The 51631-nt window shown below is 48.4% G+C and overlaps 2 protein-coding genes across 3 annotated transcripts; both read right to left on the bottom strand.

The window, feature by feature from the left end:
• Nucleotides 1-2036: 2036 nt before the first annotated feature.
• slc35a3a (solute carrier family 35 member A3a) lies at nt 2037-7099 on the bottom strand. Of its 2 annotated transcripts, none has more exons than XM_037469554.2 (8): nt 6682-7099; nt 6257-6538; nt 5831-5985; nt 5623-5745; nt 4702-4891; nt 3843-3961; nt 3424-3557; nt 2037-3298 (listed from the first exon to the last, which is right to left on the bottom strand). In XM_037469554.2, the coding sequence occupies exons 2-8, from the start codon at nt 6516-6518 to the stop codon at nt 3208-3210; spliced, it is 1074 nt and encodes a 357-aa protein (XP_037325451.2). In that variant the 5' UTR covers nt 6519-6538; nt 6682-7099; the 3' UTR covers nt 2037-3207. The 2 variants fall into 2 exon arrangements, with proteins under 2 accessions (XP_037325451.2, XP_037325452.2); XM_037469555.2 differs by having other exon boundaries at nt 6329-6538; nt 6682-7098.
• Nucleotides 7100-7766: 667 nt separating this feature from the next.
• On the bottom strand, nt 7767-44019 carry notch2 (notch receptor 2). The gene is made up of 35 exons (XM_037469455.2): nt 43559-44019; nt 34811-34892; nt 23822-24096; nt 23012-23219; nt 22762-22895; nt 22310-22432; nt 21446-21679; nt 21118-21273; nt 20836-21021; nt 20304-20417; nt 20103-20216; nt 19699-19932; nt 18599-18709; nt 18278-18470; nt 17971-18116; nt 17738-17851; nt 17504-17623; nt 17263-17415; nt 16714-16942; nt 16336-16537; nt 15994-16147; nt 15700-15884; nt 15489-15621; nt 15144-15395; nt 14940-15052; nt 13845-14377; nt 13396-13731; nt 13162-13304; nt 12868-13075; nt 12465-12552; nt 12187-12340; nt 11779-12101; nt 11482-11629; nt 11101-11198; nt 7767-10988 (listed from the first exon to the last, which is right to left on the bottom strand). Exons 1-35 carry the CDS (start codon nt 43629-43631, stop codon nt 9525-9527), a joined length of 7533 nt encoding a protein of 2510 aa, XP_037325352.2. The 5' UTR covers nt 43632-44019; the 3' UTR covers nt 7767-9524.
• Nucleotides 44020-51631: the final 7612 nt, after the last annotated feature.

Here is a 51631-nt window from a genome sequence, read left to right as displayed (position 1 = left end):
GCATTGAGAAGAATCCTGAACGAAGCCCTGCAGCAGGATGTTTTGTCATTCATCCGCCTCTCTCTCTGCCTTTTGAAAGCCAGCGATGCCTGTGTTGCCGGTGAGAGACTCCCACAGTGCGAACACAACGCCCCCCCCCCCCCGTCTCCTCCCGTCCGTGGAGGGGAGGAAGCGGGGTCACTTTGTTTTATTAGTCGCAAAGGGGACTCGGCTACAAAGGGGACAGCCGGCGCTGTAACGCGCCCGCGTCCAGTGTCGTTGAACGGAGCGGTTTGAGGAGGGAAGATGGCCGATTTCCCACGAGGGGACTCAAAGGTCGGGCTCACCCATTGCAGAGGATAGTGTCGAGCCAAGCTTATTTAGGGGGATTTTAAGGAGTACGATTTTTGCCTTTTTTCTACCCAACACGACGGAGAGGAATGCAACCTCTCTGGAATAAAGTCACGCAAAGTGCTCTTTAAAGCTGAAAACAACGAGGCTCACGCGATTGGTGTTTTAGCAAAGTGTGCTCATCGTCTTCTCTTACAGCGTTAGCCAGTGGCAATGGCTGACTGTGAGGATGGGAAAGCGTTTCCTTTTTGGGGCACTCATTAGTCATGAAACCCGAGTGACGGACGAATGAAAGCTTATACAACGAAACCAGTGGAAAGTGGCTTAAATCCTCTGGATATCATGAATGTCTCACCACCTCTGCAGTGTTCACTAAGACGCTTCTTAAGGACACCGAAGCGCCGGTTTCTTTGGCGGCGTTTCATCAGTGGTCGTTGAGATGTTTCAACGGGGATCAAAGTTCACCGGGTCCACTGCTACTTCCCTAAAACCACGGCTACCATTGATGAGCAATTTGGTTTTCACAAAAACAGCTTCTCCACTAATCTGGCTAACGCAGCAGTTTTCAATGGAACAGTTTAACGTGTTTACAGTGAAAGCGGGTTCTTAGCAGGGCCGGGTCTAGACAGGCATGTATGAGGGGGCACAACATTTATTTGAGGGGGCCAGGCCCCCTCTTGCCCATGCCTAGACCCGGCCCTGGTTCTTAGAGACGTGTTGAAGTACAAGCGCCCCCCCCCCCCCTCGTGTTGGGTAGGAAATGAATGGCCAAATACGTGGTGTTTTTCATTTTTGTGGGGTACAGTGGTACTGGGTTTACACCGACAACACGTCTTCGGTGCCATTATCTTTTATAAAAATGTGTTTTTGACGAAGACTCGCAGAATAACGCGTCACGCTCTGAAAACGTTGCGTGTGAATCTATTTGTCGTGTTTGTGTACATTCGCGCACTCCGCTCGTTCCAGATGAAGACAGAGATGAAGAGAGACGGAACCCACGCTGCTGCTCATTACTCCTGGTGCAAACCGAACCAGCCTTGGTGTACGCACACACACGCACACACACACACACACACACACACGTTTGAACAATGTGCCGATAGTGGCGATGACACGCGCCCACGACGACAATCAAGGGAAACATCTAGGAGCGGCAAACGGGAGAGTTCAAAGTATTTACAAAGCTTCTTTTTTTTTCTCACAGGTTGCCCAAATTTCAAAATAAAATGACGAGAATACGTTTTTACTTGACCAGTGTCTTTTACAGCAACAGATGTGCCTGAGGAGTGCGATGGTGACATTGGTGTAAAATGGTCTGGGCAGTGGTGCTTTACTGCGTCGTGACGTGAAGAAGATGAAACCGTTACGGTCCGTTCTCTCAGACTGTCTGGCTTTTTGCATGCAGTGATTTTAAAGTAATTAAAACAAATGCCAAAAATATCCAAAGGGTGTGAATTGATTCATGTCGCGTGGTTCGCAGTTCAAAGGCGACGTGCCAAGGGATGCATTATTCAAGGTAGACTTGTTATTGTGCAATAAAATGATGTGGAATCTGACAGTGACTTTTGAACAGCTCCGGTCACAATATATACGTTTAAGAACATTTCATTAGTGCAGAATAGTCAGAGTCCACATGACTTTTGATTAAGCTTTTCAAAAGGTCATTGGGTTCGAGTGTAGAAAAGACACAAGAAATTTAACACCGCCCAGAAACATTTGTCTTTTATGTAACACTCAGATATTGTTGATCAAATAATCGTTATTATACCCGCGTTATCCCAATAAAAAATAAAATAAAATCAAACCAGAAAAACAGAACGTACAAGATGTAAATCACCAGTAAATGTTATGACATGACAATAAAGAGCTGGATGTTTATAAACAGTGGCTTTGAAAAGTCACGTGAAATCCTAATTAATAAATTAAAAAGCCAACTCATTTAGATTTAAGATAATAACTTCAATGGTGGTGATTATTTACGCCCCAGGTTAACACAATTTCAAATAATACAAAACAATCTTCACCACATAATCACAATGGCTTCAGAAATCAAATATATATCCAAAGAGTAACCCCTGTTTCACCCGATGATCGATCCAATTAGAGTTATTTCCTTTGATCCGTAGTCACAGATGACGGTAAAGCATCCGCTCCACCAGAGACGCCCGCACCGTGGTCCTGTCACCGGGCGGAATCAGAGCCATCCCAAAGCCTACTTGTTGCCTGGCAACCAGAGCCGTTATTCAAAAATACCTGGGTGAAATGTAACACGGAAGCCGACACTCAGGAAACGACACCAGTCACGGTGAACGATGCGGCCGGTGTAGAAGGAGAAGTGAATTTTCTCTTTTTCGCATCGTGAGCCTGCGGGAGAAGGCCCAGTCGGGCCCCCGGCGCGGTTGTAGCTTGTGCCGTCGGAAGTGGCTTCAGGGCACGGCCACACGTGTGCAAATGCAGGTCATTTTCCCCCACTGAATGCGTTGTGAATGGAGGTCTAATTGTGCCCCTGCGTGACCCTGAGAGGAAACTACGGCGAGAGGAGAGTTTTTAAGGGAAAAAATGGCCTAAAAAAAGGGGTGTGTTTTTTCAGACCTCAAAGTGGGACAAAAACAAGAGTGTCAAGTGTCTTAAGCGCTGCACCTCAGGGAGGTGGATGAGAGTCGCACCACCCGCTCCACAAACATCTGCCTCTTCGGGCTCCAGTCGTTGAGGGAATGTGACCGAAGACCAGCAGCCAAAAATCTCTCTCCGGATCTACGGCATCGCCGCGTTTCTCTCTCTCTCTCTCTCTCCTAGTGGCTCGTCCCTCCGCTGAGGCCCCGCGTGGCGTGTGAGGCCCGTCGCTGTCAGGCGCCCCCCCGCCCCCCACCGAGTGTCCTACGCCCTGCTGGGGTTGGGGGCCGCCCGGCCTTCGTAGCCGTAGAGGAAAGTGGCCGCGATGACCAGAATGGCCCCAGCGAAGAACACGCTGTGGACGACAGAAGGCGACATTTGAGGGGGGGGGGGGGGGGGGGGAAAGGAGGAGGAAGGGGGAAGAAAAGGAGATGGGAGACAGAGGGAGGGAGGGGGGGGGGGGCGAATGGGCCGCCTTACCCGGTGGGGTCGAAGTCCTGCAGCAGGAAGTAGGATATGAGCGTGGACAGGATGATGGACAGCGACGTGGCGAAGCCCTTGAGGATGTTGTCTGCGTACTTGATGACCGCCGCTATGACCAGACCCCCCAGCGCCTGGAGAAGCAACAAACACACGGACGCAGATGGACAAAGGCATGACCCCAGCAGTCCGAGGGGGGGGGGGGGGGGGGGGATTCACAAAGAGCCTATATTTTTAACCCAAAGCTTTTTTTTTTTTTGTTAATGCCACTTACGTCTTACAGACCACGCCCCCTTTTCTAAACTCTGCTTCCACATTGATCTCAGCTGCTACATTGTAGAATGTGATCGCCTTTCTAAAAGCTGTTGTGGTGACAGATAAAAAACACTTCCTGTCTGCAGGACCAGCGCCAGCCTTACCTGCAGCGCCACCACGGCCCAGGTGACCGCGTTGTAACCCTGGAACATCCCCGATTCCCTCACCCTGTCTCCGTCGTAGGCCAGCATCCCAAAGAGGCCGAACACCAGGCCGAAAAGCCCTGGAAAAACACACGGCATGTGTTAAAGGTTCCCGCCCCGAGGCCTCGTCAAAATAAAAGCTCAACGTTTTACAGTTCAGTTTAATACTGCGGAGACGGCTGCGTTAAAACAGAAGTATCGGAGCAGGATAATAATCAAGGCGTTACCCTACTAACATGAAACGGTATCAGTTACAATGTTTCCTGTCTTCATGCCGAGTGAAAAAAAGACACTCCAAACAAAAAAGCTGATTAAGCATTTCCTTGAAATTGTCACAAACTATTTCCTATAGGCCCTGTACTTACCAAATAAGTCAAACTAACAAGCATTTTCATTTCCCACTAACATGCTTAAAGGATTGGTTTCCCTTTGCCTTTTTTTTTTTTTTACATTTCTTCGTTTCACAAAAAAAAAACAGCAAAAACCAAACGCAGCATCTTCCTCCTCTGCTCCGACATTTAAAAGCAGCTGGAAAAACTCAAGAGCTCGCGGCGGGAATCGCAGGAGACGTACCACAGGCCTCACGCGCCCCGGGGCAAAAACAAACTAGACGGGAACATTTATCTCAACAGAAACATGTCGGGAGAGAAAAAAAAAAGAAAGAAAGAAAGAAAGAAGCCCAGCTGGCTCTCTGCAGGAGTCCCTTCAGAAACACGGCGCCTTCTTTCGATTCGCTTTCCCGGCGTCTCACCGCGTTGATTCAGATCGTCGCAAACTCCAAATTTCACAAAAGAGAGGAAAAAAAAGGCGGAACACGGACCGAGCTGAATGTTGCGGATCCAGACGCTCTGCTTGCTCTCCTTCAGGATCTTCTCGAAGTAGACGCCGGCGAAGCCGCTGGAGCAGCACGCCACCAGAACCGCCGCCACGCCCACCAGCTGGGAGCCCGAGGGGGGGGCGTCCTTCTCGGGGGGAGGCGCCGCCGCCGCCGCCGCGGACTCCGAGGGCCACTGCCGACACGAGGGAACCAATGGGGCGTGAGATGAACCTTCGGGTCATTTAGTAGGCCTTTTGTCCTAAATGGGTCGTGGTTTTCATCAGCAGGTCGAAGATGAAGCTTTGACGTCGTCACAATAACGATAAAATGAAAACAGAAAGCATCCTGGACACTCGCAACAGCAAACAAACAGACAAATGTCAACTCTCTAAACATAAAAGCAACCAAAGGGTGAAACCATCAAATAATTTTTTTTTTTTTTTTTTTTTTTTTTTTTAAGTGACGAAAACCCATTATTGTGGCTCGTGTAGCTGTTTGCCAGCATAACATTTAAATTAATAGTTTATTACTAAAATTAAATGAACTAATCTCAGTTTACAATGAATTCCTGAAGAGAAACAAAGACACTTTTCCATAGGAGGGGATACAAAACAAAACTCGTCAGCTGGTCGTCTAAAGTATTCTCCTATGAATAAATATACCAACGAAACTAAAAGTCGGATGAGGACTGGAGCCGCTGCACTTTGCCTTCGCATGAACCCACAAACAGAACTTTCTGGAACAAGAAGCAGCCTCTGCCTGCCGCCTCGATCCTTCCCCGCCGAGTGAGAACTTGCAGCGATGTGGAATCCATACGCAGGTATTTAACCAGATTTGAACCGGTATATAAACTCAACTAGCCGGTATCAGGAATAAAGAAAATAAAATAAAAAAAAACCAGACAGACAGGACGCGGGACCGTACCTGCACGAGGGCCACTCCCGCCATGAGAACCAGCAGCGAGAGCCACTGGTAGACGCCCAGCCGGCGGCCCAGCATGGACACAGAGAACAGGGCCGTGGTCAGGATCTTCAGCTGGTACGTCACCTGACGGGAGGCAGGAGAAGAGACGTCAGGTGTCCGCGCCGCACGCCGAGCGCCGCGCGCCCGGGTGACCTCTCGCAAGCCGTACCTGGTAGGTGGCCGCGTCCAGGTTGGACAGGGCGACGTACAGCAGGTTGTTCTGCAGGGTGTAGATCCCAGAGGGGATGGCCAGCTTCAGCGTCTCTATCGGCTTGTGGGCGATCTCCTGCCGCAGAATGGCGTTCAGAGCTCGCATGCTGTAATCTGAGGAGGGGCGACAGCGAGTCGATTACGTTTCATGAACAGGTAACCCTGTTCATGAAGTAGGACAGTGTGATCCAACGGATTGAAATTTCCCCCCGATTCATTTATTATGTTTCAGTAGATACGGGAACCACCGGGTCCACTGAGTGAGGAAGGTTTTACCAGATTGAAATAGTAGTGTCGCCTATTTTAAGTTGCTGAGAAGCCGCTGGGTTTGTTTTTTCTAATTCACTGTTGACATCAACCTTTTTTTCCAGGTAATATTTCTCACGTTTCTGGGTCAGGTTAAACCGCAAAATGATGACGATCGCTATCGGGACAACTTGCATCAGCGCGCACTCACTGTGCTCCTTGAAGACCAGCAGCACGCAGGCGAGGATCTTCATCATCTCGGCCACCACCACAGCCGAGGAGGCCAGGTACCGCGGGCCCTCGGCCTGCAGGGTGCGGGAGTACCGCATGGTGAGCACCAGGGACGTGGTCTGGAACACCAGCACGCCCAGAGAGAGGTACTTGAGCCGGGCAGAGGCCATGACCCGTGGTCGGTGTGAGGCTGGACACAGAAATTAAATGACGATGAACAACTACAAAAAAGGATACTGTTCAAATATGGGGAGGGAAGTGAATACACGTGGGGAGTTAAATGAGAAATAAAGAGGATAAAAGACTCAGTGACATGAAGACATTTAAACTCACCTCTTCCTTTACGGTCCGATGGAGCTTTTTTTGAAGCTACTATGATTTGTCTCTATAAGCACCACCTTCCTGCAGCTCTCTGCGTCTCCGTGTCTCCGTGTCTCTGTCCGTCGGGCACACGGACACCAGGTGCTCGGGAGGCTCAACCCAGCTGTCACAACAGCAGTCCCGGGCTGGCGTCACATCGACCCCGGGGCTGAATATCCACTCGGAACTCCGCCGTCTCCTACCGGGGCTTCCGCAAAAACCGCTCCATCGTTCCGCCCGCCCGAGTCTCAGCTATCGACCGAAGGGAAAAGTAAACTACCTCGCGGAAGTCCGCGCAAGGGGCAGAAAACAAACAAAAATCCCCAGCATGTGAGATCCGGGAACGACTTCCGTGTACTGGTTTTATTCTACGTGTTATTAGCGACGCGGCTCGTGCGCCACAGCGCCCCCCGGCGGACAGACGGTCGCACTGCGGCACTCGAGTTTACCCGACCGCGGCTTTACAGGAGTACTAAACATTTAAGAACGACGTAATGCTCTCAGTTGAGTCAACAGTTAAGTGGACATCCGGTGGAAATTCCTGTATCATGTAGTTTGATGGTGCAGAAATGTGTAAGTATATGTAATGGTGCAAAGTAGTCTTGTAGTCATTTATTTTATTATTATCGGTATCTTAACAAAAGCTGTTGCCGCTATGTAACTGGTTTTAAGTGGGAAATGCTGAACTTGTCTCCCAAACACAATGGATTTTACATATCACAAAGATACAGACTTATAGTAGGATATAAAATATTGAATCCAAGGCCCTGAAATGCCAATCAGTAGGAGTTCAGACCCCGTTGTGTTGTTTTTGGAAAAAAGCACCTGCTCTATATCAAACTATCTGTCAAATCTGTATTTTGTACCCCGAGGAAGCAAAGTCAAATTAATTCATGGAAGTTTATGTCTTAAATCTTAAATTTTTTTGTACTTTCAAAAAGTTAATTTCCATCCGTTTTAGTTTCATCTTTGTCATAATTACATTTTCAATGTAAAACTATTTATTTTCCGAACTTTGGACAAAATACAGTTAAACAAAAAAAATGACAAAGCAGAAGTCTACGAAGATCTGAGCTTTATTTCAGGAAGCACATTTGGTTGATCATTTGGTTTTTTGACATCTTATTTTTTCATCAGTTTTAGTTCATCTACCTTTTAAAAACATGGCGACAACTACTTCATATGGCATGTATATTATAGGCTATTTGGTTAACAAAGGAAAGTACGATACAAAAAACTTTATATATATACAGAATATAGACACATGGCCTTGCATATGAATGGGAACCAACACGCTCAATTCTAAATAGAAAGGCCGACACAGTACACTTGTTTTGGTAAACTACAAAGACATCGTTAGGACAGAGAAAACCATGTGGTTCGTTGCAGTAGTAATTCAAACACAAATGTTTCTTGGTATTAGTTTCTTGAAGGATAGTCGTGCGTCTGTTTAGGGCAAAACAAGGGCAACGACTGATTTGGACATGATGTACATTTTTGGCAGAAAATATAATTTGGTCTAAAGTGACACTAATGTTCTTTCTTGAAGTTTAAAAAAAACAAAGTGAATGATTGTCTGGGTTCACGGAGCAGTCCCACAACGCTATGATCAACATCAACTTTAAGAAGGAAGACAATACTTTATCAAACCTTACTCACCTCCAGACTTGGTTTATGAATCATTACAATTAGAAAAAGGTGCAGAGATACACTGATTGTAGTTAAGCAAAAGGCAAAACCGGTTAAATGATTTTGGAGGACAAAACATTTAGCGAGGAGGCCGTTTAAAAAGGTAAAAACATTCAGAATCATACAAGAAGTGCGAACATAATTCATATAAAAAACACAAACGAGCTCAGTAACAACAAGCAGGATGCGCTGTAAGTCTATGTACATTTCATCTTACAACATACTAAAACTAATGTGTGTTTATTGCATAAAGTTTGTCAAGCTTAATTAATCCCTCAACAACACATGACAGATAGTGGTTCTGTGGCAAGATACGGTCAAACTTGTCTTTTGTTTTTTTTATGTAACAGCAACACAGACTTCTCTCTCGGTTCCTCGTGTGTGTTTCGGGAAAAACACCAACATCTAGCAACTGTAATCACTGCAGTGAAAACACGGAAGCAGAGTTGAGGCCATTGAGTAACATTCATGCATGCGTGTGCATTTCTATACAATCTGTAATGTTTGTCTAGTCATTTTATAAAAAGTCCCCCTGGAGCACGTTAAGAAATAATGCATATTAAACAAATATATAAAACAAAAATACGACGAGTTCGTCTTCACCCCATTGAACTACACATGAAGGTAGCAGGAGGCAGAAAGAAGTGACCGTGTCCTCTAAAACAGACGGAAGAAGGTCCTCCGCCTCGTCCCAACGTCTGCTCCTCTGATGCAACACCAGCCTCCCGGGCGCCACTTCCTCATTGATCCCTCGATAGAACTGTTTGTGATTGGGTGCCAGTGTCTTGACTCCTCCAGCAGAGAGGAGTGGATGCTCGGCTGGGGGGGTGGGGGGGGGGGGGGGGGGGGGCCACAGGATGTACCGACTGCATTGTCTTTGGAAGTGAGAGCCCCCCCCGGTGTTGCCGAAAGCACTCGATGACGTTTTAGACTGTTTTTGTAAGTGCAAAGAGGAGGAGAAAAACGTAAAAAAGGGGAAGTGACCGATTATCATAATGAAGAACAGAAAGAGAGGCACGAGAGCCCAAGAAAGAAAAAAAAGAAGAAGCGCAGCACAAGTTCACGTGTCGTTACGTAACATCAAAGAGCCCAAAAGTCAGTCTGCTGACGCTTCCCTGCGGGCCGGCCTACGCAAACACCTGCATGTTGCCGAGCTGCGGCGGCTGAGGGGCCGCCTGCATCTGCTGAGACGGCGGCTGTTGCTGCGCCTGCTCTGGAATGTGTGTGTGGTGCGCAGACGGCAGTGCGTGGTGGGGGTTCCCCAGAGGGGTTGGGCTGGTGGTGACGTCCGACCAGTCCGAGTTGGAGTGCGGCGAAGAGGACGACCAAGGGTCCGGGGACTCGGGCGACGGGGTGAGATACGGGTGCTCGCTGGGCGGGTGGGCCGAGTTGCCCGGGGTGGTGCCCTCTGAGCCGGTGGTGGTGTAGCTGTGCTGGGAGGGCGGAGTAGGGTACTTATCCACGGGGCTCTGCATGGGTGGATAGGAGGGCAGCGGCCGAGACTGGGCCTCGATCCCCGCGTGGCCCCCGTGGCCGACGGCGTGGGGGTGCTGCATGGCGTGGGGGAGCCCGTGCGCCATGCTCATCTGCTCGGACATCCGGTACATCATGCCCGGCGGGCATCGGAGGTGGCCCACCGCCTGCTGGGCGTGACCCTGACTCTGGCTCTGCCCCTGGGACTGCGTCACCTGCACTTGCCCCGGCTGAGGCGGCTTCAGCATGGCCTGGCCCCCCCCGGGGGCCATCATCTGGAACGTGACGATGGGCGGCAGCTGCTCTCGGCTCATGGTGACGTTCATGGGGGTCAGCATCGGGCCCTGGCCGTGGTGTTGGCCCATGCCCGGGTGAGACCCGCCCATCTGGTGCGACACGAGGCCGAACATGTGGCCGCCGTAGCCGTGCTTGGTCATGCCCCCCCAGCCGGGCTGCTGTCCCAGCATGTGGCTGACGGGCGGCAGCATCGGCCTGGAGGTCGGGCTGCTCAAGATGGGGGGGGAGCTGGCCGTGGTGGCGACGGCGGCCGACACGTCGCCGGTGTACGAGTGCGGGGATTCCAGGGAGTCAACCGGTGACATGGTGACGGAGCTCTCCGGAAGTCCTGCTGCTGCCTTGACGCCATTTGCGTTGCCCCCTCCTGTACCAGCTCCTCCTCCTCCTCCTCCTCCTCCTCCACCTGCAGCAACAGCGACCGGCGCCTCTCCTCCGGGTGGCTTCTTTCTTCTCTTTGCCTTCATGTCTTTTAGCTCCTTAGCTCCCCCTCCGGCGCCGCCCACCTTCGCTCCGCCTCCACCCCTCCTGCTCTTCTTCCCCTGCGGCCCGGGGCGCATGCCGATGAAGCCCACTCCGTTGGCCCCGCACATGACGGAGGAGTTCCCTCCTCCACCCATGTGGTTCGGGCCGTTGTGCGGACTGTGGACTAAGTTGTACTGGTCCAGCAGGCGCACTATGTCGTGATGCATGCGCTCCTGGGCGGTGTCGCGCGGCAGCCGATCCAGGTGGTCGGTGATGTCGCGGTTGGAGTAGTGGTCGAGGAGAACCTGAGCCGCCTCAAAGCTGCCTTCTCTAGCGGCAAGAAACAGAGGGGTCTCCTCCTGAAGGAAACACAGCAAGCAGCGGGTTTGTTCGAGTGGACTTACCTCCAAATACGTCATTTAGTTTTGCAACGAACAAACAAAGTGTAATATCATGAATGAAAAAAACAACCTTATTGTCTTGCATGTCGCGGTTGGCTCCGTTCTTCAAAAGCACGAGTGTGGCTTGCACATTGTTAACTGCCGCTGCCCAGTGCAGAGCAGATTTGCCTGAAATGTCGCGGCGATGAGAAAAGACCACGTTAAAACAATTTTTTAAACAACTAACCGCGTTTTTTTTTTTAATTCAGAGCTCTTCAAGTCTTAAATGTTACGATCCAAACAGAACATGAAGGGCTGCAGAAAATATGCCACCGTCTTTACTACAATTTGCATCGGGCATTATAAGCTTGTCCTGCTTACCTACTTGCATAATTCCCCATATTAACACTACATTGTCAATACGAGCCACACTCTAATTTACTGTGTTCATAATAATGCCGTGTTGGCTCACCGTGGTCGTCCACAGCATTGATGTCGGCGTGGCAGTGGATCAGCTCTTCCACCATCCCCTCCTCAGCAAGCCGGGCAGCCAGGACCAGCGGCGTGGTGCCGTCATTCATCCGGGCGTCTAGTTCTGTCGCTCGATTACGGATCAGTATCTGAGGAGGCAGAGAGGCCGACACTTGAGATGGAGGCGCACGAAAGAAGATTGAAGTGATGCAGAGTTCATAATGCGTTCATAGAAGTTTCCGTTGCCCTTTGTTCATGTTTAAAAATTAATTAGACTCGGTTCAAACGCTGGTCTCACCTGGAAGACTCCCTGGGCGTCAGCCGCCACGGCGGCGTGCAGAGGAGTCCTGCCCATGTTGTCGTGGGCGTTGGGATCGGCGCCGGCGTCCAGCAGCCTCTTGGCAGCGTCGGCCCTGGCGTAGCGGGCGGCCAGGTGGAGCGCCGTTTCTCCCGTGCGGTCGGTCTGAGCCATCAGAGAGGCACCCTGAGCGATCAGGTCCGAAATGACACTGGGCCCCGGTTCGTCGCCTCCGCTCTCCTCCTCCTCTTCTCCGGCGTGCAGGCTGCAGTCGGGGCCGCCGCCGTTGCGCAGCGACGCCAACATCAGCGGGGTGAAACCATCTGAGGGGATGAGACAAGAACTATTAAAAGGAAGGTCCTGAAAATGTGTATCAGAAGTTTAGAAGTATTTGTTTTCGTCTCTCACCGGGTCCCTTGACGTTGACGTCCAGGCAGTCGGCGTCCAGGTCGGCCTGCGGGGGAGTGAGTGAGATGTCGGCAGCCTTGCGGTGCTGGAGGGTCCACTCCCTCCGGTCGACACTTCCCTCCATGGCGATGGGCAGCAGGGGTTTGTCTTCGGTCTGTTAAAAGCAACAGAACTTGAAACAAGATATACAACAAAACCTTTGCCCACGATGTTGACCCAATTGAATTAAGACTACTCCAATCCATCAGTTTTTGTTTTTACCCTCTGAATTCACTTACTCTCGGCTTTTTGGATGGGACCTCGTCTTTCAGCCACCTCTGACTCTGCACTCCATCAATCAGGGGTCCATCCTGGGTCTTGAAATTCCTTGTATGAGAAAAAGGCAAAGGTTAAAGTACTTGTGCTTATATTCATTCCTGCACACATCATGCAGGGCACATTCAAGCTCGCTACGTTTAACACAAACAGCAATATTGGTCACTGGTGTCTGGATGGAACAACCACAGCTCTTTTTAACATAAAAGTATTGTGCAAAGACCGTTCTTAATGGTCACATTGACACTTGTGATACTCCCCAACATCTACGTTTCACTAGGTAGGAGTTCCCTCAGGTGGCTGTTATCATATATCCTGTTTTTAAGTCTCTAGACACAAGCTTTCGGCCCGTATATATACACTCACTTCATGTCAAAGTCATCCTGTCCGACGGGCTCTCTCCTTTTGTCGTTCTTGTTGGCCAAGAAGCCATCGGGCAGCCACAGGGCGCCGTGTTTGTGCTTCCTTTTGGCTGCTAGCATCCCCAGCACAAGGATCAGCAGAGTGATGACCACCGCCACTCCAACCAGGTACATCAGAGGCGTTGTGTCGGGCTGCTTAGTTGTCGGCGTACCTGGAGGATACAAAGACAAGTTTAATACCGGTTGTTTTGTCGTCATTTGATTTAGGTTTTTACTGTCGATTGACAGGCCTACTCACTTTTGACGGACACCAGAGGGTAAGGCAGTTGGGCCTTGATGTGCGCCGCCGCAAGGAATGACGCGGTCTCGTTAGTGTTGGAGAAACATTCGAAGGAGCTCTGGGAACATTCGCGGTTATCGAGTTCCAGGTAGATCCTCGATCTGCGCAGGTGTGAAGATTAGGTAAATGACCCGCAGTTCGTTTGGTTTCAAGCTACTGAGTGTTATGAGACAGCTCAAAGACTATTCTTACCCAATAACCTCCCTGTCCAGCTCCCGCTTGCTCCTTCCCCTCTGGATTTGTCGCTCATGCTCGTCCCTGTAGTAAGGCTCCACCTTCGGCTTGTTGTTTTCATCGAGCTTCACCTGGAGGTTGGTGTGCAGCAGGGCTCCCAGGGAGCGCAAGAAACCCTTCAGGTCTCCGAGCAGCTCCTTGGGCTGCAGCCGGACCACGATGACCAGCGTGCCGTCTATAACCTTGGCCGGAGTGTCGGCGGAGCAGTCCAGGCCGTCCCAGCCGCAAGCCTCCGTGTGGCAGCTCTGGTCACAGATTCCGTTCCCAAAGTGGTCCGCGCAGTACCTGTCGTATCTGAAAATACGCGGTGCGAGGAAGGCAGGTGTCTATTGATTTGGCTTCAAAATGATTGGGACTTTGAACACAACTGTAACGGCGATGACAGAACACAGAGAATGGTCACATACTTGCAGGATGTCGGAGTCTCCTGGCACTCGAAGCTGTCGAAGAGACAGAGAGCGTTGTCGCACTCCTTATTGCAGACTCCGTTCTTAAAGAGATCCCAGCAGGGAACACTGGCGGTGCAGTTGACCCAGGGCTGCGGCCAGTTGAGCGAGCAGTCGCCTCCGTCCCACTGACACTCGTTGTTGTCACAGTCAGCGTCGCACACTTTATCCCCCGACTTCTGAGCGCACTGGAGATGCTGGCAGGTCGGGGTGCGCGGCACGACCGGTTGACTGCTCTCGCAGTACGGCCCCGAGAAGTGCGCGGTACAGCGGCAGCTGTACTGGTACGGGTTGGATGGGTCTTTGACGCAGGTTCCTCCGTTTTGGCAGCTCCACGGACATCTGTGTTCATTCTCGCAGTGTGACCCGCTGAAGCCCGGCCGGCACTGGCATTCCAGGCGGCCCGGTGACTCCACGCAGCGGCCGCCGTTCTGGCAGCGCAGATTCGCGCAACTGTAGCCCTCTATTTCGCCACAGTTTAACCCAGTATAGCCCTATAAAACATTAAAAAACTTGTTTAAGTTTGATGGTAATAAAGTCAATTCAACATTAAGTGTTGGCGACATATTTCGATTGGGATTTTTAAAAAGAAACTACAATAACTATATAAATATATGTTGAGGTTCTACTACAAATCCACTGGTTGTCTACTATACCTGAGCCATGGTGTGGCCCTCTGAAGCAAGCGTGAGAATAAGAGAGGGAGTAAGGAGTTAGTAAGAGAAGAACGTGATCTGATAGCCTGCACAATTTGTCTTTGTGTTTTCTCTCACACTACAGGAAACAATGGCGTTTCTTCTCGGACATACCACTTAGCACCTGGTTCACATTGTGAACATTGAGGCCTAAGTGCCAAAATCCCCCAAAAATTAAGAGGAAAAAAATCAATCAACATCTTAAACCCAAAAGAATAGCAATACACTGGTTATGGATGAATTAAAGTGCAAAGACAAACCACAACTATAAGACCTGTTTACAAAGAGAAAATTAATAGAAAAGAAGCTTAAAAGCTGTTTGTTATGACAGCAGAAAATTAGGCCCATTAAATAAACTTACAGTAAGACAGGAGCAGGTGTAGCCATGTACAGAGCTCATGTTCATAGAGCAGATGCCCCCTCTTTGACACGGCTTAGACAGACAAAGATCCACCATGGAATCACAGTGACGACCTAGTAAAGAAATAATAATACGAGATTATCATTTTTCTTTTTTTAACACACAAAACGACCACATGTGTCGGGATGGCTGACGCGCACATACCCGTGTATCCAAGGCGACAGCGGCACTGGTAGTCGTTGACCAGCTGCACGCAGTCGAGGCTGCCGGGGGCGTGGCAGGGTCCCGACAGGCATTCGTTGAGATCCCCCTCGCAGTGTTCTCCAACGAACCCGGGGGGGCAGGAGCACGAGTAACGGCCCACGCCGTCCACACACTGTCCTCCGTTGAGACAGCGGGGTTCAAAGGAGCCCGCCTTCGGGGCGCAGTCGTCCTCATTCACTTCACACTGGAGCCCTGCGGAGCGGCGGACGGGGACGGCGCGTCAAAACAAAGGCAAATGACAATGACCCCGCTCCGTTTGTGTGTGCATGTGACCGGCCGGCCTACCGTGCGCTCCGGGTGGGCAGGCGCAGGTGAAGCGGTTGATGAGGTTGATGCAGGTCCCTCCGTGGAGGCAAGGCCGGGAGTGGCACTCGTCCACGTCATACTCGCAGTTCACCCCCTGGTAGCCGGGCTTACACTGCAGAGGGGGACACGGGTAAGCTCGTCGTGCGCTTCGGTCAGCTCGAAAAAACCTGAAAGCTGAGGATGTACTCACGATGCACTCGTACGTGCCCTGGTAGTCCTTGCACGTAGCTCCGTTGCGACAGGGGTTCGACTGGCACTCGTCCACCATCTCTTTACAGTAGCTGCCCGTGTATCCCGGCTGACACTGACAGCGGTGGGAGTGGCCCACGTTGAGGCACCGCCCGGCGTTCTCACACACATTTTCAACCTCCCGGCCTACAGTAATTTGGTAAATGAAGCACAAGGAGAGAATTAAGATAAAGTTAAGGAAACAAAAATGTCTTTTATGAGGTAAAATGAAATGTTTTTCTTGTGACGGCCTCACCATTCCTGGCAGCGTAGTCCTGGCAGGACATGTTGGGGACGTCACAGTAGAGTCCCGTCCATCCCGTTTGACAGCGGCAGGTCCAGGAGGTCGAAGTCTGAGAGCAGGAGCCGCCATTGAGACAGCGCACCTGGCTGCAAAGATTCACAAAGTTCTGCACAAAAAAACAAAAGGAGAGAGAAAGAGTCATGGGGGGGGATGTAGATGCTGCACAGACAGAAGGAACCACACCATTTCTTAAGTTACATCATCTAAAATCTGGTTGGCTTGTTATAAATGCTGAATTATATATTCATCAGATTGATATATTAGATGTATAAATACTAAATACAAACAGTTTACCTGGCAGTTGTGGCCATTGTATCCCACAGAGCAGGTGCAGCGGTAGCTTCCCAGGCCATCGGTGCAGGTGCCTCCGTTCTTACAGGGCTGAGAGTCGCACTCATTCTGCTCGTACTCACAGAATGTCCCGTAGAAACCAGGACGGCAGCGGCAAGAGAAGGCGTTGATGCCGTCGATGCACGTCCCATTATTCAGACAGGAGCTGGAAGGAAGGAGGGAAACAAGCTGGTGAGTACAGACTGTCACAGACGTTAATGAGATACAGGATCTGCGAGCACCCATGGCCGATCCCCACTTATATCAGGCCCTTATTTCGTCAGGTAAGTGCAGAGGAGAAGTGAAAACTGCATCCGTTGCAGAAGTACAGCTGCCACTCACCTCTCGGTACATTCAAGGATGTTGCGTTCGCACAAGATTCCGTCAAAGCCCGGCCGACACTCGCACACAAAGCTGTTGACGTAGTCCCGGCAGACGGCCCCGTTCCTGCAGGGCTGGCTGGCGCACTCGTCCACCTCCACCTCGCAGCGCTCCCCTTCGAAACCCGAGCGGCAGTCACAGGAGAAACCCCCGACATCGTCCACGCAAGAGCCTCCATTCAGACACGGGCCTGGGGAGTGGGAGGAGAGAGAGAGAGAGAGAGAGAGAGAGGAAAGACTTAATTTACTGAAAGAACGAATCGTCCAAGTTATTAATCAACAACCTAGCAGCAGTCTGGCTGGAACATCTGTGCTACACCTACAGTACGCACGGCTCAACTAACTCCAGTCGCTGTCAACGCTTCTCCCCACGAGGACACGAGAGGCCTCGAGGCTCCAATGATACGTCGGAGGCGGTTACAAAGTCGCCGCGGTCTATACAGGTGAAAGGCGAGGCTACCACAGTAAAGGCACCTGTGAGGTGACGGAATCAGCTGAGGGTGAGACTCACTTGGCGAGCAGTCGTCGATGTCCGTCTGGCAGTTGTGTCCGCTGTATCCAGGTTGACATCTGCAGGTGTAGCTGCCCTGGCTGTTCACGCAGCGGCCGCTATTTCTGCAAGGGTTCTTCTTGCATTCATCCACATCTTCGCTGCAGCGTGGACCTGCACAATTGTAAAAGAAATGACAATGAATTAGCACAGCACCAACACAGCAGTAATGCATGGTATAAGATCTCACACACATACACACCTTGCCAACCAGCGGGACACTGACAGGTGTATGAGGTGTAGTCCGGAGACGGATGACACACTCCTCCCCTCTCACACGGATGAGAAGCACAGGGGACCTGTTCCACCTCACAGTGTTTCCCTGATGTGACATAGCACACATTTTAGGAATGATAAAAAGCAGATTCTCAGTTGGCTGCTACGGAGACGCGCTAATAGACAGATGTTGAGACGGTGGAGGCGGGATGTCACTAACCTGTGAATGGCGGACTACATTGGCAGGAATAACTGCTGACTCCATCTAAACAAAAGCCGTGGTTCAGACACGGCCCGGATGCACATTCATCGATGTTCTTCTCACAGCTCACACCTAGCGGGAGAGGAGGGGGGAGGTTCAAATATCCATTTTTAAAATGCAGCGCCATTTACTCGATCCATTGCCATGTCTTAAAAAACGCGGTGCTAAAATATAACAACGGACATCCTTACCTCTGAATCCAGGTTGACACTGACAGGTGTAGCCGTTATGACGGTCCACACAGGTGCCACCATTTTGGCACGGATTGGGCTGGCACTCGTCCTTTTCCTGCTCACAATGATGTCCCACCCAGCCGGCCTCACACTCACAGCGATACCTTGACACAACGGAAAGGCCGGCGCACATTTAAAATGAGCCACGTAGTAGTAATAACAACAGCTGCTGGTTTTAAGCCTCTTCTGGAGGATCAGAATTGATCGGTGCATGACGAATGCTCGATTTCGGAACACAAGATTTCAGAGAAGGTGGTGAACGTACCCGTGTTGCTGTTCGATGCATTCTCCGTGCACACAGGGCTGAGGGGCACAGTGGTCGGTCCCGGAGAGGCACAGAGGCCCGTGGGTGCTGGGGGGGCACAGGCAGTGGAACCCGTTGACCTTGTCCATGCAGGTTCCCCCGCTCATACACGGGTTGGAGCTACACTCGTTGATCTCCTCATTGCATTTAAGTCCTGTTGGAGAGCGATTCAGAGGTTCATTTTGGTAACAGCATCCAAATATCAGCTTGCAGAGCTACAAGTATGTGTTGCATACTTTTTTATCACAATGACCTTTATAGGGGTAACTTGGCTAAACATACCTGTATATCCTGGGGCGCACACACATTTGTACTCGCTAATGCCGTCTTGGCACTCTCCGTACTCACAGGGGTTGCTGGCACAATCATCCTCATTGATCTCACAGTTCACCCCTGAGGGGAAAAAATATGAATTCATGAAGGACTGGAAAACACCCTGTCTGTTTCCTTTAGGACACTGCAAGTGAAGAATTACGAGTATCAAGCAGCTGTGACAAAATGTGACAGTTAACCCATTTGCCACTAGGGGGAGTAAGACACCAGGAGAACGGAGTTCCACTTGAAGTAAGAAATGTTAACAAGGTGCTTTATTAGAGCTAAGGCCCAATACAACTCCAGTGTGACACATAGTCATAAATCTATCAAGAATGACCTTAGAGGAGAGTGGGAGAGAACGACGGAGAGGAGAAGGAGGAATAAAATAAACAAAAGAGAAAAGGGAGACAAGTAGAAACAAAAAAGGCACAATAACGGAGGGGAAGTAAGGGTATGAAACCAGAAAACGAGACCTGACAGGGAGAACTGAGGCAGATTTGGGTAAGTGAGGACAGTGCAGACTTCAGTACCAGGTCTCGGGGTGGTACGACGTACTGAACTGAGCCGATTAATCCACAGAGCAACGTGGGTAGCACCACTCGACCCGGACTTGTGACTGCTACACACACACACACACGGGCTCCAGAGTTGATTTAAAAAAAATCAAAAGTTACACAGGAAGTTCTCGGCGTGGGGGATGGGGGGGGGGAGGGGGGCGTTACATTCGATTCAAGCTCTCAGAAGCACATTAGTGTGATCCGGAACAGACTTTCAGATAAGATTTAGAGTTAACTTATCCTGCAGTCGAGAGGGCTGGATGATCTAGAACTTCTATAGTTCTAGAACTCTTTATAGTTCAGTTCTAATGGTTTGCTTTGTCAAACAGGGCTGGATTTGAAACCCAGTGGCAGTAGTGTACTCACTCGTCGGGTGAGAGGTTAAAGCTGCCCCCAAACAACCAAACACGGATGTAAAAAAATGCACCATTCATCACGTGGCCTGGATGAACAAAACCAGAACCAACCCGTCTCATTGCACAGACAAAGGTCCTCGTAGCATGTACCCACCTTTGGTTCCGTCTTGGCAGTTACACTGGTAGGCGTTGACCAGGTCGACGCAGTGTCCTCGGTTCTGACATGGGTTGCTGTGGCACTCCTTGACCTGGATGTTGCAGATGGAGCCCGTGTATCCAGGATCGCACTCACAGGAGAAGGTGGCGATGCCGTCTTTGCACGAGCCATGGTGGCAAGGCTCGGGTACGCAGTCGTTGATGTTGTCCCCACAAAGAAGACCGGTGAAGCCTGCAGAGGGAGATTTTCTCTATTGCGTCATGGATTAAGTGACTATTTACCATTTTGCTCGTGGGTTAGAAAGGATATGGAGTGTTAACGTGATGCAGTCTTCCATTTCTCAAAAAAAAAAAATAGCACAATTGCAGAGCAGGCTTTAACATGTGGTTATTGACTTTTACCTTCGGCACATTCACAATCATATCCGTTGGGTCGATCGATACACTTGGCACCATTTAAACAGGGGGTGCTGGAACACTCATCTATGTCAATCTGACACATTTCACCGCTGAAGCCTGAAAACACAAAGGACAGACTTCACGAGCCATTTCATTTCATATATATACACATAAATATAAGAACATGGCTACATTTTTACTTACCGGCTGGGCATTCGCAGACAAAGCGGCTGACCTGGTCCAGACATTTTCCCTGGTTCAGACAGGGCGAGCTGATGCACTCATTTATCTCGACCTCACAGTGAGTTCCCCCAAATCCTGCAAGTATGACGTGAAACAAGTTGTGAGGATTTCCCACTAGACATCAAGTGTTTAATACCAACACTAACAACAACGCTAACCAACAGTTAGCGGTTTCATTTCAACTTTCTAATGTCCGCCTCCTCAACAGAATGTTATCAACTCCACCAAGGATGAAATGTTTTTGCTCAATATGTTAGCAGGATATCCTGAAAGAAAATGGTAACAGATCTGAGCCGGCATGGGGCTAGGGATAAAATAACATTTCATGTGGAACAGAAAACAGGACTTAAAATAATAAGATTGCATATATTTGAACATTTCATAATCATTTCTCCATGAACTCCCTGCACTTTACACATCTAGAATCTAGAATTTAGTATAAAACTGCGTGGTTTGAAACGAAAGTTAGCTCATAGTTTCTCGAGAACCGTACCTGGCATGCAGATGCAGCTGTAGTCCCCGATGCGATCCAGACACGTGCCTTCGTTCTGGCACGGGTTGGAAGCGCACTCGTTGACGTCTTGCTCGCAGCGCGGCCCGTTGTAACCCCGCACGCAGTTACACGTGAAGGAGCCGTCGGTGTTCACACACTGACCGCCGTGCTCGCACGGGTTGGTACCTGACGGCGAAGAGGAGAAAAGAGGCTTGAAAGTGGAACGGTGCCGGTTGAGATACACGTTATGTGTGCTGAGAAGTCTCTCTCTTTCTCTCTCACCAATGCTGCACTCGTCTCTGTCGATGTTGCAGGTGCTGCCGATATATCCAGGTGCACAGTTACAGTTAAACATGCCACTGATGGGGTTTGTGTCGCACTGAGAACCCTCCCTGCAGGGGTTGCTGATGCAGGCATCATCTCTATGGCAGAGCAAGCCTGAGAAAGAAGATTGTGTTGACAAGGAATGAGTGAACTAGTCCCCCGACATCATAATAAAGGACATAGGGACGAACGGTTCGATGGCCAATTAGAAAAATTCAAAACTTCATTTACCGAGTTTGTAACTTTATCTCTCTCTCAGTCGGGTAAAAACATTTTACGGGCCTACCTGTCTTTCCGTAGGGGCAGCGGCAGACAAAGGACGCAACGCGGTCGATGCAAGTGGAGCCCGGGCTGCACGCGGCCGTAGCGCAGTCGTCGATGTTCTCAGAGCAGTGCGGTCCGCTCCAGCCGTTGACGCAAACACACTGGTAGCTGCCGAACAGGTTGCTGCAGGTGCCTCCGTTCTGGCAGGTGTTTGGCTGCAGGCGACACTCGTCCACATCCTCAGTGCAGTGCTGACCTGCAGAGAGGCGGAGATGAAGATCAGGGAATGTTAACAGGTTGAGTACAATTGCATCGGTCCATACTTCTTTTTATACTACTACATAACTCACTTAATGTTTCTTCCTGACATTTTAAATGCTCACTGCCTTATTTATAAAGCTCTGTCTTTTGCAGACATGACAAATATACAGTATGAGAATACCAAATTCTTAAATACCCCGCTCACGTAGGCTTTGCTTTCTCCGGTCGGATTAGTGCTACGTAAACTCAGACAGGCCCAGGGAGGCTGATGAATGCACGTCTGCTTTGTAAATGGAAAGCTTGCGCTCTGCCACACAGGCGTGTTAACACAGACACGCCCATTGTGGAGTACGAGGCTCCACAGCGTGAAGAAAACGAACAGAAGACTTGTAGGAAGTATGACGTCAAGACAGACAACATGAAAGGAGCCGGTTTATTTGAACTGTTCTTAGCAGCGACGTTTATTCCACCTCACTGCTCCACCGGAAAAATGAATACTCAAACGCAGAGAAATTTCAAAATGATGTGGTGAGATTGAGAATTCGTTCATTTAAAAAGTGTAAAATACTGTGACATCACTGCAACAGTTGTAGTGTACAAACCATCAAACACGCAAATTCCTTACCGGTCCACTCTGGTGGGCACTGGCAGTTGTAGGTGTTGACTCCGTCCATACAAGTTCCTCCATTGGCACACTGGTGACCGGGGCAGTCGTCGATGTTGTTCTCACAGTTAATCCCGCTGAAACCTGGCACAAACGAGGGGTGGAGACATGCACTCAAACACCTGGATTGGAATATGATATTCTCGATTGTGTGTTGGTATGTCGTCCTGGTGGCGTATGAACATCAGTTGTGTGTGTTTGTTGTGTCCACTGACAGACTGCAACACGACAGGATCAGACTGTTTGCACCTCAAACATCTTAATGTAACAATGCAGTAACTCAAAGCCACATTCGCGGGTGGATAGATACAAGTCACAGTGGCTGTTAGTGTGCGGTGGTTTAACTTTTTTATTTTTGTAGTTCCCTTCAAAAAGAATATCAAAAGGCTATTTCAAAATCTGAATCCCCCTACCTGGAAGGCAGTGGCAAGAGTAGCTGGTTTCAGTGTTCTGGCGGCAGGTTCCTCCATTCAGGCACGGTGAGGGGGAGCAAGGGATGTAGGAGCTTTCACAGTGCCTGCCAATGAACCCCGGGTCACAGGTGCACCTGTAGCAACGGCAGTGTACATTTAATTGAATTCGGTCAAAAATATTTCAGGTCCTGGCAAACACCACACTTCTTTTTTCTTTTTCTTTTCTTTTCTTTAAAAACTAGATTCTCACTTGTAGGAGCCGGGGGAGTTGGTGCAGCGGCCTTCATTCAGGCATATGGAGGGCGTGGAGGCACATTCGTTCGTGTCGTTGAGGCAGCGAGGACCTTCGTAGCCCGGGGGACAGGAGCACGTGTAGCTGCCAGCGGACGGAGAGCTGCACGTCCCGCCGTTTGCACAGGGGCTGGAAAGACAGCTGTCCTCATGCTCACACTGGGGCCCTGGAAGGAGAAGAACCGAGCGTTAGCCCTTTAGCTATAGCTATCCTAGGTGCCGAGTGCTCTGCAATATGCAATGAACCATACAGTTTTGCGCTTGACATCCCACGCCAGGTGACATCATGAACTCGTTGGCAATTTCTGGCAACATCATTAGGTTTTGATTGTGTGAAGCTTGGTGATTGTGTCGGTTGCATCGCGGGAGGGACGCAAGGAGCATTGATTCTGAGCCGCTTGACTACGATTAATCTGAGCAGCGTTTACATTATGATATCTTTGCATATATTTAATGCTTTTTTCCCCTAGTGGAAAGAGTATACTTAACATGTTAAAATTGTCGCCTTTCAGAAACAAAATCAAATGTCGCCTAAACGAGCAGGAATGCTGCAGAGTTAGTTAAACATGTCCTGTGTTGCTGTAAGCTGCCAGGCCCCCACATCTGGATCCACACCAAGAAGTGACTGGTTCCTCGCTTCAAGGCCTAACTTGTACTTTTACTGTAAATGTTACGAGGATATTGAGCAGTCTTTACAATTAGCAGGTTGTTCACATTCAGGATGTTCAGAAAAAAACAACTCCTAAGATGTGATTAAACAGAATCTCACCTGTCCATCCTCTGGGACAGTGACACTTGTATTTGTCGAGGGACAGCAGGGCGCAGACACCCTTGTTGGCGCACGGGTTGTCGGGGTAACAGGTGGAGTTCTGGGGAGTTTGGCAGTGCTGTCCGGTGTAGCCGAGGGGGCAGGTGCAGGCGGCGCTCCCCGGCACAGGTACGCCGGCTGACATGGACACGGAGCAGTCCCCACCGTTCAGGCAGAAGCTGGGGTGACAAGGGTCCTTGTGGTGGCAGTATTCACCCAGAAAGCCTGGCGCACACCTGGACACACACACACACACACACAAAGAAATCAATGATGGCGACCGCAAAGGCACACACAATGATTTAAACCTAATCCCCCCTCAATACAGACAATACAGTTGAAAGATGAATTAAACAAAAAAGACATTTGTACGTGTGTGTGTGTGTGTTTGTGTGTTTGTCTGCGTGACAGACAGGTAAACAGTCAAAACAAAAGAGTGAGTTTCAGTCTGGTGCACACACTGCACCACATCAGACAGCGGCATTGATAGCAGAGCGTAGCATCAGTACTTAAATTGTGCAGTACGCACAGATCAAAGAAACGAATGAAGCAGCAGAGGTAAAACACTGGCGTATTGGTGTAGGTACAGGCGAGTACAGGAATGATAAAGTGGTGGCGCATTGGTTCGATGAATGCTAAATGGTTTAAGGGCCGCGGTCATGCATAGAATGCACAGACACACTATAGATTAGTCGCCATGAGATGCATGAAAGAAGAAGTTGGAGCATTCTATCTTGCTCAGGGACATCGTGACTTGTTGTTTAAGATGTTATCCGCTAACCCTTGAGCCGTTGTCCCATAAGCCCTCCGAGATAGAAGGGGGAAGCTGAGCCTGGTGAAAGGGTTAACGCGGGGCCAGTGACGGAAAAGAAGAAGTAAAAAAGTAGAAGGATGTAAGGTGGAGTTATCTGAAAGTTGTTGACTGCAGCCTGGCAGCAAACTAAACACAACCCGTGGAAAACACCAGCCAGTCATTGGGCAATGTACAAGATGAACAATATTCACTGCAACAGACCAATGTTGTAATTTCTCCAAAAATGTTTCCACTGTAAAACTAAAGTATCTGTACGGTGTTTGACTTAAAGAAAAGCAGCACTGCATCGTACTTATTCATCACCACCCTTTTCTTTCGATTTCTCTACTCTGTTCAAAGGGATTCAGCCACATATCAAGCAGCGGGGAGGATATTACAACATTACACAATGTGCAGGGGGGAGGTCTCATCAAAAAACACAGCTCCTTTAGTTACTTTCTATTCCTCGCTTGTTTTCGGTCCCTCCCGCTTCAACACACCACTTCTCCTCTGTGTGTGTGTGTGTGTGTGTGTGTGCGACACCATTTGGTTTGGGTTGATATTTTGTTAGTGAGTAATTTCCTGTGTCTGCTATTTTCATCTGGCCGCTTGTTGCACGGTGTGACATACGGCTGACACGCCGTCTAGGGACTGTGGGCCATGGAGCGACATGCTGCCTCTTATGCTGGCCCTCCAAAGCGGCCTCCCTAGGGGGGGTTCAGGTAACAACACTAGGGATACACCACGGAGTAACTAACACACACACACACACACACGGGCAGGGAGGAATCAAAAGCTTCTTTCATAATCAATCCAAATAGATATGTATGCTTGGACGTAAACATAGGGTGAGTTATCAGCGTTGTGAGCCATTTTAAAACGAGAGACGAACCGCAGGAGGTGGGAATTGAATTAAAATTCACTCTCACGCTTTTACTTTTATTCATCGTCGGCCACTCCACCCCAAAGCCGCTCGAAGATGTTGAGGTGATGAGCGCTTGGGAAAGTGGGGGAAGTCGTGAATCATGCCAGGCAGAGCGTCTCATCGATCAATCACACGTGAGAGACTTCTCTCTGCGCGGCAGGACGTGTGAGTTACGCCGATGACTGCCTAAGATACTGCAAAACAACATCGGACATCAAATTCCCACTTCCCAGTGTGCCAAATGCAATCAGGAAAAAAAACTGATATACCATCATATTGAACAATGGGTTTTCTTTGTATACTGGTTTGAACTATGACAGAAAACCCTTTGTTTAGTTCTTGTTCAATAGAATATTGGCAGCCTTATCTTCGAAATTGTATAGTTTCTCTCACGGACATATTCTGTAAAAATCTGCCATTTGCATTTACTCCACGGTAAACAAATAAAGCAACGGGCAGATTAATGACGTAGGAGCTTCAAAGAGAAGCCTCCACGCCTCTCCACCTCAACACCGTCAGATTAGACACGGACGCCCTCCCTCTTTCCTGTCTCCGTGCCCGGTATCAGCGCGTCTGCAGTGCAACCCCCTACGCACGCACGCACACACACACACACAAACACAAAGGCGTCCCTCCCTTCTTCCAACACAAACACAGCTTGGTCATGATATCACAAGGTGGCCGTTGTGGGAATTAGGAGAGCTTTCTTCTGCGGGACAACTTCTCCGCCCCCCCGTAGCCTTCTTCAAGGAGCAATGACACGGCCCTCTGCCTCGGGACATACATCACATTAGCGGGCCGTCACATGGAGGACACCGTGTCCAGGTGAATACCAGGTTTACGTTTCTCTGGCATAAAAAAAAGAAAAGGGGGAACGTGAGAGGTATTTTCAGAGCCAAGTATATCCACTTCAGAGAGAGAGAGAGAGAGAGAGAGAGAGAGAGACGTAGCGTGAAAAGAAGTCGAGAAAGATAATCATGAGATTCTAAACCACCACACAAGGCTGTAGTCAGGGAGCGGTGTCTCACTGCGCAGGAGAACACCCGACACGCCGAATGCGACACGGGATGGAGTGTGACTCCTCGGGCACCACAAGGGTTAAGAATCTGCCCACGCGGATGAATGCTCCGCTCTGCTTTGGTGAAAATGGGAGCAGAGAGGGTCTTTCTGCAGCCAAAGTCATCTATGGGATTCTTTGTTTTGCTCCATCAGGACTTTTTTTTTTTTCTCCTCCTGCCAACCCCCCCCTCCCTCCCTTCCATCTTTCTCCTCGTCCGTGCAATTTCCTGCAACCCTTCTTTCCCTCCCTTTCTCACTCTTCCACCTCTAACCCGCTCTGGAGGTGTCAGGTTTCTACAGCTGGTCCACATTAGCGCCCCCCCCGCCCCATCTCACACACACCCTTCCCTCCCTCACTCTCTCTCTCTCTCTCTCTGCACCCCTTTTCTCCTGCGTCCTCTCTCCCTCCTCCTCTACCTCATGCTGACCTCTGCCTGTCCTGGCTGGCCGGCAGTGGGGGTTTCAATGAGCAGTAACTCGTGTAAATGTCTCCCACGTCTTTCATTTCTAATTCCTACGTCTCGAGCTCCATGCTCTCTCGTTCTCCTCTCACCTCCAATCTGCAATTCCCCCTTTTCTTTTGTGCTAAATCTCTTTCCCTACCTCTCCACCTCCTCCTCCTCCTCCTCCTCCTCCTCCTCATCCAGCCACCCATTCTGGCCTCGGCAACGGTTAATAACTTCATCATGCTCTTCCCCCTGCGGCCATCCCAGAGAAACCGTGTGAGAGTTGTGGGAGAGCATAAACGGGCTCAGATTTCAATTCCTGGATCATTCCCTGGCTTGATTAGAGCATAGGTGGTCTATTCGGTGTACTGTAGTCCTGTGTGTGTGCAGAACATGTTACCGCTGGCTTTTTTTTTTGCCAATTCAATGCACGGCTATGTGGTTGAAATCTTAGCTGAGAGCTGCCTGGTGGATTATTTTGAGAAGAAAAAATAAAAGCCAGACGTCTGGCACCAATAGAGCGACACAGTATTTCTTAATCCAGGTCACGGGATTTAAGATTTGAAACTGCAGTGTTGGGCCGGTCCATACACATTAAATCACTGCCATTGCCACAGATGTGGACGTAAAAAGACGAGGTTTACAACAATGCACTGCGTTACTCATGACAGCGGGCTCTTCATACGCATTCATCCCCTGGATGAATCGGGTGAGCGTTGCCAGTCATATCGGACCCAGGAGTGACGCAGACGGCACCACCTTGAACCTCGGAGGTGAGCCTCAGCCGGGAGCTCCAGAGAGCGGGTTGCGCGCGTTGGAATACATCTCAGAAGGGGGTGGGGGGGCAAACAGCATGTGACCTTATCAGCGAAGAATGCCTCAACACCATTTATTCGCTGCTACTGGTGTACACTGGAAAGAGGAGTTTTTAGAGGCACTGGTGCTGTACGCATTGAAATACTAGAGTTAGAGGAAATAAAGGGATCCCTGTGGATCAGCAGGCTCGTCTTCACCGCCTTTCAATGTCACTCGCGGTTTACATTTTGTAAATTACTGACAGAAATGCTAAAAGCTCTCCTTAAAAAAAAATGCCTCAACCGCATGAAGGAAAAGTCCCTCGAAATTCAGACGTGATTTGTCCCATCGCAGATCCGTCTCAGTGTAAATGCAGTGTGTGGAAAGGTCTGCAATGGAAACCTATACATCAGCCAGAGCCACAGAGGAAAAGAGGCCGGGTCTACGTGGGTAAATAAAATAGAAAAACACTTAAGATGTACACTCACCGGCCACTTTATTAGGTACCCCATGCTAGTAACGGGTTGGACCCCCTTTTGCCTTCAGAACTGCCTCAATTCTTCGTGGCATAGATTCAACAAGGTGCTGGAAGCATTCCTCAGGGAGTTTGGTCCATATTGACATGATGGCATCACACAGTTGCCGCAGATTTGTCGGCTGCACATCCATGATGCGAATCTCCCGTTCCACCACATCCCAAAGATGCTCTATTGGATTGAGATCTGGTGATTGTGGAGGCCATTTGAGTACAGCGAACTCATTGTCATGTTCAAGAAACCAGTCTGAGATGATTCCAGCTTTATGACATGGCGCATTATCCTGCTGAAAGTAGCCATCAGAAGTTGGGTACATTGTGGTCATAAAGGGATGGAGATGGTCAGCAACAATACTCAGGTAGGCTGTGGCGTTGCAACGATGCTCAATTGGTACCAAGGGGCCCAAAGAGTGCCAAGAAAATATTCCCCACACCATGACACCACCACCACCAGCCTGAACCGTTGATACAAGGCAGGATGGATCCATGCTTTCATGTTGTAGACGCCAAATTCTGACCCTACCATCCAAATGTCGCAGCAGAAATCGAGACTCATCAGACCAGGCAACGTTTTTCCAATCTTCTATTGTCCAATTTCGATGAGCTTGTGCAAATTGTAGCCTCAGTTTCCTGTTCTTAGCTGAAAGGAGTGGCACCCGGTGTGGTCTTCTGTAGCCCATCTGCCTCAAAGTTGGACGTACTGTGCGTTCAGAGATGCTCTTATGCCCACCTTGGTTGTAACGGGTGATTATTTGAGTCACTGTTGCCCTTCTATCAGCTCGAACCAGTCTGGCCATTCTCCTCTGACCTCTGGCATCAACAAGGCATTTCCGCCCACATAACTGCCGCTCACTGGATGTTTTTTCTTTTTCGGACCATTCTCTGTAAACCCTAGAGATGGTTGTGCGTGAAAATCCCAGTAGATTAGCAGTTTCTGAAATACTCAGACCAGCCCTTCTGGCACCAACAATCATGCCACGTTCAAAGTCACTCAAATCACCTTTCTTCCCCATACTGATGCTCGGTTTGAACTGCAGGAGATTGTCTTGACAATGTCTACATGCCTAAATGCACTGAGTTGCTGCCATGTGATTGGCTGCTTAGAAATTAAGTGTTAACGAGCAGTTGGACAGGTGTACCTAATAAAGTGGCCGGTGAGTGTAGATATAATGTAGGTCCGATTATGAGTTATATTCAGGCGGGATGGAAACTATGAATCCGCTACTCACAATCGTTAGCAGCCATGTCGTTTTAGTGGTTTGTTCTTTTGGCACCCTCCACTTGGTAGCATAGTTTTTATTTTTTTATAGCGGAGGCAGTAGAAATAACATTAGAGGCGGGCAGGGCCGGTGCGAAAGCAATGTTAGAAGTTGCGCAGAAAGAAAGACAGGGAGAGAAGAATGAAGTAAAGAAAGCGAGTAAAAGCTAGGAGAAGTAATGAGAGAGCGAGATGTTCAGAGAGAAAGAGAAGCAGCCAGACCTAAAAGCACACAGAATAAAAGTAGAGCAGAACGGGGTGGAGTCCAAACCAGGGACATGCGGTGAAAGGACTCATCGGAGTGGATGCGGTACACAGCAAAGGAACCTTCTCCCTCAGCGCGCCGCTCTACGTTGTTCTGTCATTATCCAGCTTCTGCAGTTGTTTCATGTGGAATCTCCAAATGAAAGACTGTAACAAATGGCTCCCTACGCCACATAAGTTGATTAAACTTTGAATCAACTGAATAGCAAATGTAATGTGTTTCATGGAAAAATAACTAAAAACAAGCGATGATTGTTGTTCTACTGAGCTGGTTCTTCTCTGTAAGTAACCAAGTGATGATGGGCTAAAACTCCTCTATATCCTGCACACGGGCCGTGGGACTTATGACTAAACTGAGGGGCTTTCGACCCCTCAGCGTCTCTGTCCATGTGTGACGGAGAGCCACTTGTCACCTCACTGTGTGCGGGTTTATGGTCTGGTCGCCACATTCCCCGCCGGTCTGTAAAGGCTTCCTCTCTCGACTCTCGAGACTCTCCCGGTGCTCCTCCGCCCGTTTGTGGGTGTTACGGTGCACTTTGTTTGTTTTGGGGGTAGCGGAAAATTGTGAGTACCATTTTTCACAGGTTGAACAATTGATGAACATTCGATTTCTACAATCTCCTTGTTTTGTTCCTCAAACATACACTCAATTAGGAACCCGATGCGATCGAAGGGCTAGTCGGCATCTTTCAGGTGCTTTGACCTACAAAAGATGGGGGCACACTAACAGTAAATAGATACAAGTATACCAGCACTTGAGGTAAGTAGTGTCCTGTTGTGGGCAGGAGCTGCACTAAAATCTATTTTAGCCATCTGAAAATAAGCCTCATCAGCTCAAGGGTATGACATGTTTAGAATACTGTCATTGTTATCTGTTGGGAAACATCTGTGCTCTCTTCAAAGGCCACAAGGCTCCAATGAGAATAAAATCCCTTTAACTTAATTTCAGAGCTCTCTGTGCCATCATGTGAACTTACCCCAGGCTCAAGGTGCCTCTAAGACACACATAAACACACAGACACTCAGACAGGTCCTGCGGAAAAGCCATACACAAAGAAAACTCTTATCCTTGTGGTGCCTACAGCAAATCTACAGCGGCGTGTGAAGGAGATAAGTCTTTGCAGAGTAAAAGCGGCAAATCACAGCCGTGGGTTCCGGTGTCCTACTCTCTCTTTTGTTGACTTTAGTCGGGATCATATGCCTTACCCACTTCAAACCTGAGTGTGCGTGGGGTATGCCTGTGTGTGTGTGTGTGTGTGGGGGGGGGGGGGGTTGTGCCTTGGGAGGAGCGAGAGCGTGGTGTGCAGCGGAGCGGGCTTAACTTTTTAACCAAAACACACACGTCTGAGAGGTGACGAGGCAACAACGGCCGGAAGGAAAAAAGATCCTCAACAAAGCTCTGCAAACACACAAAGGAGAGATGAAGCAGGTATCGCAATAATAAACATGAGAGGGTAACAGGGTTGTGGGGGGGGAAGGGTCGAGAAGGTCGGGGGGGGGTTGTGTCCAGAGGCTTCTAAATCCCTAAAGCAAAGGGAGGGACAGAAGCATGGATGGATGAGTGACAGTTTGATGAAGGAGGCGTAGCGAGAAGAAAATTACACTCCTTTCTGTCCACCACCCCCCCCCCCCCCCTCCCCCCTTCAGTCCCCCCCACCCCCGCATTGCACAGGTCGCTCTCTCATCTAGTAAGGAGTTGTGCTCCGAGGTATTCCTCCTCGGGTTACCTGGAAAAAGAGACATCCTCTTTTCTCTTCCTGCGTCTGCCCCGACGGGCAAATTCTACCTGTCAGATCAAACAGGCAGCAGGTCTACGCAACGCAGGCACTCTCAACCCTCAACAACAACAACAAAAAAACTTTTTTTATTAAACGTCAAGCCAGAACAGGGACTGCGAGGGAGAAAGAGAGTGAGAAAAAAAAAGAAAAACAAGGGGCCATGGAGAGGGAAGGAGAGTTAATCAGTTTGCACCATGAGCCCAACAGCGGACAAAGAGATCTTGTTCTGGAGGAAAAACAGGGTTTCCAAACTTAATGTGCCTCACTCTCACTCGGACTTCTCAGGTATTAAGTCCCTGAACAAGGCTCCACATGTCGGGCTGCGATCACGTTAAATAAGGCCGATGACACTTTACAGAAGGCGAAGCTGAAAAAACAAACAAACAAAACGAAAAGGCGGTGACATGTTGCCGCGTGATGGGAGAAGACATGTAAATGAGATCATTTTGTGTCTGCTAATTTAAGTAAATCTTAGTAACGCATGTAGTGCGTTACAGACGCTTTCTCTAAATGTATTTCATTTCTACGTTGACACATTCCGTTAAATAACCTTGACCTCGGACGTTGCTGCCATCTTCCCGTGGCGGCTGTTCTCTACCGACCTCGCCCACTTTTTGGGGCTTTACTGTCGGCGCTCTCCTCCGCGGCAGCCATGATTCCACGTGACCGCGTCCGTGGCCTTCGTTCATTCCCCTACCAGAAAGGCGCTGCGTATCCCTTCAGCAATGACGAAAGGTCACAAAAGGCTCACCCATCAGGCTGGTGACACGCACAAATCCACACAGAGACACGCTCAGTACACACACACACACACACACACACACACGCCTTTACCTCACACAACCGAGCGCGGTGGCTTGCGGGGCCACCGGTTAGACGGCTTTCCCGCACCCTGTCCTGCCAGGCAGCCAGGTCGACCTCTCCCATGCACTGAGCGACTCTCACAAAATGATTCACGTCCAAAACGGAGACGCCCCAGCGCCATCTGCAGCGCCAGCTATCGTCTTTCCCCCCCCCCTCTGTTTCAAATGTAAACATCTCTTATGTCCTAAAAAAGGACATTAGAGATGTAAAACCGACCCGTGTGAAGTTCATTTGTACGTTTTTCCAGTTGCACAGAAGCAGATTGTGTTGCAAAAGCGTTGATGACGCACATCAACCAATAACAGCTGTATTAATGAAGGAACATTCTTTTTCCTTAGTTTTCCTCAATTTTTTACAAAGGGAAATGGCGCTCTTCCTTCCCGCTCCCAGCGTTAAAAAAAAAAAAGCAGGTTAATCGTTGACTTGGAAATCTGTAAAATACCTTAAGAAATAAATGTCACTGTCCCACAGTGGTCGGCAGTGAAAACTAATTAACAGTTTAATTACACTGTCACTCCCGGTGTGACCCCGGGTGTGAGCCCTGTGACGTCATCAGGCGGGTCCGAGCCAAAAGGGCCAGAGTAACTGTTGACTTACAGCCGGCTGCCTTTAATACGAGGAGGACACTAATAAACACATAATTTAATTTGAACACAATGAGTCTTTTCATCCGCTGCACAGAGGGCCATGCAGACCAGACAAGGGCAAGGCCGTGCGTTGGTGTGAGCGTGTGTGTGTGTGTGTGTGTAGTTCATGTTTACTTGTGAACAAAAAATGGACTGGCCAGTTAATCAGTCTAACAGCAGGCCTGCGCTCTGTCAGCTGACTGAGTAGAGAGACTCTTCTCTGTATGTCTTCAGGGCAAAAGGCCACCCTGCTGTTTATTATCAGCAATATCATCATTTCATTCATATCAAAATAAACTAAGACCTCAGGAATGGAGACAGCAAGGCTGAGAAAGAGGGCCAGGAAATACCACACTTATTAGTTAGCGCACAGCTTCTAACAAATGCAATCTCGTTATTTAGCATTTAAAATTGTAAATAAAGATTGTGGTGATGTGTACCTCAGAAGTGAACAGTCACCCTCTCTCTCTTCCTCTGTGTGTGTGTGTTAAAACACAAGCCTCTCCGTTTTGATTGTTGACACAGCCGTGCCTCTTTGTGCATGTTTGTGCACCACGCCAGCGCGCTCCACTGACCAGCTCGCAGCCACCGCTCATATGCGGCGGTTGAAAATCCTAACCACAATATTGCAATAACTGTCTGAAAGATTAGGCCTTGATTTTTTTTTTTGCCGCACGGGGGCCGCGCAGAGGCGATGAGCCGGCTTGCACCTGCAGCTATCTGACCTTCAATTAGACGCGGAATGTCAAGCACTGATTAAGGAACGTTGCGTTATGCTTCCCTTTTGCGTCAAGAGCGTTGAAATTCCAAAAGCGGTGGGAACAGACGCGCAGTGCGATTCACATCGCATTTGATGAAACACGAGCAGCTTCATGAACCAGCTCCGGTGCGTTCTCAGTGGGACTTTGGCTCGGGAGCGGCAATGTAATTAAGAAGATAGAAGGAGTCTTAATTACAAACCGGGCTAAGCCGCCGGAGAGCGGAAGACAGAAATCACACAGGCCACCGCTCTCCTTCTCACTGCGGTACGTTTCCCCTTAATGACCTGATTTCACCGCCGACTCGCAGGTTGTTTCAAGTTACCGTAACAACACGCCATGCTCCAACAAGAAGAAAAAAAAAGGGGCGCACTAATGAACAGACGGGTAGCCTACGTGTCTTTTTTGATAAAATGACCACGTTTTAGATCGTTTTTTTTCTTCTCATCTATCGGACAGATACTTTCTCACGTAACAGAGGTGTCTCGTCATCGTCTCGGCATCCCGCAGGAACAACAAATCAGCAGGCAGTCAAATGTTGGCAACACCCCGAGCTATTAATTCTAGAGCAACAAGAGAGCATGTAACAAAACCCCCTGAAATGTCCTAAATAGCATCTTGGAGGTGGAAATGTGTGTATTGGTATTGTTCCCAGTACTGGTGTACTTTGTCAGACAGAGCAGTCTTTTATTCTCCCTTCCGTGCCTGAGCCAAACCTCAGGCCGGGTTGATCGAAAAAAAATCCTATTTCTGTTTCACATCCAAGCCCCCCCCCCCATTTCGTTCGAGTGTTGGTGACAGTACGAGTTCAGCTGAAGTGCCGGCGTGTTCGGTCCCAGGTGACCTTACCTGCAGTACTCGGTGCCATTGCTGAAGGTCAGACATGTCGCGTTGTTGACACAAGGCGCCTTATCATCCATACATTGTAGAGCTGCAAGAGACAAGGGAAGAGTTATGAGAGCGGGAAACCAGAGGGGTGCTTGATATGCTCAACACTTCTCATATTGGCAATATTCTAAACTTGACCATTTAATGCTGAGGCAAATCTAAGCACTCACACGCGTTTAGATGCTATACCTGAAATCGGACTGCGGTCGTAGGGCGGCCGGATGGGACGGACGCAAATTAAACCGAACGGCAACGACAACAAAGCACAACTGTCTACCCGCCAATGAAACACTTGCAGGCACGGCGTGCCGGCCCGACATCGAGTGCGGTGTCCTCAGTTCTCAATGAAGGAAACTGCTGTTTGTTAAGTGAGTGTCTTTGTGAGATAAATTAGAAACACCATAAATCACTGTGTCAATATTGCTATTTTAACTTTATTTTTTAATTATTGTTTCAGCCTCACATGTCGATAAAGCCCCTCCCGGGCCGAACGGCACTCTGTGTGCAAGACTGTGCGGTTAGGTCAGCTGATTTCAAAGAAACGCCAACAATGTTCACCAGTCATTGCATTACAGGAAGTGCGCTGAGCGATGTTACTTCGTGCGACTCTATTAATCACGTTGTCACTCGAGCGGAGGGGCATTTGTGGAGACACCAACTATTCTTTAAACTTCTTCTTTAACTTTAAATTATTTTGTGGTGCATTTTTCCGCGACTGCGAAGCGGTCCAGTGAGAGAGCGAGGGCAGAGAATATATCGCCTTGGACCTGGGCTGACAGGCATAGTCCATTAGACACGGGGATTCCGTACATAAACCACTGTGAAATTCATAATTCCAACGAGCACGCACACGGGCTGCTGCCTCAATGAGCCCAACCGCACAGTCGGCCAGTCTATTGAAGCATGAGTCGAAGGGTGCATACACAACATCAAAAACGCAGACAGACAGAAATCCACTCCAAAGTGCGGTTTGACTCGTGACGGAGTGGAACTTTCGCTTTTGGTTTTGATCACGGTCAAAAATGATATTCAAAAACATATTTCCGCTGCTAGTGAATAAATCACAAAGGGGACATAATTAGACGACTGAGTAGGTTGCGTAAATCTTGGCATTTTAGCAACAGACAATGGCAAAATCAGGACCAAAAAGAAAAAAAAAACAAGAGTGATGCCAGGGGGAAAGGAGGACCAATGCATAAGGCAGAGGGATCGAAATCATAAATGCATGACAGCCCAGACCGGAAACAGAGACTGATTCACCGACTGGTTTGACGAGCTTCCCATGCACGCTGTCGTCATGCCGTACACAATGATCTTACCAGATTTGGGACGGCCGCCTGCTATTGCGCAATTTTGAAAAACACACACACACACACACACAGACAGAGTACCCCGGGAATCAGTCTTCTCTCTAAAAGTTAAACAAAGCAGAGCGATTCCCACACCTTGACATTTCCAAAGCGGCGTGCCGCGATACATGCTCATACCAACAGCATTGCATCCTCTCCACCTGGCTGTTCTCACACTTCACTATCAACAGGAGATCTATCAGGAATGGCAGCCTTGATAAGGCCCTTAATAGACAAAGCCAACACTGACGCTACAGGCGGACGTGTGAGCCGAGGACCAGCACACGGATAGTGGACCCACTGAGAGCCAATGATTTGGACCATTCTTGATCAAATGCCCACTTTGATTTATTTTTTTATACTCCGCACCACTGCGTCGTTCTGCTTGCGTTTGTTTATGAGAGTGTCAAACTAAAGGGAGACGAGAGGAGTTAAGTGGAGAACAAAAAGCAACACAAAAGCAAGAGATTTACAAGGTCTGCAGTCTGGAGGGACTGGGAGGAGAGACGTGTGTTTCCTGCTGGTGAAAGATGTATCTGAAAAGATGCCATATTGTGCATGAAAAATGAGAGTTTTAAACACAGATGTGGAGGTGCTTTTCTCAAACTTTCGTCAGTGAATTCAACGTTATAACACTAACGTGATCTGTCTTGCACTAAAAAAAAAGTTCTTCTCAGGCTACTTACTAAAAAAAATGTTAACAAAGATGAGACGCTCTGCTGGGAGTTTCAGTATGCAGATGTGGCAATGGAAGAACGTGTTTCTATGTGGGGCTGCATGGAAACATTCGAGAGGTCATCCAAGTCGTAGCAGATCCAGATCCAGATTCACGTTTATCATAACAATTCTCTTATAAATTACATCTTTTACATACACATTTCAAACTAGTGTCTGGGCAAAATGGACACAAAACACACAAAAAAAAGCTGTCATGCAGAGCAGTTTTCTATAAGTGAGGTGAGAGGTTGGAGCACGGTGAGAGAGGACGCCACGGGTGCTAAAGGTGGGGGTGGGTGCAACACGTATGTTTCCATTCAGCAGTTTTTTTAACAAAAAAAAAAAAATTAACAAAGCCAAAAAGGCCCAAAGCTAAATATAACAGAAGATGTTTAACCACAAAGTCCCCGTTTGGATTCCAGACAGGGGGGGGGGGGGGGGGGGGGGGTGTTATAAGTCTATCAACGCATCAGCAGACAGCAGGCCCGAAAGCCACAGAACAATGATCAGAGGACACTTCTTCAAGAAGGAACATAGCCATTTTAAATATATGTATATACACGATACATATATACAGATACTAATATACAGGGATATTAAGAAGGAATGATGATCTGTGATCTATTTTAAATACCTCTGAGCAGCTTTTAGTACATCTCATAAAATGATAATGATAGAAGTCATACATAAAAATAAAAAACTTGTACTTCCTTTGCATTTCCATTAGTGTCAATGGCCATTTGCTCCCTTTATTCAGCAAACATAGAGAAATGAGTTATAGAAGTTAGCGCGGGTTTTGGGACACTCAAGTTACAAAAATGTATTAGCAAAGCTAATTTGTGGTCGATGAAAAAACTCGCCTCTATACTGTAAACAAATTTATGTTCTGCTAAATATATGACATTGTTATTGTGACGGCGTTGGCATGTTGAAAGCAGACGTTAGTGCGGCTGTAGACTCATGGTTTTGTTTCATGATTATTTAAACGACTCTTGGGCATAATTATTGTTTCCTTTTCATTTAGCCATTACTACAAATGTTTATTGAGCTGTCAAACAGCGAAGAACAGCAACTACTTTGATATAACCAACTCTCTCTTTTTTATTTACTCTGTATTTGAATGTGAGGATCTTTTTAAAAAAAAACGGAAAACACAAATCTGTTACTGTGTCGACAGACAGAGAGAGTCAGGTTGTATGTTCCCGGCCGGCATCACGCCGGTTCCTCCCTCAGCACCCGCCGATGCTTTGTCACCGACACCGTGGCGCGTCCCGAGAGAGGGGTCGAGCCGTGTCATGAGGAGAAGGAGGATGAGAAAAAGAAAAGGCTGCGGTAGACGTAGGAGGGTGGGGCCCCCCGTGTGGGGGGCGGGGGGGCAGTGATGGAGGGAGAGATGGGGCTTTGGAGCTAATAGCTGAGGATTGAGACGGGGAAGTAATTACCAACCTACAGACAAAGGCTAACACACGAATGGGAGTCCCTGAGCCCTGGCACACATCCACACGGCGGAGGGCAGGAAGTCGTTCGCGCTGAGTGAGGAAGTGACCCTGTTTCCTGGAATTGCCGTACAGGCCTCTATATCCAGCAGGCCAAGCAGTGACAGCAATGAAATACCCATAGCTCAGCGTGGAAGGAGGGGAACGATGCTCAGATCCAGACTTCTTACCCCTGAGGGGAGCTTTGCCGGCCCACACATACTTTAGACAAACAGAACGGGTGGGTTTTAAGGCTTTAGTCGCCCGGGTCAATTTAGAAGAAGTCAGAATACTGTCTGAAACAGTTGACAGCAAAGACGTGTGATTACAAAGATGGTCTCAGGTTGATCTACTGGATTATTATCGGAGGCGAATCAAAACGTTTTTAAAATGCGATAGTAGGTGCATTAAACCCGATCCGTTTCCGATCCTTTGTTCCCTGCGACCCGGTGCAATCTGGGTGAAGCAACTGTCAGAGACAGAGTGACTAATGACTCGCCGACAGGCCGAGGCATCGGATGTTTTTTTATACTTCAAGGAGTAGCAAACTCCCTTGTTGGATAACTGCAGAACGATAGAGAGCTCTTTCTGCTAAGGATTAGGCAACCGACAGGTTCTTAAATATCATCGTTTGGGTTTGAAATGAAGGCTTTCTGGCAGAAAGCGCTGGCTCTGGTGAGTGTAACGTTGGCTAGCGTGTGAACAAACGCCAGCCCAGGCTCACAGAAATTCACGAGTGAATCGCATGAAAGTTCATCAAAAGCTAGACTGGAGACAGAGTTGCTGAAAGTGAAAGCACGACGGAGAGCAAATGAGACTGAGACTGCCCCAGTAATTATCCCCCTAACCTCCCAAATGAGACGAGACGGTCGCCTCGCTGTCGTAATTACTGGGAGAAGTTGGGAGAGTCTCATCTGAATGTGCTGGCATGCTGGCTCTGTGTGTGTGTGTGTGTGTGTGTGTGTGTGTGTCAGACAGAAGACAGAAATGGGGAGAGTAGAACAGACAATACCAATGCAGGGACTTTCCCTTGGTCGAATAATGAAACACACATAGTACAACGACTAACTTCCTTTCAGGTCTAAAGAAATATGATTTATTATTCATTCATGTACCAGAATTGAAACGCCATTAACCATGGCCAAGCTCTACCTCGAAATGAGAATTATTTTCTCATATACATGGTTTGCCTTTCTTCTGACAAAATGTAGATTCTTTCAAGGCTCACGGAGAGCAGAGATTCATAGAAAACAGCCTCACCAAAGCTAACATTTTTTGTCTGGAAAATCTTAAATGTCAAACTGCGTGGCCCTTTGCTCCGCCCGTCTCCAGGATTACGGGGCTGCGTTGACCAAGGAATGCAGGTCGCAGTAATTCCCAGTTAATTTGCTAACCTGTTCAACAGTGCAGACACGATGGCTCTGTAATCCCCTCGACCTTCACAGCCACAAGCACCACCTCCTATAGAAACAGGGCAGGTGGTTCACGCAGGGCATGTACCGAACTTCACTCACACTTTGACTGGTATTTATTCAGTGCAGGAGGATCAAAGTCAAAAAGGAGAGAAAACTGGTGGAGCCGGCTCTGCTGCTCGGTTAGCACAGCCAACCAAAATGGCAACGCAGGCCATTGACTGTGACTTCCACTCTGTCTGACATGCATTTCAACGCCAAGACCGTACGGGTAGGTCTTCAAGTTTAAGTCAAATCCAAACCAATACACGCTGCGTGGACAAATGCATCTGGAGCTTGTGTGTCAGTGACACACACCCACGTCCATGCACTGACTCATTCAGGCAGGCACGTTACTACTCACTCTCGACGCAACCAACATGTGCCGGAGCGACCCACGGTTGGAGGCCCGGCTGTTGGACTAAACTACCAATCAAAAAGGGTGGAGAAGACCGAACTGAATATAACCTGAAACGCGAGCACAGGCGCTACGGCTGAATGATCGTGCTGAGGTTACAGCTAACCGATGTGAGATAAGATGACAAAGACACAATAATACAACAGCCACAAGGCAGTGGGATGAGCTGGTGGTCAGTAAATAACGCAATAGTGTGGGCGACTCAATAAATATCTTTGTCTTCACGCAACATGCCGAAGCACATGGCGAAGCATGGTGCAGATAAATCACATTTCACACCCGTCCCCCAGCTTGGGTCAAATGCAAGTAAACCATGGGCGGCACAATTGCTGCCCTTTGTCGGTTCATATTCACAGAGCGGCACATGCACCAACACACGCGCAAATGGATATGCACACTCGTGTCAGCTGTCTGCCGTTTGCACCGGGCAAATATGTGCGACGATCCGCCTGCCCACGCCATAGGGGCAACGCTATGTCGCTTGCCGCAATGATGGCACCTACGCTCCGTCAAGATCCAGAAAGACAATCAACTACGACACTGTGCGGCACACAGTTCCCTCATCACCACCGAGGGGCTTTTACAGACCTGAAATTATGATTGAATAGCAAATAAAGCATGTGTTCTTTTTGAGAAAGAAGACTTTAGCAACGTGTCTCGTACAGCAAAGCAAACCACGGAAACTTGATGCCAAATGCCAACGTCTCTGGTAGTTTAAGAATGTGCCCCAAAACACCTTTTTCAGTCAGAGTTTAGTGACATTGAGCAAAAAGAAAAAGACAGAGACACTGTGATGTCCTTTGGACAATAAAAGCCAGAGGTTGAGTTATGGCTTTCTGCCGGTTGCACCGGGTCACATTCAATGTCTTTTGGGTTCTTCACAGTCAATGTGTTTGTACGCCCTGTGGCATTTAGAAGAATAATGCATGATCAGATAATCAAAGCCACAGGAGTGTGGTCAAACTGCTCCTTCGATGTCCTCGGTGACGTGTGTTGTTGTGTATAGTTGAAAAGGAGAAAAATATTTTTTTTTATGTTCAGCTGTTTGCAGATCCTACAAAAACAGTGACATTTTTTACAGTTTTGTTAGCAATATTCATCAATCGTAAATACAAATAATTGTAAACTGGAGGTAGAGAATGCAGGCCACAGGTGGCTGTTGCATTTTGGGTAAGTCTCAAACCATCGTTATGTCATTAAGGTAAACAACACCTTATTCAGTGCCATCCTGTCAAAATAAACCATTTGCGCTTTTCACACATCACAAGCTGTGATCACAGTGGCTCATACAGCGCAGTGTTCCAACTATTTGGATGTTCAGCTTTAAGCTTTAAGCTTTGTTTATAGTCACGCGGGGCGCTGTGGCGCGGGCCTCCGCAGATGGTGCGAGCCTTGTCAGACGGCGCTCGGGCCATGAGCACGCAAAAAAGGCGTTACTGTTCATGCGCTGTTCGTCGCCGTATCCTCCAAGAAACCAACAAAGTCCACTGCAAAGAAGGAAGGAGTCCACGAATGATACCTGCAAAACTAAAGGAACAGTAAATAACTTTAACTCATACCTTGTATGTATGGGCATACTTCATCACCTCTATAGAATCACTGCATTGAAAGATGTTGAAAATGCAAAGTATTTGTGACATCCCTGAGTGAAAGCTCCTGTGCGTGCAGCGGACACCAAGTGACGGACACTAAGAGGTGCACCTCAAAGCGGTTCGCCTTCGCGCCCGACGCAAAAGCCGCGAGGACCTAATTTTCTGGCGAAAGTGCCGCCGTCGCTACGGCAACCACAAAGCAAACATTAGTGGAACAAAGGATGAATAAGTATAGAAAAGAGGGAAAGAAAAATAAAATCATGGTGCATATAGTATGTGTGTGGCGGTGTGTGTGTGTGTGTGTGTGTGAGAGAGAGGCTAAGCAGAGAGGGAGGGAGGAATGTCAAACACCAACAACATTCCACTGCCTCTCCTTGCACTGCCTGCAGCACTTTTTCATTGTCTTTTCTTCTTTTGTGTAACTTCTCTGTTCACAAGTCACCGATAGTCCGTGAAAAAAAAAACGTGAGAAAGAATAGCAAGCTGCATGCATGTTTCTACTCTGAGCTAAAAAGGCAAAAAGAGAGCAAGATGGGAGATGAACACATTTTCCCTGCTGTGGCACCATTACATAAAGGCTTAAAAGGCTGCACATTTCTCTGAGTCGAAAAATCCGTGGGAATGAAAGTCATGGCAGAGATCTAATTAGCAAGGTACACTCAAAATGAAGTTTTCAACATTGCATTCGCTAGAGTACTGGTCCCGAAGAAATCAATAATGTTATCTTAATCAGAAAAACTGTACAATGTCCATGCACCTGTGTATTGAGAAGCACAGGTTTAGAACAAGCATTACTATGATTAATGCACACAAAAACGCACACACTGTGAGCTCCTTTATATTTTACAATGTTTGGTCTTTGCAATGTAATTTCAAAAGAACCTTTCACTCATCGAGTCTTTCCTAATCCACCAGCCTGTGTGCTCTAGGACCTGCTACCGGCCTCTTATCATTACAAAGCAATTAGTGCTTCATGAAGTACTTCACTAGAAACTCAGTTATCCACACATATGCTGTGGTAAACGCATTGAACACCTGAGTTGAGTGATTAGGACAATTTCTTCTATCCTACTTTTTCTTTAAATATCACATTTATTTCCCAATTCCCGAAACACACACGTGTGCTCTGCTTCATTGCCGTCAGCTCCCTTTAATTCTAAACATGACCATGTGTCCATTTTGAATTATTTATCCTGCTCTCGCTGCTCAACATCTGGGCAGCGGTGCGGCTCGGCTCCCACGGAGCCCCTCAGCAGCGGGAATCTCACGGCCTAAACCAGACCCCTAACCCTTTCGAAACGGGACGTGTGGCGATGTGCTGTGAGAGGTCGCCGGTAAAACGTAATGGGTGACACGAGAGCAAAACGCGTAGAAAAAAAGGGTGCGACGTCAGTAACGTAAAGTCAGCTAGCGTGTGTTAACTTTAAGCTAACGTCAACGTACCGTCGGCAGCGGAGGCGACGCGCTCGCGACATAAAACGCTCGCGGTAAATGCTTTTTATACATAACTTAAGCCTTCAGTTATTGAGTACTTTCTGGCTTGAGTTTGGTTTTTACTTCTTTTTTCCCCCCAAAAAGTCACATTTTTTTTCTGCCATTAAAGTGACTCAACCGGCGTGCGCGTGGGGAGATGCTGTGTCCCGCAGATGCGCGAGCCAACACGAACGAAATAACAGCGCAGTTTTTGTTTTGTTTTTAACTACTTACCTGAAGAGAGATGAATGAAAAAGAAGACGAAGACTAGTGATTTGCCCGAGGAGAAACCGGGGATCTGCTCCATTTTTTCTGTAAAATCCACATAAGGTCGCCAGCACGAAGTGGAGTTGTCTCCCGGGGACGTTTTCAGTTCTCAAAAAAAAAAAAAAAAAAAGAGTCTCGGCTGGAAACGGCTCTCGCGCAGTAAAAAATAAATAAACAAGAGAAAACTACTTGCGGCGCCCAAAATTACAACATTTTAGTATTTATAAAACATGTATTCCACAAGCCGTTACGTTAGAAAGAAAAAAAAACTCCTTTTAAAATACACAATTTGACTTGTGGGAGTCGCGCACGGTACCGGAGAAGTCTTCCACCTCTCTGCGCTCACCAGTCACTGCGAGCCAAGAAACGAAAACACGTATCCTTCCGCTGGAGTCAGAGGGGATCTAGAGACGGGGCTGAAAAGATGGTGAAAACGTACACGCCTCTCTCCAAATGCGAGTGTTTGACGCCGATGTAAGCGCGTTTGAATCACTCGGTGTGATCCGTCACGTTACAACGGGCAAAAGATGAAATAATAACTAAAGTTAAAGTATTCTGTCTCTGTGTCGCCACGGCGGAGGAATTTTTCTTCTTCTAATTTTTCTACTTCTCTGAGCCCGGTATGACTCAAAATTAACCCGTTCAACGATTTTTTTTTCTTCTTTTCTTCTTGTTTCCTCCCATGTTTTTCCCCAATATGCATTTGAAGTCCCACTCTTTACTCTTTTTTTTTTCTTTGTCAAGTGTCAATGTCTGTCTATGTGAAAGGATTCATTTGTGCAACTTTTTCCTCTTAAACAATGATTTCCAGTGACCTTGGAAACATTTAATCTGACGTGAGTTGGAATTCATCAACACGTGACTTTGTTTCTTTGAATCACGTCATCAATGAAATGATCTGCGGTGTTGAGGCAGGTTACCTGCGGGTTGTTCAGGTCGCTCACCACTTTCTCTGGTGCAGAAGGTTCAAGTTCTGCTGTAGAGATTCATCCAATACAAACAGGCAATGTGGGAATAATTAATATACTTTCACATTAAAAACATTACAACAAAAAAAATTCCAGGTCCAGCATGTCAAATATCCAAATGAGTTGTTTTGAGATTTTTTTTTAATTTTGTAACTGTTATTGGCTTAAAGATGTTACATTGCACTCTGAAACAGCCATGGCCCTGGAAATTGTTTGATATTTTCTCGATTAGCAGAGAAAGTCAGATTATTCAATGAAGTTGCTGCAGCCACAGTTGTCAACATCGTTGTTTCTTATTTTTGAGGACAGCGAGGTCGACTCGAACCCACAATTCTAAAACACGAGTGAAACTCAACACTGGCCTTCAAGCTCCCTCGCTCATGCACGGACGGACACACGCGCGCGCACACACACACACACACACACACACACACACACACACAAACACACTGGCTCTCTAAACTGTTAGTCCCAAAGTAATTATCCCATATCAGCCTGAGTGATCCAGGTGTAAATCACCGGCTCGTTGCAACAACAAGGCCACGTCTCATCCCAGTGATTTGTTTGTCTTTACACCCCGCTACAGAAACGTCGCGGAGCCTCCTGCCGCTGCGACAGGCCCCTTTTGTCCCCTATTCAACCCCGCTGAAAGGCCTGCGACCGGAGGGGAGCAAATTGATCTCCTCGGGGGTCCGGACTGACAATGCTTTTGTTGCTGTGGCCAATGTCAAGCTCTTGCTCTCCATTGCGTTGGTCGGGCGTCAGGTGCTGGCGCCACAACAAACGCCGCTCGGGCATTTGGTCACATGCTGTTTTTCTGTCGGTGAACCGGGTCTTCTTATCAATCTCTGAAACATGTAAATCCTTAAATGCTGAATAAAACCCTTTGATACGTTGGCCATGTGAGCCCCTCTGATTGTGTTGTATAAATCATATCAGAGGGGTTGCTCTTGGTCCGCGGTGTTGTTTTCTTAATGACGTCATTCCAGATGTGGGCCTTTGCGGAAGACGGGGCGAGGAAGGGCGTGGATCTGCCTCGTGAGTAGAAAACGCTGATTAGTTCCTCCTTTCCATCGGCGTCTACCGCAGAGGCCTGAAAATAAACAAAGTGTTGGGAAGGCCCCGTCTCGCTTCAAATCCCTTTGAACCACCTTTTTAATAAATACATCAACAACCTCAAATTCAATCTCTTGTTTCAACAAAAATATACCACACTAAACATGTGCTGGCAGCAAATACTGTCGGGAATCAAATGGTATCATTATCCGCCGTAGCTTTAATACGGCACGTTTTACATCCCCTTCAACATTTTTTTGGGGGGGGGTTCAGGTTTTGCTTTCACCGAGAAGTGATAAAAACTCTGGCCTCTGCCACGCCGGTCCGGCTGCTTTCATCGACGCTCTTCACACCGATCTCAGAGAGCTCATCAGCCTGGGCGTCTCCAGCTGTCAGCGCGTGGATTTATGCTGCAGAACACCGCGTTCACAGCGTGGATGTAAAGGGCAAACAGTAATGAGTGATTACACTAGAGGAGGGCACGGGTGTGTGCGCGCTCTCCTTAACCCATAAACACGCCATCTTCCCCCAGCTCGATAGCCATGGGAAACCTGAACCATTGCCTGTAATTCAAGGAGGGCTCAGGACCGGCCTTTACGTTCTGCGACGGCAGCGTGGGGTGCACATGCGATGCCTTTCTATAATTAGTGGCGGCAGCGGCCCCGTCCGCTTTTCTCAGAAGCGGCGGCCCATTCGACGGCACAAACAGACGCACAAAAAACCACAGGCAGTGTCGTGTACTTGGTCCCAATGCTTTTAATGCACAGTCGCTTAATGCGAAAGCAATTTTGGCATCGTGGCCCTTTTGCGGCACTGAGATCGGGGTGGAGTTAACACAAGTGCCAGACCAGCAGGCACTTTTGCCCCTCGCTATGCTGAGATGGACATTCATGGACGTCGGAGCCTCGGGGGTGACGTTTTCATTTGACCCCCCCCCCCCCCCCCCCGGGCCCTCCGAGCAGACGGCAGCCTCGGCTGTCTAACACCGTCTTTACTGGGTAAGCAGATATGGCACAGGAAGCGAAAGGGGTTATTTTTAGGGTTGATTATTGCCTCCTTTCTCAACTAACTGCTGTGAAAAGAGCAGCGTATAGATGTGCGTAATGGGAAGAGGTTGCAAACTAAATCTCGCCGGGGGGGGAGGGGGGGGGGGGGAGAAGTCGGGGGTTTCCGCTCAGCGGGCGCGACAAGTGGCGTCGTTCAAGAGCTACACCGCATCAATTTCAGATTTCCTTGACTCCACCATCGACAGTGAAGGTTTGGCCTCTGGAGCCACTGCAATCAAGATGAAAAGCCACATGGTGTGTAATCTACACCGCGATGCAGAGCTGATTTAAGGGTTGCCAAATATTTAATCACAATAAATCATTTTTCCTGTGTGAACTTGAAGTTATACGAGTCGAATGTCAACACCGGGGTAGATAGTGTCACACACTTTATAAAGAGCACACATTGGCGCTGAATCAGTGTAATCATTTACTTGGTGGGAAGTAAACATACCCTTTTTTTTTTTTTTTTTTTACAGGCCTCATTTTTTGGTCATTTGCTGCAATAATAGCCGCACATAAAACGTGTGATCTCAAAGTGTAATCTCGCTCACATCTCATTCACCACCCGTTTCGACTTAAGCCGGGGTTTGCGAAACCATCGGATTTATTGCCGAGCTGATGAATCAGCAGCGACGTTGCAAAAGACATCAGGAGTTGGTGCGCTGCAGCTTTTTGGACACATAGCAAGTAGCCTGCTGTTTGGGGAAAGCTGGGATTTTGTTTTTAAGTTCATGTGAGACTCCAAGATGCAGCCTGTGTGAGTGTGTGTGTGTTCGTGTTAACGTGTGCGTCGCGGCGTTCCATCGTGGTCAAAGGTGCGATGGCCCCATGTGACCGAGCGTGATGTGGGCAGAGACCTTCCGCCAGAGGGGGAGTTGGCACAGAGGTGAGGAAACAGGTGATGTAGAAAAGGTGTGAGGAGGAGGAGGAGGAGGAGGAGGAGGGATCTGTGTGTGTGTGTGTGTGAGTGACCTTTAGGGCTCTGCCAGGGCCAGGTGGAACCGGGAATGTGTGCTTGTGTGTGGACGGGATCCTCCCTCGGGCGCCCCCCCCCCCCTTCCCCGCCTGCCCACCGTCACCCCACACTAGCAGGCTATTTATATTGTGCTGTGGGAAAATAACGGTCCGGCCCGGTGTCATCTGGGTTGTGCGTGGTTTGCGCTCCACAGCCATGCACGCTCATGTCACCACGCCACGCTTCCCAGCTCCCGCGGCCACAACACAGGCGAATCCAGGACAAAGCAGAGCGTTATTAAGCGTCTTCCGTGCACACTTTGTGCAGAGGAGCACGTCGCCTCTCTGGAAACCGATGCCAACGTGATGCTTGGTGATTAGAAAACTGATTTTGAATACACAAAAATACACATACGCAAACACACACGATGCACTCATGCGTGCAAGGTTCGAATTTGAAAAGAGCAAACACTCCTCGGTGATCTAGAAATGTGCCGCATGGGGGAATACGGTGGCATCAGCGTGAAAACATGCATTGACCGATAGGGATTTTTATCACTCCTCACTGACTAAAATGTGTGAACTGGTATTCTGGTAGGAGTCACATTTTGGGCTCGCTGAGTCCTGCAGCTCGATTCAGTGAGGAAGTAACTCATTGTCGTCACCATGACTGTAACTCAATGTGTAAATCTTGGTTGCACAACCTAAACGCTGAACTACGTGGCAAACGAAATGTGACGGGGCACCGAACGGCCTTCACCAAAGTTGAGTTTTTTATCGCCACATGCGAGAAAAAACGAAAAGAAAAAAAGTCCCCCGGACTGGGAGCCATTGATTAAGTGAAGGGGGTTTAGTGCAGCACCTGACCTCTTCACGTAATCCACTGCTGATATTTGGTTTTGGGAAAGGTCTCAGTGGGGGGGCAAACGCAGTCCCGCTAACACCCCCGCCCCCCCAAGGTCGCCTCAACGTAAATACATTCGGAGACGCACGGATTTAAGCACACATGCAACGCGTCAAAACATAAAAACACAAAAATACTGACACGCACATTTGGAGCCGTGCCCTCCTCCCTGAGGCCCGGGGGGGGAGGGGGGGGGGGGGGGGGGGCGGGAGCAGTAGGTCAAACTAATGTGCCACGGTCAATGACGCCTGCCGCACTGACGGGACGACAACAGCCGGGAGAGGAGTGGTCCTGGTGAGGGATGAACAGAATTAAAAGAAATAAATACACGTAAAAATGACAATGGTGAATGTTTTCCATATTACGGTCCATTTCTGTTATCAGTACAATGTTTAATTAACAGATGAAAAAAATGTACTTCTTACAAGAAATGAATGCCAACATATTTTTGTGGGCTGATATGAATATATTTACAGTATTTCTCTGTCACAGAAACCGAGTTTGACTCATTTTGATTTAACGGTCACTTACTGTCGTGATTAGACAGTGTTTCGCTGTAAATTTGACTGACATATTTGTGTGGATTTGTGCTCGAATGCGCAAATGATTTGGCTTAAAACATGTGGATAAAGGACAGATAGCCGGGAATGCCCAAATGTTTAACAATTCAAAATGACCTGAATGAAGGAGATTCATAAAAATTAATAAAAAAATGTATAAAATCAATACCAAATGTAGACAATCTGAACTGTGACACATGCTCAATATGTGCGAAGGCCATTTTTCTCTGCACGTTTGCGTGTTTAACTCACACGCTGAAATCTATAGAGAGTGAGCGTGCACGCCGTATCTTCCAGGGTTAATTGCATCATAAATTCACAAGCTGCCAAAAGACAAAGGCATGGCTGGAATTCACACTTGATTCCTCACTTTCTCACGAAGCTCCGCACTGCGTGTGTCACATATCGCACGATTAATAAACCAACGATGTGATCTATTGGGAGGAATTGAGGGAGATGGATGGGAAGTGAGGAGAAAAGCTCGAGCGCTACGTCATGTGAAGAATATCAATCGGGACCTTTACAGGTGTCTTTTTGACCAGGTACCTTTACCTTTCCCTCCTCAACTCTCATTTCTTTCTTTTATTTTTTTTTTAGATCATAACGGTGTGGTGTTGCGCGGCTCATCTTCGATGAGGTCATAAAGAACACACGGCGTGCAGAGCAGGTCCAGGCCTGTGGAAAACACGCCACAGCCCCCCCCCCCCCCCCCCCCCACGCCCCCCATGTGAGAAGTTCCCTGTTCCCAGGACCCAGTGTGTGCGTTTGGGGGGCAATAACTCACCAGGTTCCCCCGACTTCCTCTTTCGGCCTTCTGCGTTTTATGACTCTCTCTCTCTCTCTCTCTCTCTCCTCTGCCGTACAGCTGCTGTCTCCGCAGCTTCCCCGCGCTCTGATTGGACCAGACGGGAGTTTGAGGGAAGAGGATGAAAGGAAGGAGACGGGGGAAGCAGCTGGAATGAGGTGGGAAAGCTGGTTTGATATGCAATGGTACTCACGTTCCTTATCACGGCCATTTACAGGTGATCGATGGACGCCACTTCCTTTTTTTGTGGAGCACGTGTACCTTTGAATAAAAAAAAAAGACTAAAATATTTCAACCACTCTAAGGTGTACTGCTTGCACAACGGATTTATCGCAATCACTCGGATGATCCTCCGACTATTTGCACGAGTCTGACATTTGAGACTCTCGTTTAAATATTTCAACGACTATTTCCACGAAAGCAACTCGCGTGGCGTCGAAAGCAAAGTCCCACGGATTGGCCCACGTTATTTAACTAAACTGTTTACTTCTTCAAAGACTTACATGTGTTCCTATTGGCTGCTGGTTGTTGATACCGTGAGCATCCTTTCGTGTTTTGTGCCTCGATTCATTCATTTGTTTGATTAATTCATTTGTAGTTTTAAGTGAAAACTTGTGCTAATTCAATAGTCTAGAGGGCTGCAGCTCTCTCTCTCTCTCTCTCTCTCTCCCAGTCACGCTGAGGCCAGGCGGGCCTGAAGGTCAAGGCCGAGGTCGCGCCGTTGTGCTTCTTTAAGATCGCACGAAGGCCCAGGAGAAGTGGAGCGTGCGGACGGCGTTGCGGGGCAATGAGAGTTTGCGCCGCACAGCGGGCCGTTTGTTCTTTTTAAAGCGCACAAAATGTTAGGGAGGCACGGCGACCTTTTCTACCTGCCCGGGGTTTGTGACTCGGTGTGTGTGTGTGTTTAGTGCATGCGCTGTATTCCTGACCCTTGATCACACAAAGTATTTTAATCCAATCTGCTTCGTTTTTCACATGACTGTCACACACTCGCCGCTGCCATGGTAACCTGCAGAGGAAGGGGCGAGAGAGGGAGAGAGAGAGAGAAGTATGTTGTCCTCTCTTTAATCACTGTGACATTTACACACACACACACACACACACACACACACAGTTTGCTCTGGTAATTCTGGCTTCTTTATATGCAGTTGTACACAAAAATCTAAATGTTGCCCTTTGAAGACGCTTCTTGAACGTGAGGCAGAGGAAATAAAAGACAAGGCCACCGAGTTCAAGCACGTGGGAGGTAACCGAGAACGACAAATTCATTTTTCTGCTTGAGACTTTTGTCCCGTTTTAACGCTGTTAACCCGTCGGGTTCTAATGCTCAGCTGGAATATCGATGCAAATTTGATCACAAAAAAAAAAAATGAATGAAGAATTGAGGGACGAATGAAAATGTTCTTAATTCGCGAGTAATTTGGTCGACTTATACAGTGGAAACAGAAACAGTGAGTTAATAAGACATGTTTAAAAAAGAACTGTCTGTGGAAGGAGATTTCAATGAACGATAGGAGTCTCATCTTCAGGCCAAGCTCACAAATACATACTTCCCTCGAGAGGTGAAAAGGTCAACCTGTGCCCTGCGGTTTGCTTCTGGCACGCTACCCTGTGCCGCTTCTCATTTCTCCTCTGACATTTCCTGTTCTACCTCAGGGTGAAGAGCCAGCCTGCTGGGGTTCGCTGCTGCTTTCGCTGTGATCAACGTGCAGCTTTTTTTTTTTTTTTCTCTCCCTCATGACAG

The sequence above is a fragment of the Pungitius pungitius genome, chromosome 7, assembly GCF_949316345.1.
Source record: "Pungitius pungitius chromosome 7, fPunPun2.1, whole genome shotgun sequence".
NCBI classification, from domain to species: Eukaryota; Metazoa; Chordata; class Actinopteri; order Perciformes; family Gasterosteidae; genus Pungitius; species Pungitius pungitius.
Note: the sequence above shows the minus strand (reverse complement) of the source record. Positions and strands in the feature narration are given on the sequence as shown.

What these genes read in the sequence shown, in the direction of transcription:
- slc35a3a (XM_037469554.2), bottom strand. Translation starts at nt 6,518, where the DNA reads ATGGCCTCTGCCCGGCTCAAGTACCTCTCTCTGGGCGTGCTGGTGTTC. An exon ending in GTTTAACCTGACCCAGAAAC is followed by an intron (nt 5,986 to 6,256) that starts GTGAGAAATATT and finishes GCCCCTCCTCAG; the next exon opens with ATTACAGCATGCGAGCTCTG. An exon ending in CAGGACTTCGACCCCACCGG is followed by an intron (nt 3,299 to 3,423) that starts GTAAGGCGGCCC and finishes TGTCGTCCACAG; the next exon opens with CGTGTTCTTCGCTGGGGCCA.
- notch2 (XM_037469455.2), bottom strand. Translation starts at nt 43,631, where the DNA reads ATGGAGCAGATCCCCGGTTTCTCCTCGGGCAAATCACTAGTCTTCGTC. An exon ending in CAGAGACGAGTGCAGCATTG is followed by an intron (nt 21,022 to 21,117) that starts GTGAGAGAGAAA and finishes CTTCGCCGTCAG; the next exon opens with GTACCAACCCGTGCGAGCAC. An exon ending in CAGGATGACTTTGACATGAA is followed by an intron (nt 12,553 to 12,867) that starts GTGAGTGTATAT and finishes TTCTCATACAAG; the next exon opens with GAATTTCAAGACCCAGGATG.